Here is a 72,089-nt window from a genome sequence, read left to right as displayed (position 1 = left end):
AAGTAAGATAAATGTCAGTGTACACTTGTAGTTCTCTTTTGGTAGACTCTTTACCATGTAATTCATACCAATACCATCTGAAAAAGTAATACTCTACCCTAACTGAGTAACACATATTTTACAGTCTATCCACCAAATCATTTCACAAACACTTTTAATCCAATTCAGGATCAGGGGAATCGGTCTTACTGAGCACAAAAACCTGTACATTGCAAATTCAGAGTCATCGATCAACATATCCTACATGATGCATGAGAAAGGAATGAGGAAAATATGCAACCTAAACTTTTGCAGAGTATTATATATAGTAGTATCCAATGTAATATGCAGTGATGTAACTGTGGCTGATGTCTCATGCAAATCAGGGTCACTTGACGCTACAAGTGGTGGTGGGCTCAATGAATAAATTAGTGTATTTTCTAGTTTGGCTGGATATGCTGATAACTTTAGAGTAAAAAGGGGTTGCGCCAGGGGAGACAGGGTCTTTTAGACTGATGTAAGTTATGTAATTGGGGACTTCCTCTAAACAAAATTCTAAAATGAAGCCTATAAAGTAGCTGGGGAGCAAGTCCTCAAAATGGTTAACTGCCCAATATGCCTTAAAGTCCCAAAAAGTATAGTAGAAAGCCCCAAAAGAGTAAGGGCCATCATCAACTTGTATAGTAAAGGGGAAAATAGAGATTCTTTATAAAATAAAAGATTTATTTCACAAACATGCTTTGTAGCAAAAAAAGATTCAAGGAGCACAGAAGGAGGTGCTTTAAAGAACAGGCAATCCTGTGGCTAATACATCCCACCACACAAATCCAGTGAGAGGTCAAAAACAGAGCAAAGAAGTCAAAATCCAGAAAATCAGCCAAAAAGCACAGCATTAACAAAGTGAGCTAACCAAAAACTGCCACATACAATGTATCATAAGGAACTGTGTGTTTTCTCAGCCTTTATAGGGTGGTTCCTCGACAGACATGAACAAGTGGCACTGCTTCTTTACAATACAAAGAATATCGTAGAACAAGCATGGACACATTAAAAGTAGATACTAAAACTAATACAAAAACATATACTATAAATAATAAACATGGACAATAATATTTACATAAACAGTAGAATTAAACATGAATAAAAAAGACAATAAAAGAGAAAAACTTGAACACAAGCCAGGGGAGGAGACCTGCCTGAAACATAACACTGAGTTCACCATTTTAGCAGTAACCCTATTCACCAAGGAAAGCAGTTAAATGGGAAAATGAAGAGCAGGCCACCTTAGAAACATTTAAGGATGCCCTGTGTCAAGCATCTGTGTTGGTTGCACAAAATCAGCTTTAGTCTTTCATTTAGGACACAGATGTGAGGTTTAGTGATGTCACAACTGCACCCTCAAGGAGAATGGGTAGCTACATACTTCAGCCAGGTGCTTAGTAAAGAAGAGTACAAGAGCTATTGGCTGCTGTAGAAGACATATGACACTTCATGCAGAAAACTTAGTGGGTGGGGGTTGTCATTAATTTTGCAATACATAATGATCTTGTGTCTTTACAGTGGTCATTGACTCCCCATGAACCAGTGTCTGCTTGGCTTGGTGGTTGGAATGGCTTTAAATGTTTCAGTTCACAATCCAACACTGCTCACCATAACACTGACTTCCAGTCTCTCCACCCCTTTGCCCAAGCTGGCTATTGTTTCAAACAGGAGAAGAGAACAGTTGTGGACAGAAGCTGAAAAGTATGGCTGCTGTGCAATTGTTCTGCTGACCAGACGTGAACAGTGGCAATGCTGGAAAGTACAAGATCCAGAGGTTGTTTGGATGAAATAGTGGGTAGCAGAGGTGGCAACATAAGGCCACTTGTGAAACGTCTTTAGTCTCAGTGGGACAGCTTAGCAGTTTGTGATGGGGTGCTGCAGCTACTGTGATGGTAGCCTTTATCTGGGGAGGAGAATTGGCAGATAGTGGTATAAAAAGCATTACAGCACACTATACTGCAGCAGGTACATGGAGGGGGGCTGCATCAGAACAGTTTGGGACTACTAAAACTTTAAAGCAGATGCAGCAGGAGTTTTCCTAAGGAAGCTGTTGCCAAGATGTGGAAGATCATTGTCGCCTTTGGGACATATGTGCAGTGAAGAAAGGCCCGTTCGGACAATCAACTGTGCTCATTCAACAATAAAGGATAGGTAGACCAATTGACCAGGTTGAGGTGGACATGTTAGGAATATTTCCCTGGTCCTATCATAGAAACAAATTTGCATTGGTAGCAATGGATTACTTCACAAAGTGGCTAGAAGCGTTTTTGCTGCCTATTCAAGAATCTGAGATTGTGACAGAAGGCCTTGTTCAAGTAATGTTTATCTATTTTGGAGTGCCAATGGAGTTACACTCTGATCAAGGCTGAAACTTTAAAAGCCAAGTTGTGCAGACTGTTTGTTCAATAGCTGGGCATACAGAAGGCTCAAACCACCCCTTTACAGGCATAGAGCTACAGGCTTTACAAGAGGTTTATAGACCCCTTGACTACCGAGTTTTCCAATGTGACCAGAAAGCATCAAGAACACTGGGATCAACCATGCAAGCCTATTTGGTTGCCTCTGAGCTATAGGGATTTTCAGGTATCCTCGAAGGTGAGGAGCTCATGGAGAGGGAAGCAGGATGTTGTCTGGTGCAATAAGCTGATGGCTTATTCAAATCAGGACTGCAGACCACAAGACAGACCTGTTCTCACTAATCCATCCATCCATCCATCCTCTTCCGCTTATCCGAGGTCGGGTCGCGGGGGCAGCAGCTTGAGCAGAGATGCCCAAACTTCCCTCTCCCTGGCCACTTCTTCTAGCTCTTCCGGGGGAATCCCGAGGCATTCCCAGGCCAGCCGGGAGACATAGTTCCTCCAGCATGTCCTGGGTCTTCCCCGGCTTCTCCTCCTGGTTGGACGTGCCCGGAACACCTCGCCAGGCAATCATCCAGGAGGCATCCTGATCAAATGCCCGAGCCACCTCATGTGACTCCTCCTCGAACCGCCACCTTATCATGGTGGAGGGGTTTGCGTGTCCCAATGATCCTAGGAGCTCTGTTGTCCGGGGCTTTATGCCCCTGGTAGGGTCACCCAAGGCAAACTGGTCCTAGGTGAGACAAAGAGCGGTTCAACCAAATCTCCTATGAAGAACAAAAACCTTGGATGATGTTATCCCTCGCCCGGACACAGGTCACCGGGTCCCCCCTCTGGAGCCAGGCATGGAGTTGGGGCTCGATGGCGAGCGCCTGGTGGCTGGGCCTGCACCCATGGGGCTCGGCCAAACACAGCCCGAAGAGGCAACTTGGGTCCCCTTTCCCATTGGCTCACCACCTGTAGGAGGGGTCAAGGAGGTCGGGTGCAGTGTGAGTTGGGTGGTCGCCAAAGGCGGGGACCATGGCGGTCCGATCCTCGGCTTGGGACGTTCTCACTAATATATTGCTAATTCAGAATCATCACCCTAACATACATGATGCATAAGGAAAGCATATGCAACCAAACTTTATTAGAGCATTATATATTGTGGTTTCCAGTGAAATTAGCACTCAAGAAACTGTGGTTGACATCTCATGCAAACCAGGGCTGCTTGAGGATGTCTCTAAGGAAATGGATAGATGAATCAGCACATTTGTCTAATTCAACAAGATATGCTAATAGTCCTCAAGTAAAAAGGGGTTGCGGCAGGGAAAGCAGGGTCTGTTTTACTGGTGGAAGTTGGTGGAAACGGAAACGGAGTAGAGAGGAAAAGAGTGAAGAAAGGCCAACTAACCAGACACTGATAGAAATGCCAGGAGAACTAGCACAGCAAAGCAAGTGGTACTTTAGATTATAATCCCAGAGTCTGGCAGTATGTGAGGTCATGAAGGCTCACTGGCATGGGCTGATGCTAGAACATCAGGGAAGTGAGATTGGCGTCCATGAAGACTTCAACATTGGAGGTGCTGTAAAGAGCTTCTTTTGTTCCTTTGTATTTTTGTTGTGTTAATAAAAAGTCAAACTTTATCCACTCTTCTAGTATTTTCTTCCTCTGGACAGTTGTATCCTGGGTTGCACCAATACTAATGCAATGTTTAACTTTTGTTTCTGGACCATATCAATGTAGTATCACAAACAGGTTATTTAGAAGAAATTTAATGAGTACCGAACCCTGTTCTGTTCAAAGTTCTTTGTCTGTGTTTTACGTATTTCATTTTTACTTCTACAACTTTACGTGAGGGTCAGTATAGTTCTTCCCCTACCACTTTTGTTGGTACATCAGGTTGTATTTATTTTAAAAAGTTTACGTGAAGTAAAGGGTTTCATCATGATCCTCTAACTCCTTGGTTATGAAGCCGTTTCTGTGCAGTCTGACATAGACGCCACAGAGGGTTTTCAGGTCTTAGTCAGGCACCTTAAAAGACAGCAAACTTTCATTTCATTAATGCAGCTCTCCTGTTTTATAATATTTCTTTGTGCAAGCTCTCAGCTAAATGATTGGTTTTTTTGTATCTGCCTTGAAGTGCACTTTAACAATGAGAAGATACGTATGTAGAAAAAAAGTCAAATTTAAATTCAGTTTCTTTTGGCACTAAACATGCCTCTGAGTCACCTCAATTTAATCAGTGACAGGGGAACAGAAGAAAGGGAAACATCGTGTGGTGGCGGGAAATTTAACAGGACTTCACTTAACTACAAAAAGACGCTAAACAGGAGCCCTACATAGAGCCCAGAAGGGCTCACCTCATTCACATGCAAACAGCGTGGGTACCTACTTACATGTATTTGAACTAACTCCTACTGGGTACAATCATGGCCATGCTGAAAACTACACCAAAGAGAGGTACAAAGAAGACCTGAACATGAACAAAAAACAAGAGCACATAAACAAACACTCAAATAAAAAAGAAATTACAATGCAGAAATCTAAAACAAAACAGTAAGAACTACTAAGTGCATTTCAAAATGACTGGAGTTTTGCTTTTTATTAAAAGATCAGAACAGCTGACAATTCTAACTTAATACTTGTCTCTTTTATAGTGTAGAGAATGACAGCCTATATATCAGGTGATAATCACGTGTCCAGGCCTCCTGTGTCATATGGCACTTCCTGTGGCTTAGAGGCCATCTTGCAGGCCAGCAACAATGTAAAGTTACCATCCAAAGTATATAAAACAAAAATATGTTAACAAAATGACAAAAATTGTAAGGCTTACTTAAAATGTTGTCAGCAAGCTATAAGATTTGACATGCAGTAGTGTCAAGGAGAGTCTTGCGCTAAAATCACATGAAAATTGCAGATACATCTGTCTTTTCCTTTAAATGAGTAGAGGAGATGAAATGGAGCACATATTTTTTTCTGTCATATAACTCTGCAAAAGGTGTATAGTTTACATCATAAACATATATGAATGTTGTGAATCTGTTCTTAAAAAGGCTGTTGTAGAAGAATGTGCAATATAAAGTGTTACTTGATTCAGTGAATGCAATTATGAATGACAAGGATAAAACTACAATAGACATGAAGTTAAATTCGGAGAATGTAGCAAATTAATTTAATGTGTAAGAAAATGCAGTGACAATACTGTGAAATTTCATGCAGGATAAGTGTGAAGTGATAACTTTCTGGTAAAAGGAATGTTAAGTAATAAACACCAACCACTGTGGTCTTTCAGGGCCACAGTGGCAGCAGGTCTTTGTACCTGCCCAACAGCTTAGTTGGAAATCAGTATTTGGCAGTAACAAAACTTGTTCTCTAATTATTTGGTATAATAGTTTTTTCATTCTCCAATGAAATTATATTGTAGATTTTTTTCTTTCCAAAGGTATCAACCAAATAATCTGTGACCCAGAGCAGATTATCAATTCTCAGTACTTCATTGTTTTCCTTTTACATTTATGTTACATTTAAAATAAATATTTCATGATGACCAAACACTTCTGTAAATGAGGTGAGATCAGGTAAAATGGTAAGCTGCTGATCATTTTACAAGTCATTGTTAATTGAGAACTGTTGAAGAGTTTAAAAAAGCAATTAAAGTGTGTGAGACTTAAAAAGCAAGTTCACTAAAATGAAGATGAATAATATGCATTAATATTTGAACTTCAGAAGTTGAGAAGAAAGTCATATTTACAGACACTGTTTATTAAAAATCTGTAACAACGACATCCTGTTCTTCATTAGGCCCCTTTTTCCATCCATTTAGCTGACATGCAGTACAGATTAGGAGAGTCATTCTGTTATTGTGAAAAGGTGTAACTAAAACATTCTCCAACTTCTTTTTATCTATCCATTATTACATTTTGAAATCTTCTTAATCATATTAAGGGTCTTGAGGTTCTTTCTCAGTTTTCAAAAATAAAAGCTAAAAAAAAAATCAGTTCTCTATGGTGGTAGTGTGGTTAGCATTGCTTACTCGTAGTTCCAGTGGTTTAACTCATAAAAAAAATCACATTTGTAACTTTAAGGTGTTCTCCAAAAATAAAATTAAAACTTACTTGTTTAAAATATACATTTCTGGTATAGTAATTTATTTTTGATTATGATTTTTGACTGTTTTAATTAGGAAATGGATAATGGTTACTGACCAGTAACTGGATTAATTGTATCTTCCTTTTTCTGAAGTATTACATGTTGCTTGAAGAAGGGGACTAAGTTGTCTCGAAAGCTTGCATATTGTAGTCTGTTCAGTTAGCCAATAAAAGGTGTCATTTTGCATCACTTCTCATTGCATCCATAATGGCTAGCACAGTTCAACACCCTGCTACTGGAGTCTAACTGAAATGTGTCAGTCATCACATACAGCACCTCTCCAATTCTAAACGATTTCTGATATCTTTTGTGATATCCATGGATCCATACATCCTCTGAACCAGCTATTTCTAATTTTGTTTGTGTGTTATGCCTTTATTATTTTCAGCACTGCCAGAAAAATCCTATCAAATATCAGGGTTTCCTGAAAAGTGTGTAGTAATCTGTTTAGGCTTTCATCTTGAAAAGATTTTTCTTCACTTTATACACTTGTTTTTTATCATTACTAGGGGGCTTTGCCCCCTGCTCGATTTGCCCGGCAACCCCTGTTTTTGTTTTTCCGGATACACACTTGTAAGATTTTTGTTTTCTTTGAATTGTTGCTATTTCATTAGTTTCACTTTTATTTCAGAACTTCTGTAAAATCAATATTTGGAATCTTTCTAGTCCCAATATGCTGAATCTTTTTAATGAGGTCAGTGAGACATGTGTAATTTAGGTATCCATTATCCAACCCACTATATCCTAACTACAGGATCAAGGGGGTCTGCCGGAGCCAATCCCAGCCAACACAGGGCACAAGGCAGGAAACAAACCCTGGGCAGGACGCCAGCCCACCACAGTATATCTATACTAATCAAAGGCAAAGCCCTCACTGACTGACTGACTGACTCACTCACTCACTCACTGACTCATCACTAATTCTCCAACTTCCCGTGTAGGTGGAAGGCTGAAATTTGGCAGGCTCATTCCTTACAGCTTACTTAGTTAGGCAGGTTTCATTTCGAAATTCTGCGTGTAACGTTCATAACTGGAACCTACTTTCGTCCATATATATGGCCATAGCCTGCAGCTCGGTTGCCATGTGAGGCGGAGTTGTGTCCCGCATCATCACACCTCCCACGTAATTGAGTGCCTGCCCATATAAGGTAAATATTTGCGGGTGATGGACTGTGCATATTCATAAGTGCAGCTACTGCGGAAAACCTCTGACGCTGAACAAGCCTTTGTACACATATCAACAGGAAAGCAAGGTGTAAAGCTTAAGTTTAAATTACGTTCATAGACACGCTGCCGCTAAATATTTGCAGGCAAATCCACAACTTAATACCGGGAATGCCTATTAATTAGATTCACGAGTATCGATTTGGGTAGTGATCACTTCGATGAATGAAACCTGTTCAAAAAACGCATTACACAATTGAGAAGGCAGCAAAAGAATATGAAGCGAGTGACGCATACAAGCATATTCATAAGTGCAGCTACTGCGGAAACAAAGCACGGTGTAAACCTTACTTAAGTTTAAATTAAGTTCATAGACACGCTGCTGCTGGCATTTGTCATGCCTACGACGAATATGATTTTTGCAAGATACAAGTTTAATGAGAAGACGCAGGGAGTAAACAAGACTTTTGATCACTTTTTTTAAGGGAGTTAAAATTGCTGTAATGGAGTTAAAATTGCTGGTGAAGGACTGTGCTTATGCAGACAAATAGGAAAGCAAGGTGTAAAGCTTAAGTTTAAATTAAGTTCATAGATATGCTGCTGCTGGCGTTTGTCATGCCTAAGACGAATATGATATTCGCAAGATACCAGTTTACTGAGAGGACGCAGGGTATAAACGAGACTTTAGATCACTTTCTAACGGAGTTAAAATTGCTGGTGAAGGGCTGTGCTTATGCAAACGAAGATGAGATGGTCAGGGATAGAATAGTGTCTGGCACAAACTCAGCGAAAGTGCGAGAGAAACTTTCCGGGTCTGAGCTAAAATTAAATAAAGCCTTGGACATTGCAAGATTGCACAAGATATTCGCGAGATACTTGTTTAATTAGAAAACACAGAATTTTAACTTCAAAACAACACGTCCTCTAAATACAAACCTGACTGAAAGAAATAAAGATAATCAAATCCTTGATGACAGCAACACTCATAACAGTGACAAAACAATTACATTGACAATCAGGTTATGTTATTTTTAAAATGTTTCCTTTTCTTTTCATAACTTCTTTAACACACTACTTCTCCCATGAAGCGCGGGTATTTTCTAGTATATATATATATATATATATATGTATATATATATATATATATATATATTTTTTTTTTCTGAACCCACTAATCCAGGGCAGTTTCACAGGGCAGCTGGAGTCCACCCCAGCAATCATCGGCCACAAGGCAGGAACAGCACCTGGACAAGACACCACTCTGTTACAGAGTATACACACACACACACGCACATTAGAAAACTCAGTTAACCCATTCTGTATGTCTTTGGACTTTGGGAGTAAAACCATATAGACATCGGGAGAATGTGCCAACTCCAGGCAGTGAGTACCTGGGACAAGAACACCTAGCCTCCTTATTGTAAGACCAACAATCCTACCACTGCTGCACTAAATAAACATCTTTTCATGTTCTGTATTCCATGTTAAGTATTGTGGCATTCGAACTGGCATTCCGGCCAGGAAAGAGTATATATTTATATATACAGTATTTATGGATACTTTTGTGCATTGCATTATGTAAACATGACAATAAACTTGAACTAACATATGCAATTCTAGTAGGTTTATGGAAAGGTTGTTAATAGACATCATTTATTTTCTGTAGCATAACATTAACATATACACACAGAAATAAGAGTGAATATTAAAACTAATTTTTAATATCAAATAAAATGATTTTTCAATCATATTTTTCTGTTAATGCTTTAGCTTGAACAGGAACCAAGCAATATCCCGCAGGAAGAGGATAAACTACATTTTTAAGATTATAATCAATTAATCCGAAGAATCAGCATTTACCAAAATATTGGTTTAGCATGTTACACGTGGAAATGCAGTCTAACCTAAATGTTGTTTCACTTCCAAGGTTATTTTAATTTCCTGCCAGTGTTGCTAGGATACACCACATCAGAGGTTTATTATGTGTCACAAGTTCAGTCTAAACAAATGGTAGTAAAATTACTAATTTTGTGTCAAAGATGATTTCCTGAACAGGTATGACAATAATAGAAGACTCAGAATATTTCATAATAGTTTAAACAATATGCATCAACCTATTTATATTGTAACATCCTCTTATTGTACTGCCTTAAATTAAAAGACATACTCATCCTTTAAATAACTGAAAACATAATCAAGCAGCTTAAATCCGCAGATTAAAGATTCTGAAGTTATGAGTAACGTTAAAACTTAAGAACAACATTACAACAGTCAATGAATGCACCCCACTAACAGCTCATACTTATAATTAGTTATTTAAAATATGTATTAAAATTACACTAATCTAAAGTTCTGCAGTGGGCTGGCACCCTGCCCAGGGTTTGTTCCTGCTTTGAGCCCTGTGTTGGCTGGGATTGGCTCCTCCAGACCCTTGTGACCCTGTGTTAGGATATAGTGGGTTGGAATATGACTCCACAGAAAAAAACAGATGATGATTTTTAAACCAATTGTTGTAGGTTTCTTTATTATCTATCAATTTTAATGAAATTGGGCTACATCAACATGCTGTTGAACATTAATGACACATGGTTTGTTGTATTAAATGGTTGTGTAATAATGGTCACTAAAGATGGTAATGTGTCCATATGTTTAATAAACTATTTTTGCTGTGCTCTAATTTAGCAGAAGGCTGAAACGTGCTTATACAGCACATTAAGTACATAACGCTAAGGTGGCAAAATAATTAGTACTGAGCTTCTTCACAGTTTCATTAGCCTGGGTTCAGATCTTGGCCTAGCAGCTGTCTCTGGACAGTTCAGTTAACACTTTTTTCTGTGCGAGTGTTCTGAGTGCTCAGGTTTCCTCCAAAATAACAGTGATGATCAAATTAGATGACTGAATGTGACAGAATGATGTTATGTACATGTTTGGTCTCTGTCTGCCACCCACAGCTATTGGTTTAAGATCTAAAGGAATGAACTGGATTAGAAAATATTGTTAATAAGTGAATATTCAGCCCTGGCCTTTGTAAACTCCACTGACAATAAACTTGAACCTGATACATAAAAGAGCAAACATAAATGTGTACACTGTCACACACATGTACATTGGAGGGAGCTAGAAGGACCAAAAGAAGGTAATCCCACGTCAGGCCAGGGGGTGGTGTGGTGCAGTAACCCTTTCTCTTTTATCCCTGCAGACCAAACATAGGAAATTCTACCTGGAACCTCTGATATCACTTCCGGTTCCAGACCCAATGACTTCACTTCCAAGTTCCAGGACTGATGATATCACTTCCCCTGCCTTACCTTTAAACCCAGCCAACTTCCTCCTGTGAATCAGTTCTGCTCTGTTGTGGAATCAAACTGTATACTGTATATATACAGTACCTTCAGTTTTCACTTGTTGCAGCCTCTTTTGAAGTATACGGGTGGTTGCCCAAAACCTTTTTGATGTGTCAAGACGAATCACTTCACAACACGTACTGGTACATATACACCAAAGCTTTCTTACCACAGTGGTTTAGAAGGCTGTTTTATTACAAATAAAACTTTTTAACTTGTTGCAGAGGACATGTCATGTTAAAAAAAATGACAGGACCTAAGCAATTCCTTTCCCTACAGGATTTAATGTATGATTTAAAAAGTTTATTAGAGCAACTTATGAGACAGCAATTTGGAAATGAGTTTTCTCTGGTCTAAGTGAGTGTTTAGGCCAAGAACTGGCTGGTGAGTAAAAGGTTGGTTGCAATCCAATGATGCTTTAAAAATTAAGCAAGAATAATTTGAAAAGCTTGAAACACAACATGGTAGATTCTAGCAAAATTATTAGTTAAATTTATTTTCAGATTTATCAAACTAAAACATGAAGCACAGAGAAAGAATATGTTTTGTCGAAATATAAATCAAATACAATTTTATAGGAGTTAATTGATAGTAAGAATTGAGATAGCATGTGTAAGGAAGAAAGTACTTGAATCTGCATGCCTTTTTCAAACTAGGACACCCTGATATTTGTACCAGTGTATTTAAACTTGAAAGTGAGATCATATATAACATTTAACTTTATGTTATGTTCTTTGATAAAAATGAACATATTAAGAAGTCTTAGTTCTTTGAATCAGATATTAACTTTAATATAGTTAAAATTTTTGGGACCTTTAAATGATACTTAATGGCACAGTGATGTTAAACAGAATTTACAATTTATCCATACGCTGTCTGGTGTAATTGAAACATGTTCTTGTCATTATATGTATTGAACCTAGCTGATAAAAGGGAGCTGTTCTGTTAAATATCTTCAGTCTGCCATGTTGCATTGAACGAGAGCATATTGGGCTCAGTGTAATAAAAGAACATTCACTTTGGAGTTCATTTACAATGATGGCTCAAGACTCATTATTATCTACTAAGTACTTTCCGCAACATATGATAGAGTCAGCACTAGAAAAGAATTAATAATAAACATAAATGCAAAAACAATGCTTGCAAAATGCAGTCCATGAAGGTGTGATTTAAGTGTTAGGTGCCGAGGAATACCATGGACAGAATTAAGAAAAGCATTCCACATTTCTAGCCACAAAATAAATGAGCATCTGATGAGATTGACACAGCATGGCATTCATTGAACAAGAACAACTTAGTTGACCTATAGGATTGAGGGGTTAAGTGGCAATGACAGGTTACTGGGGTGCTAGAACTATATGTTACTGGATCATTAATATGTATGAGAGCCAGGTAGTTAAGGGGTATGGTGGCATTACCTTGTCTTTTCTGATTTTTGCCACTCATTCCAGCAATTTCAAAATGCTGAATGACCTGCATAGCCAATACCACTTAAAGCAGTGATGACTGCTCAGTGTGACACTGCAGTGACAGATAATGTGTCTGTGTTTTTAAATTCAGCTGCTTGGTTGGACATCATATTAGAATTGCATGAACTGCTGGCCAGGGAGAATGAATTTAATGAGGGAAGTAAGGTAAGCAGTGATGGGTGTCCTAAAATAAACTTCGATTATGACTGATATAGTAATGAAAATGGAAATATTTTATCTTATCTTATCATGCATAGGGCAAATAATTCACCTAACCAAAGGAAACACATTCTAAATTTCACTAAAAAATAAATAATACAGTTCTGAGCTACAAAAATGTAAAAGAAAGGATATTGTCTTAAAAATTAAGATAAATACAGTCATATGACATTATCTACCGGTAATTTTATTTGTGCACATGTTTCAAAAGAGGACAAGTGGAGTGAGAAACGAAAGAGGATACAAGATTATAAGTACAAATGGCTTTTAGCCAAAGGCTGATTATCGTGGAAGAGGTGGAAGAAAATCTGCATGCAAAGAAACAGGCCATATTTCTAGATCCATACAGAAAGAAAAAAAAGGTTGTTGAAGAGTAGGAATGAGCAGCAGAAGGAAGAAAGGAAAGATGCTTTAGAGAGCTAGGAAATAATTTATAACAAAGTGCCAGGAAATTAATGCAACTGAGCTTCACAAGGCAGGATTACTAAAGAAAGGATACATTTTCATTTTGACTAAAAATGCCATGGCCATAGTTTAATCCACACATCATAAGGGCAACCAGACTAAATTCAAAATTGAATGTTGAATCAAACTAATATTTGTTGTAGGAAGCAGAAAGCATTTTTGATCACAAAAAAAGTCAAAATACAATACAGATATTAGTATCCTGTCCTGTTATTAATTTTTTACTCTCTTTCTGAGCTGACTTCTTCTAAAACCTAGATAATTATTATAGATTTAAGAGCTGCTGAATTAATTGCTGATGTTACTTTTTTGTTGTTGTTCTGATTTCATTTTGTAGAAGTTAATTAGTAAATTTCTGTCAGGAATAAAATGAGAAAGAGTTTCGGATTGTGTTTTTGATTTGACGAAAGATCGACTTGACCTTCTGGAAACAAATTAGCCTGGCATTTAGACTACATTTCATTTTAGGGACCTCAGCAAAATCCTGGCTGTTCTGTTCAAGTAGAACAATAGGCCCTGGGATGTACTGTATTATCCCAAAACTGTCCTTTCTTCCAATCTCTTTTAATTTCCAGCAGTAGTACAAAGGGTAGTGATTATGGATAAATTAAATGATTTGAGCAAAATTTAATTTGTAACACCACAAGAAACAACATTGCATTAATTCCTTATGAGTCTGCCTGCCATTTAATAGTTAGATGACAATCTCACGTGAAAAAAGTTCACCAAGCTCATTTCCTTTCATGTGTAGACATTTAGTTGAATTGCCAAATGTATTCTGGTATTATAGTCCCCACTTTGCCAATCATGATAGTTATGGTGATCGCCATCCTAAAGATGCATCAGAGACAGAAATGAAACCTGAAAGTCTATGGCAATTGGTGAGTGCATATTTTCAACTTGTTCTGTGGGCAACAAAAATGGCAATTGTGGGGGAAAATACAGTAATGTACATGATAGTGCATTTTAGTGTGCCTTATTGGTGATATTACTGCTGAGTGACAGATTACATGCATTATGCAGCTGCAGAACAAAATAAAGATAAACACATAAGCGAGAAGAAGGGTTTAGGTAGCAGTATTCCTTGTTTTACATCTCCAAAAAGCTCTTTTTTGTGTGTGTTTTGCCCTTGACAATTGCAAAATCATTTGCAAAATGAATTTTAGTGTTGGTTTCTAAACTTCCCTTTTTCTTATCACTAGTACTCATGCTGTGCTTGATAGTTTATTGTTTTTAGGATCAGTGCTGTCTTGTGTACTGAGTAAAGTGAAATTCCTATTAGCATGGGGTAATCAACATGTGACAAGTCACTGTGCTCATTTGATGAAATTATAGCACCTGATTAAAGTATTCATGATATTAAATAGATTTTTTTAATGTTGCTGAACTACACAGGTCATAGCTAATGTATTAAAACATAAATATTAAAATTCAGTAAAGGTATATGTATGTATATTGTAAAATAAACACATGGACACTGTCAAAGGGTTGGGGGAATTCCCCATATACTGTTGCACACAAAAAAATGATGTCTTTACTGACAGAATTCAAGAAAAAAATGAACCGTCATAAAAAGAAATGAGGGTAGTATATATAGGTGGGTCTGCAGGAAGTGATGTGCAGGAAGAGGCGTGATCTGTAGGTTTGAAACCGGAAGTAATGTGTAGGAAGAGGCGTGATCTTGAGGGTTGCAAGCGGAAGTGATGTTATTGGGTGGTTTCTTCAATTCTGCCGAGAGAAAGGAAAGAAGAGTTACAGAGCAGCACCAACCCCTGGTTCAGCAGGTAACTGCATCTATATGAGCCCGTAAACTGTAAGATTTGATTGATGTTTGCCACCATTCTAGAATGTAAGAGCCTTCTGTGTTTTGTTTTGTTGTTCCTCATTTCTATTCCTTGAAAAAAGCTGGATGTCCAAAGAGATTAGTGAAACCAATGACCATTGAATTTAATAAAGACAGAGGAGTAGGCAAAAACATACTCAAGGGAAGTTCAAGTAACCAAAATAATAAAAACCAAATATAGACGAGTCACCGGTATAGTGATAAAAAGCAATAATAACCAGAAAAAATATATCAAATAAAACAAAATCTAGAGAGTAAGAAACCCTGATTCATGACATCAGTACGGTGTTTTGGACATATTAAAGAAAATAATAATTCTGATCACGTAAGAATGATTGGTGGATGAAGCAATCCCTTGTAAGTTCAACCATAGGGCATTATTTTCTTTCCCCTGACATTTAATTGTGTTAGACATAACAGGGTATTTTTTTGGCACCATATGTCTTTTCTTTGTTGTCTTAATGTAGGCTGACTAAATGTCCTGCTTTTTCTAGGACAGTCCCCTTTTTTGCACAATGTCCTGTTTTAGTGTAAGTGTCCCGGAATGTAATAATAGGCCCATTTGTCCCAAACACGCTACTCTTAAATTTAATGCATATTTTTATAGGTGGCACAAAAATCCAAGGGGGACTGCTGTTTGATTTTAATTGCATCTAGAACACTCACTGGATTAATGAGTTGTGTCCCATTTTGGGACCATAAGAATCTGATCTCTGCTGCAGTCTTTATCAACTATGTTGCATATAGTAGTACCTTTCAAATCATTGTTACATTTTTCTTTATCTGCACTTGCAAAATCACAGTGATAGGATTGGGATTTGAATTCTTGATTTTAGAAGTGTTTGCTGGCAGCATTAAAAATGCATACGTGAACCATAAATAAGTATTTTTCAGTGTTTCGAGCCAAGAATTCAAGATCATGTTTGTTTGTATTAATAAAAGCTCCTCTGCCCTTTACCAAGTTGCATTAATCTCAAGTTAGACAAACATTCAGCTTCCAACATGTACAGTTCACACATGAATGGATTGTAAACAGTAAAATCTCTTTTGTATAGTTATTGAAAACTTCACTAGAATGAACAGTGTGAGCCTCCTTAATGACCTACAGTATGCTTTCCAACTCAGTGCTCACATGTCATTTTAATAATTTTATATACACATGAAAGATCATTGCAGGTAATCAGAAGTTTAACTGTTACAAATTAGATTTCTCTTCTGATCTTTAATACTTTTCAGTTTGTTTGTTTAATTGCATGCTGTGTCGATAGAAGTATTGTGGAGACCCTTTACCCATGGCATGCAGACAGTGGACCAATAACAGCATGATACCCGGTAAATATTAGTGTTCTGGCTAGAGAAGGGTTATCAGCTTGGCTCCATTATTTTGCCTCACCTGCTGTGAACCAACAAAGTCCTCCTGGATTTTTGCCACCCTAGGCTCATTGATCGAATGCCAGTTGACCAATAGTGCTTGCTAGCCAACATGCTTCTTCATTAAGCTCTTATGAATAAGTAAAATGCATGACAATCGAGCAGCTTATGTTGCAGTTATCTCAGAGTTCTATGCATTTGGGCTATCAACTTCAGTATGTGAACATGAACACAAAATAACCACCAAAATGAATTTGATTTAATTTTATGTTCTTTTTTTAAATACTTTTTAAAATCTTGGGCAAACCTTGTACTGATGAGTATGCTTTAGACAGAAAAACATTAACTACTGTTCTTTTCCCCTGCAGATTACAGTTAAAACAATCCCTATGTGAGTGATCCCAGTGAATAAAAATATTTTAACTTAATAAAATTGTATAATCTGATGTAATACAAACCTTTGTTTTTTCTTTTCAGTAGTGTAGCTTTAATGGCCTGGTCCCCAATATTTATCTTTAATATATCATGTAATAACAGCTCCCGTTGATACTTGGCACTAAACCTGCTTTCCAAGCCAGACTACAGCACTAAACTGTACATCACCCTATAGATTTCTGTCAAGACGGCTCTCTGAGACTCTTTTTTCCCCCTAAATACATCTGCTGCTGGCAGTAGAAAAGTAATTGAACTGTTAGAAAACAGAATCAATTTTCTTAGATGCTGACTTGAACATTTTCTGCTTTCTTTATGCTGTATTGTGAAATACAGGAGGAGATCTTTAGTGTACTTTAGGTCAGGATCTTTTACTATATTAATTTTTAAAGACTTGTAATTTTTAAGCATTACTACTTTTATCACTGCTAGTGTATTTATTGACCTGTCTTAAAATATGCATAGCCTTTTAAAGGTTAGCATTAAAATTTATATAAAATAATGAAATTATTACGCTGTTTTCATTCCGATTTTAAGCTGCAGACAAGATAGCCAAACAAATTTCTAACTGCTAAAAGTATGATGAAACATATTGTAATAATATAATAATGAGAAAACAAAGAGGAAAAAGTTTGGGGATCCACCCCATCTATTATAACAGACACATGCAAAAAGCTCCAGTGCAATCACAAAAGATGGAATCCATCTAGTAGTAGTACTAAACTGGGGAGGAGAGAGGTTTGGCTTTTATAGATGGTGTGCAGGAAAAGGTGGGTTTGTGGAGGAAGTGAGGTCAGTAGGAGTGCGTGGTCTGGACAGGGATGTGGTAAGTTGTTGCCAGTTTAGCTGGGTTTCCCTTCTGAGGTTCTGTAGAAGAGGGAGAAAAGAGGTTAGTGCAATTCCTCAACCCCCGACCCAACATCTTACATCAAGTTTAAGCCCTTTAATTGCCTCCTATGCTCACGTGTGTGACAATGTCAATCCTTCAAATACTCATTTATATATGACATCAGCTATTACTTGTGTATTTCACAGAATCTCAGTCTTTTGTTATTTTTGTAATTCAGCATCACAGTAGGCAGTTTTTAATGCATAATGCCAACAATCACTATCAATTTTTACTACTGAACCAGCATAAGCCTAACTTACAGTAGGGCTTATGCTACTGTGTAAGTATTATGAATGAATGAAACAAGCTACAATAATTTACAATCCTTATATATAATTTGATACTATCCGTATGTATGGTGTTCGCTTCAATACCTCGACTCAATACAAGTTCAAACCATGCAATGGGACTTTGCCTCTGTAGTTAGAACATAACGTGGCAAACGTGGACGCAGTATTCCATGATTGGCTAAGAATGTTTGAATGCTTCAGTGACGCCGTTGGATGGTCAAGTATAGTAAGTCATTGTTGGTTCGAGCAGATAACAGTAAGTTCGGTTGGTTTTTGGAAAGTTGCTTTGGTGGGGCGTACTTTCCAGGACTAACATCGTCGACTGACTTAAACCCTTCGACAGCTCTGGAACCGTAAGTAATTTAGAACGTATAGCCATTTGCTTGGTACGTCGAAATCTATCTTTGGGCAGTTCGGTTTTGGCATCCGTGCTTCTGACATCTATTGGCAAACTGAGTAATGACGGCTGGGTATTAACAACGGTCACTGTTTAAATTTTAGCCGATCTCAGATCTAAAATGACCACGGCAACATAATTATTACTCTGACTCTGATTAGAATTGTATAATACGGTTTGTTTTGAAAATTTGTTTGCCTGAAAAAATCAAATGAGGTGCGCCAAAGAGCTGAAATCACGTCTCAGGAAGCTCTTCATTACATCAGCTGAAAAGGTCTATTTTAAGCACAAATCAGTGCCATGATGACAAAATCATTTCAAGGACTTAACAAAACAAATAATTCTTTGCAGAGAAAGTATGGATTTCACAAACGTAGAATTTGCAGCCCGATTCGATCGGGTTCCCAGTCGCTAGTACAATACTAAAAATATTGTTTATTTATTTCAAATTCATGTAATTTGGTAGAAAGACAATGAAGATCTTATAAAATCAACATCCTTTACTTCTTTCTGCACCTTTGTTGCAAATATAATGTAATATATGACTATTTGATTACATATAACATAATTTTGCATCTGCAGATTGTATAAGCATTTTTTAGTTGATTTTGGTGCTTGTATTAAAACATAACTGGGCAAAGATTGAAACAAGGAAACTAATACTTCCATTTTTTTTAATTACAATTCAAAGTTAGTCTAGTAAAATTAGCACCGATGTCACCATAAAGCTCTTCTTGAACAAGGCAGTATAAAGAGGCAACATCTGATTTATCAGCTTTCATACTTCATTCCCAGACTACTCTGCAATACAAATTAGATCTCTTTCTAAGAAATGTGCATGTCTTCTAAAAATTCATATACAGTACTTTAAAATCCCCCAACCAACCACATATGGCAAGCACACTGTTAACAACATCTTTCAATAGGAATTTTTTGCGAAAGCCAATAAGAGATTTTTAAAAAAAGTTTAAGGTGTTTTTCATTAAATGACAAATAAAATTTGCTACTATTTTGTACTACTGAAAAAGTGTAAATTGCCATTCAAAGATGCAATACAAAAGTAAATTTATTTTTTACTGTGCCTTTTGGGGTACTCTCAAAAGGTGCTATATAATTATTTCATTATATTGTTTATTAGGCTATATGATGCATATTAATCTTTATGAATTCATGCAGCGATAACCTACAACACAACACCAATAACTAGGATTGACACAATTCAACTAGACTGCTTCAGCCTGCTGGTTTACTTTAAATCATCTATGATTACAATCTCACCTCAAATATACAGCAGTTGAAAGTAGTAAGAAGGCTTTCATTTTACAAAACCCTTCCTTCAGTGTTTATAGAATAAAAAGAAAATACTTGTTTACCTTTTTTGAGTGTAATATATGTTATGAAAATGTGTCCCTCCATTTTCTGAGGGTACATTTTTCACTTTTTTGTTACAGGAGCACAGTCTAACTATTGCAGCTCTTAAACTATACTACTGGAATGGTCTGTTTCATATATGTGCATTTATTTTATTATTCTGCTTAGGTTTTGGGGTAATGAGGCCTAAATCAGTAGCAGGAAGTGCACATTGGCAACCAGCCTCAGATGATATGGTAACGTTTTGGAGAGTACAGCCTCACATACTGGTCCAAATTAGTTTTAACTTAGCATGTATTTATGTGAAAGGACACTGGAGAACACTGGGAAACTCCAAAGGGAAACATGAAATTTCTACACAGAGGATGACCAGGTTGAGAAGAAAGTCTGGGATCCTGGATGTATGAGGTTCCAGTACAAACCACTGTGCCATCATATACCCATTGTGAAATGTAAGTTTTCTTTAAATGAGATTGTTATACATTACTAACAATTGTTATTGTTATATTTTACACTATAAACTAATAAACTCATGAATCACTTTCTCCATATGTCATGAAGGGTCAAATATTGCAAAGAGTCAAATTTATGCTAATGGGTTTTCAAATAATTTACATTCAAGGGATCCCTAAAGGTTTTGCTTAAATGTGGCAACTCAACAGACTGCAATCAATTCTGCCTATCCTACAATGTTAAACTTTTATTCATTTTTAATAAAAATGGTTGAAATTACATTTTCCAATGTTTCCAAAATTCAACAGCTAATTGAAAGGTTCTTCAGACATTGAGTATGACACGTACACAAAACATTCACCAGTCCAAGTGTTGTTGTTTTAAAAGTTTAAGTGAAATTCAAAGCAAGAACAGTTCACACAAAACAAGGACAAAAATTATTAATACATACATTAAAAAAGGTTAAATAACTTCTTCCTTATGGTGTTTCTGTTCAATTTGCTTATTTTATTTACATTTTTTTAAATTACTGTAGTAACATGACATATGTCAGTAAATGTTTACGCTATGATAGATGCTATATGACATACGGCAATAAAGTATCTATCTATCTATCTAAACTGGATGCCTCTCTACCTTTTATTTGCAAGCTAACAATTTAATCAAACAGTACATGTTTCCATCTAACTGATTATCTATCTGTCACACTGACTGAGATCATTCTGCTGTTACAGCAGAACTTAGGCCGAGCCAACACGCTTACTTAAACGGGATGAAACAGAATTTTGCATTCTATTCTAATTAAGCACACACTTAGGTGAATTCAATATTATCATTAACTTTCTAGGATTGGCTCTTACAATGGATAATGGCACTTTGAATATATTGAATATAGAATTTTATTTGCTTTAAGCAACTGTAAAAATGTAATTCATTTAAACAATTATTTTAATTAAAAGTTAAAGAACTTTTAAAAAACAAAACGTTTACTCCAGTAATGTTTTTCAAATGCTTTTTGCTCTGACGCTTTTTGTTTATCTTCAAGAAAGATTTAGATGTCTTTGGTTCTTCAATGTTATTTTTCTGCAAAATGTTTTAAATTAAAATGGTTTGAAAAAGATCTATTATCTATAGTATTTCTGTGAAAAAGTTTTGGAATTTTTAACTGTATTGAACAACAGAATAAATGATAGAATCAAAGGCAAGTAAAAATAAAAATCAAAACAACAATAAAATGAAGTTGCCTGCAGCAGTTCACATAAGCTTTTTACCTGCCAGGACAAGCCAGGACTATGTTTATAAAAATTCAAGCACATATGTGCAGTTTTTACAAGATTATGCAGTATTAATGTATAACATGTATCAATCTCAGACCTGCTTAATTCTGTTCAGGAATATAGTGTATATACATAGGGTAGATATACAGTATACAAAATTAATTCAGTGAACAATGCTGTACATTTCTGAATGTTTCATAAAGTATTATATATTGGAGCATTTACATAATGATTAACCTACAGTACAAGTGTAAAACATCCAATCCTTGATATTTAACATCCAGAATCTGTAGTTCATCATTTTGCGTTAACATCTGTTTTGTGATGTACAAGGCTTCTACAATGAATGCTGTGCTAAAGCAATAAATCATGATCCCAGCTGGACTTACCAAGTGAGTGTAAAACAAATAAACTATTGTATTAGTGAGCCGATTTCCTGGGGAGTGGAGTCGTCTTGAGTCTGACCCAAGCTTTTGTTAGAGAAGGCCTGAACTGTTACAATACAATGCTTTGTCTGCACCAGATGTTTGATTTGGTCTCCCGGGGTGAAGCATATTTACTGCAACCAATTCTGCCAAATCCACCCCAGTATAGGAACAACAACCTATTCATATGATAATTGAAGGAGAAAAAAGCTGTTAAATACTGAGTGAAGCATGGTATCATATTTGACTGCTATACTAAAAACAAAAGTATGCATTATATATATATATATATATATATATATATATATATATATATATATATACACAGTATATACTGTACATATACATATATATACTATATATATATATTGTAACAATAGTGCTTTCTTGCGCCCATCCCAGCACAGACTCACATGGAGGCACGTATAAAAATCAAAATAAAGATTTATTTTTCTTCACCTGTGGGGCACGTCTTCCTTGTGAACCCCACAGGCAATACACAGTCCCAAACAAGCATTGACCACAACCGAAACACTGCCTTCTGGCACCACCACTCCTCCCTTGAAGCTTCATCCTCTCCTCCCGACTCTGGCCCCTGAGTGGTGGTGGCTGGCCCCTTTTATAGCCCACCCGGAAGTGTTCCAGGCGCTTGACCACCTGGTCCCAATTGCACTTCTGGGTGGGGCTGAAGATTTGTCCAGCAGGGCTGTGAAATCCAGGCAGCACCCCCTAGCGGCCACCCCATCTCCCATCCGGGCTGTGGAGGACTCCATCTCCCATGGAACCCATGTGGGCAGTTGGGGAATCACAGTCGACCAGGGAGGCTGCCACCAAGCGTCCCGGGGGAGGTATTGTGTTGCCCATGGTTGCTCCCCTGGAACACATGCAGCAGCGGCGTCCCGGCCGCCTGTCACAATATATATACTACCTGTAAAATAAACTGTACATGTGCAGAACCCTTTTATGTTATGTACCTTTTTTATTGGGATGCCAAAATATGGGCAAGACATTACTACATTGCTTGGGTTTCTAATTTCACATTTGACTGTAAAGCCCCATTTTCAGCAGCTAATCCAGGCTGTGGGGCAGAAGGTAGTAAACACTCCTAGAGAGGGCCAGTAAGGAATCACCAATCAACTGAACTTTCATGTCTTAGATATTTGGGGGGAAAACCAGAGTACCTGGGAACAAATCCATACAGATACAAGGAGAACATGCAAACTCATAATCCCTAAATTAGGAAAATGATTCTTAATGTCATTGTGAGTAATGGTGCAGTATCCAATACAGGACCATAAACAATAATATTGTCAACTACAAAATACAATATAGGGCAAAACATATAAATTACATGCCTTATTTAAATAAATAAAAAATTATTTCTTTCTCTATGCTGAAGGTCAAGTAAGAAAAACATCAGATGGCTTGGAATTCTTTCATGAAACCTATTTTGCAGTTTGGAACAAACTTGGGATTGTGCTCCATCAGAAATTATGTTTGCAAAGTTCAGTCAAACATACCAGGATTCTGGTAAGTTTATTGAAAATGAAAAGAAGAAAAATATCCATTTACTTTTAAGGAAAGGATCTCTGTACAGTATATTGAGATGTGGGATTCATATTCAAGGTATGCTTCATTATTTCAGAACAGGAAAATTCATTTGGTCCTTTTGAAATAAGGAAATACTTCCTTCCACTTTTTTAAAGGCAAGTGGCCTGACCACCCCCAGAAGAAGCACATATGTTTCTCATGCTTAGTGTTCAAGTGCAGATTTTTACTGTTTGTGTGACCATTCTGACATTCATTTTTTGCACCCATTTATTCCAACATACTGTCAGCTAGCAGGCTATGAGTAACTGGTGCCTGCATTTAGTTTTCAATAAAATCACAATGAAATAAATAAACAGTGAATAGAGAGGGAAGACAATGAACAGTAATATATAAAAATGTGTACTGCCAGTTCTGTGTTATTTATGGTTAACAGTTATGTAATCCGATTTCTCTTATTAGTTGCAAACATATCATTAGTGGTGTGGCTGGCGGCCAGGTCCCATGCCTGGCCAGGACGCCCCTTCTACTTATGTTCCGGGGGAGCATCCATGGGCTCCTCAGTATTTCCCCTGTGACACTTAGTGGCGGCCTCCCTGGTTGACAATGGTGTCTCAGTTTCCCGCAGGGTTCCATGGGAGATGGAGTTCTCCACAACCCTGTGGGAATCTGGGGTGGCCGCCAGGGGGTGCTGCATGGATCCCGGAGCCAACGTGGACACCTCTACAGCCCTGCCCAGAAGTGCAATTAGCAACAGGTGATCAAGCACCTGGAGCACTCCCAGGTGGACTATAAAAAGGGTCAGCATCCACCACTCAGGAGCCAGAATCAGGAGGAAGAGGACAAGGTTGCCTGGGAGGAGTGGTGGTGCCAGAGTAGAAGTGTTTTGTGTTGCCTTTAGTGCTTTTGGGACTGTGTATTGCCTGTGGGGTTCACAGGGAAGATGTGCCCCACAGGTGAAGAAAAATAAAAGTCTTTGGCTTTTACACATGCCTCTGGGTCAGTCTGTGCCAGGTCAGGCGCAATATAGCGCCTTTTACCACAGCGGATAAAATTTGTTTCTGAACCTGCTGTCTGACCATACGAGTGAGAATAGCTTGTGCACAGAGAGGCTGACATTTAAGCTTTATTTATTATAACTCTTGGAACAGATATCAGCAAAGGATTTTAAAGCAAATTCCATGATTTTTTAATGGAGTTTTTTTTTTTGCCAGAAAACATAGTTGCTAGGGATTTGTCCAGATGTTACAGTCATGGAAATAACCTGGAATAACATAATATTCTTAAGCCTGTTTAATTCATTTCAGAGTCGAAGGGAGCTAAGACAGAAAACAATCCAATAGGACACACATTTATACACCCACAATTACTCTTGCACATGACCAGTATAGAACCATCTGCAAGGAAATCCCAAACAGACATGAGGAGAAAGAACAAACTCCACACAGACTTCTGGGCATGGGAATCTAATCCAGAACACTAGATCGACGAGAGTAACCAGTGCACCACCGTGTCATGAGCCCCAGATATAACAGTAGTAAAACATAATAGCCTGTATAACATCACTGTATTATAGATAACAGCAATACATCACAGCATTATAGACAACAGCAATAAAAATATTACAAGCTCAGAAACACAGTAAATGAATAAAGCCATATGATAATACTAGTGTGAACCCAGCGAGAGTTTCTTGCCTTAACAATATACTGACTATTACAATACCTAAGGTCAGGTTCCTCCCAACAAGATCAAAAATATGGCCAAAGAAGAACTCCAAATGTAAGGAAATATTTGTCACTGCCTGTGCCAGTTTAGAACTCAATAGTAAGAATAAAATAACAAATGAACTCACAACAAAAAAGCAAAGGGGGAAAGCAGACATTTAATTAATTCCTGTGCCAATCTACAGTCCTTCTCCTGATGCACCTTAGAATTGAACACTGTAAGAGACGCATCATCTTCATAAGGCTGACAACACATACATGTTGTATATTCATATTACCAAAAGCGTGAGCCTGATGAGAGCCTTAAAGGAACTCATTTAGGGGGGCAGAGGAGTAGGGAAAGAGTGTAACACTTAAACTAAACTGGTGTCCACTTCCTAGAGAGGATGACGTCTACTCATTGAGCACTGATGTTCTCTCTAGTGTGTCCTCTACTCTACCAATAATGACGCACTAAAGATAAAGAAGACCTAAGCATAAACCTTGCACGGTGCAAAGGTTTTTGGTCTTGTGTTACCAAAGTTATTGCAGATAAAACAATCATATTGTAGACTTACTTTGCTGGGCAAAACAATGGTCATTGGTTGAGGTGAGGGCCTTAATTGCATTTGATGGGTAATTGTCTGGTTGTAGTGTTAGACGCATAGCGTAAGTTAAAAGTGAGGTGCTCTGTAATATTATATTGAAGTCCATAATGGAGAACATAGCACAACCACTGGCATGGATGATAGTGGTGAGGTAACTTTCTGGTCCAGGCTTCTTAGAAACAAAAGTCAAGAAGGGTAACAATTCCAGATTGCTACAGAGAAAATGGTGAGGAGACTGGGTTCTTGAAAGACATACTGGCTACCTAGACTAAAAACCTATTCACTATACCTCATATGGAAATATGTGCTGAGTAATGAAAAACATATTTATGCTTCTTGGTTTATATTTTCTTTTTTTCCTGTGTATTACACTGTATTCAACCGTGACTATATTGTTGCTAACCCATGACAGATAGCTCATTTTGATTGGACTGTATGTATAAATGTTATTCCCAGCAGGAATGAGAGTTTAGAGGGTGACTAGGAGAAAAGGGCATAGTCAAAAAATGAGGTTAGGATCAGAACCAGCAGAAAAACAGTCCAAAATCACAACACAAACCTGATGTCAGAAGGATTGCAGGGATTTCAAAAACCAGAGAAACAAAACAATTACATTTTTTTTCAAAAGGTTTAAAGGGGTTGAAATCCATGTGATCAGATAAAGAAGAAGACCATTAGATGAAATTTTCTCCTGTCGTGTCTTGATGGACAGAGCCATGACCTCTGAGGACACATTCACTCCAGGACAATGCTGTCAACAGGAATTAACAAAAGCACCATTAAAATGGCAGAGATAAAATGGCACAAGTCGAAACTCAAAACCAAAAGTATTATTCAATAATAAATTAAACTAATGGACTCTTTGGGGTAAAAAAATACAATGGGGCAAAAGTTTACATAGATAACTCCTAGACGAGATGTAAAAACAATTCTAATTAGGAGGCCCAGACAATAAATGTTTTTATGTTTTATTTTATATTGTTCAGTGCTATTCATGGAAACAAAACAGATTTCCATTTCGTGAATAAGAAAGGAAAAAATCCTCCAATCACTCAATCAACTAACCTTCTGAATGGCCCTCTGTGCTAGGACAATTTACAGTGCCATCAGTAAGAACAAAAGAAAAAGTAGGGTTGTGCTCCATGCACACAGTTACATTTTATGGCTTCAGAGAATTCTGTCTCCACTGCTGGTTCAAATGAGAAAAGAAAATGCCATGGCTCCCCAGTTATATTGGTCTGCTCCTAGAAGGGGTGGGACTTAGGACACCAGCAGGGGCGGGGCTAGACATTTTCTCTTGGTCACAGTTCTGTACTGTAGGGGAAACAAGAGACATACCTAGTGACCACACCCCCTTCTGCCTGTATTACTCGGTTTATCTGAGCCATCTGGGTGGTCCTTAAGCGCGTATGCATGACAGAACACACACTTTAATTAAACGGTTCTTTATTTTGTGAACAAACTAGGATGCACTGAAGAAAATACACTGAATATCTTATTGTTTGTAATGTTGACTCCAACAGATTTTTTGCCTTTCTATAAAATATTTTTATATTATATAGTAGAAGACTGAAAATTATGTAATGTTGTATAACAGGGCAACCTGCACTGAGAGTAGGGTGTAGGTGCCCCAAAGGACATATGTGCTTCCCACAAAGGATGGAAGACAACAACACCAAAAACAACATTTATTTATATAGCACATTTTCGTACAAAAATGTAGCTCAAAATGCTTTACATAATGAAGAATAGAAAAATAAAGACACAGTTAGAAAATTAAAAAAGTCAACATTAATTAACATAGAATACAAGTAAGGTCCTATGGCCAGGGAGGACAGAAAAAACAAAAAAAAACTCCAGACAGCTGGAGAAAAAAATAAAATCTGCAGGGATTCCAGATCATGAGACTACCCAGTCCTCTCTGGGCATTCTACCTCACATAAATGAAACAATCCTCTTTGTATTTAGGATTCTCATGGAAGATGATTCCTTACACCGCTGGGATGCCCTAATGGAAGGATGGAATAACTAGGGGCAATACCTGGCTGGGACATCTTATCATTCCTGACCTGACTGGGATGCCAAAAGACTGCAGAAACAAGTAGGGGAGCAGTTCATCCCACACCATTCTAGGTTACAGTGCTTCTCATATAGAGTTCCAGTCTGGACACCCGCAGGGCTGCATGGGAAGTGCAGGCCTTTAGGGATTCCTGGGGATCCATAGAGGGAGCTGCTAGGGGAGGACCTCCTTGGTTTATGTATAACCCGGAAGTGCTTACAACAGGCCACGTCACATTACTGGAAGTACTCCCAGGTTCACTACCATGACTTGAGGATCCAAAGTTGGGAGGCAGTGGGGAAACTCAAAGGAGGTGGAGTAGGAGGAATAATTGTTTTGATTTATCATTTATTCTATTATTGTGGCTTGTGATTAGGAGAGGATTGAGAACGTGCCTGGGCAAAGAATCAAAAATCATTTGTTTTATTCTATTTACATGTGGTGTATTGCTGGATCTGTGGTTTGAGGCTCTCTGGAACCCCCATGTGGTCACAAGGGACAAAGGTAAAAGGTACAATTTAAGCAAATGGTTGAATTGCATTCTTTGCTGATGTCATGCCTGTGAAAATATTGTGTTCTACATGTGTATTTTATTTTAACAGTGTTTTTGTATTACCAGGATTCTGTTTTATTTTTAGTTTGATAAAACTGTATTTTATTTCCATTTTGTTTTTCTTTGTTTACGTGGTACATTTGTCTGTGTCAAATGACCGCTATTGTCACATTGATGACAATATGAATATGTCGGAATTTCCAATTTATGTTATCCTTCAGTGGATAAACAATGTATTGAAAGCTGTAGCGTAGTAAGTTTTATTACCAAATTGGTCCTAGTGTCAGATGTTGTTTTTGGTTAGAACATTCTTTTTGATTCTCACTTCACCCTCTTGTTTTAGGTTACCTTATATTTATGATCTCCCAGCTATAACCTTCTGCTTATCCTGATTACAATTACATCAGCATTTTTCAGCTCCTAAACTTTTTCAATTTCACACCAATCCTCGAACACTATGCGTGTCTCACAACAACGCCTATAACGGTAAAAGCAGAATATATCCATAAGCCTGTGAGAACAATAATCCTTAGATAATAAGATTGACTCAGGGCAGTGAACTATTTATAAATAGAGCTCCACCAATCTAGATAGTTGTAGTCCTCTGTCCAATTAATACAAGCTTAGTAGTGCAGAGAAAGATGGGGTAGACTGTCTGTTAAGACTGCTGCATGCCACCCAAGGTCCTAAATGTGACCCCATGGTTGTTGCTAGTATGAAAGATACATGACTGTTTCCTCCTAAAGCTCACTGAGTAAACAGTTCAAGGGATAGTAAAGCAAATGTCGACTACAAGCTGCTCAGATGGTTGTGCAGCCTGAAAACATCAGAGATAAAAGAGATGTGTGTTTGCTATTAACTTGTGTTAAAGTAAGTAAGTACAATGTCTGCAAGTCAGGACACCTGTTTGTAGAGTTTGCCATATAGTGAGCAGATTAGTTGTTATTGGTTTGTATCTGTTGTGTTAACCCCCTATGTTATTTCTCTTGCATGTTTAGATTTATTTGACTCACATGTATTGTATTAATAGAAAATAAAAAGGTAAAAAACATAACAGGTATTGCACAGTTATTTAGGATTCCATCCCATGAACTGTGACAAGTATCTAAAAATGTGGTTTATGCATACATCAAGTTGTGTTACGTGTTTGTATATTCACCATTTGTATTGAAAATCTTAACTGTCAGCATCAATGACGGAGTGTACAGAATGAACTGAATTGAAAATGTATTTGCAATGGTACAGTAGTTTGCAGCAGTATTGCAGGGATAATTATTTTATAGCTGCAAAGTTAAAATACATATTTTCTTCTGATAAGGATTATTTTTATTATTTTCATATAATTATTTTTAAAAAATTGTTTCTGTTTCCTCCCGAGACTAATTCCATTAAGCCTCATCCAACTTTCTCATGCAAAAAAAATCAATTTATACAAAAGAGCTGAGCAACAAAGGTAAAGAACAATAGGAAATGGACAAAACTACATAAATTAAATAAAACAAAAACATTTTTAACTGTTCAACATTTTAAATATGTACATAATGAAATACTGTAGTTCAAAGAAACTAATCAACAGCACATACAACAATGCTCCACAATCCACAGCAATATCAGAAGCATTAAGTAAATCTATAAAGTAAATAGAGTATATTTAAGAGCTTGCTACATATTTTCAATTTTAAAGTCTATTTTAATTCCTTAAGAATTCATTTAATATTTATGATGTTGCTTTGCAGCAGAGAATGTGTTTCTTAAAATAAATGAGTAGATCATCACCTGGCGTGCAAAACCATTAACATCTTATTTTAACATACTGTAAGATGCATTTTTTCAGACTCACTTCATCTGTAAGTAAACTGCCAAATCAACTGGCCTATGTCATGAAGAATTGACATCACTTTTCATTGGTATTTGCCATCTGGAGCTCTCACATCACTTTCTCTTGCCTTAAACACAAACACAATAAGGCATCTAACATTATTAGGGGTACAATCGGGTCAAGCACTCATCAGTCTTCTCCTGACAAGTTCAGGCTGGAAAATGGTTTCACATTTGTTATGGGTCCCATTATTCATATTTATGTTACTAGAATGAAATGAGAATGGTAGCTAGTATCTATCTCTGGAAATTGTAATCAAAATAGAAAATGCAGGCAAGTACAGGGGATTCCAAATACAGTACTCAGAAATTGATTCATTGATTCTTTGCATTGAACCTGAAAGTTCAACCATTTTGTCTTGCATGTGTTCTCTTTAATATTATACTGTTGTGCACTTTTAACTATATTTTGTAAATCATGCAATACAATAATGAAAAACATGCTTTACTTCAAATGCAGTCTTTCAACCTGTTTGGATTATCATCAGTTCAGTTCTACACAGTGCACTGTTTTTTGTTTACTGTTTTAACTCAAACACAAAGGTTCTGTTTACAGTCACTTTTTATAGTGACTGTGACACACATAAATGTGTCAGATCACTTTGTTAACTGCAACATAACTGCAATTTAACCTTTAGACAAAAATTATATTAGGAATTTCAGTTAGGTGTGAATCCTAAAAATTGTTTTTGAGCAAACTATCTTTGAGGGTCAAGTGGGAAACCATTAGGAGCCTGTATTACCATTATATCATCACACATCTGTGTTAAGATGCAGCAAAGCTACTCAAATATTCATCTGCCAATTAAGAGGTTATGGTGTTAGTTACTGTCAGGAAACTGTGAGGAATAATTGCCTTTCACCACTGTTTTCATCTCTAGCTTTTTAGAGTTAGATGTGCGAGTGAATACAATCTTAAAGCCATAATTAGCCATGGACATTCTCAGTGATTTAGGTTGTGTGTGTTATCTGTTGGTGAAAGGTTTCCACGGATTATATACTGTAGTTGCAAAAAATGTGAACGAATAGTACCATTATTATTCACACAATCAGCAAACAGATAGATAGACAGATAGATAGATAGATAGATAGATAGATAGATAGATAGATAGATAGATAGATAGATAGATAGATAGATAGATAGATAGATTTTACCCACATTGCAGAATACGTTCTGACCTTAGACCTCTCACCCATTTGATCATTATTCTCCTGTGTTGAATGATACTGATGAACAACACATAAGACAATATTTAATTACAGTATCTGTACTAGGGTCTTGTACCGTGTTAGCCATTATGAATGTAGAGAAAAGCCAAGCAAAATGACACCTTTTATTGGCTAACTAAAAAGATTACAATATGCAAGCTTTCGAGGCATTACATCGTTACATCTTGCCTGAAGAAGGGGCCTGAGTTGCCTCGAAAGCTTGCATATTGTAATCTTTTTAGTTAGCCAATAAAAGGTGTCATTTTGCTTGGCTTTTCTCTAATTACAGCATCTAAATTCATTACCTTAGGAAAAGAAGCAATGCTGAATTTCTTAGGTTACTGAAAAGATGTTACAGCCCATCCAAAATAATTATATCATGAGATTACCATCTAAAAACTGGTATTCAGGCTGATAGAGACCTTCAATAGTGAAAGGTGAGTACCATCAGCTACCACCTCAAAATGATGTTTAATCTAATGAGGGAAAATTAAGGCAAGTACCACATATGTTATTATTATATTATTATGTTTGTATAATAGCTCAATAAATAGACTACAAAGAAAGTGGAAAGGTTGTCATTGCAGAGACATATCAGGGTGCCATGGAAGCCACCGTGGGCCAGCCAGGAGGAAGAAAGAGTAGAGAAAATCAAAAAGTTAAGGTGGGTATATAAGTGAGAGTAAGGGAGAAAAAGTGTACAGTGGACATTTATTAAAGAAAACATTGGTGAACAATTTTTTCAATGTGCTTATTTACTTACATGATTCATACTTTGTAAAAATTAAATACATGTTACATAATACACTGAACAGGAAGGTTTAATGTTCTACTATCTACAGGTATATAGCTGAAAATGCAAAAGCTTGCATTTAGCTTATTTTTTTATGTAGCTTAGTAGCATTTTCTTTTTGCTGTTTTGAATTTATCTTTATTTAAAAATAAACTAAAGACATTATGTTTTTTTTTTAAATGATTTGTCATTTTTCATATTTTTATAAGAACTAGATAGCATTTAGCACCATATGCAGAGAGGATTTCTCTGTGTGCATTCATTCAGTACTTTGTTCCACCAGTATTTCGTTTGGCTCTGGGGCTAGGGATCTGTGCCGTTAATCGGTGTGTGAATCCCATAAACGCCAAAAGAGACTTTACTCCATTGGGCCCCTGAGCAAAGCCCTTAACCTGCAATTGCTCCGTCCTGGGTATGAGGTTGATCTACATCAGCGTTTCTCAACCTTTAAGTATTTGCGACCCGAGTTTTCATAACAGATTTAATCGCGCCCCCCCTAACTTTTTTTGAAAGGAGCCCACTAATACCAATTTGTTCTTTTTATACCTCCTTAACTTGTATCAACATTTATCTAACTCTATATTTTTCTAGTATAAGAATGTAGTTTAAGTTAATTTGTTTTGGTTTCAATAGATGTATTTTTCATATTTTTGATTCTTGTTTTCTTTTTTTCACATCTTTGTGTCCCCCTTTTTGTTACTTCGCGCCCGCCCCACAGTTTGAGAACCACTGATCTACATCCAGCCCTGCAAGCAGGTCCTCCAACTTGCAGGGAAAACTTGGGGGTTGGTGGTAGGATTGGCACTCCAGCTACTGTAAAAAAAACCTCACATTGTTCAGTATGGTGCTGAGGTATCACGCGTTGCATGGCTGCACTTGGATCTCAATCCAGGTGGTTTGCTGTGTGGTGGGTGTGACAACACACTGTAATCAACGCATGCTCCCAACCTCTCTTCTCTCTCTTGAATTTGTTGTTGATGAGACAAACTTTACCTGACTATAACAATGAAGAATGAAATAATTATAATAAGTCAGAAAATGTAAACAAGGCATAACATTGAGTTGTGTTCAGGGACTTAGCTAACTGATTTGGAGCATGTTTATATTTCTGAGTTACTTCAAAAAGTCAATTACACATCTTTGCTTATGAAATATTTTTGTAACAATGAGTCATATGCAGAAATAAAAGTGAAAATAGGATGCAATTACATGTGTTACTAGATTACATTAAATACCTGCTTTTCAACTGTATTTTATAATGTCATACAGTTGATGATTTGAGTAGTGGACTTTGATGTTTATGAATGTTTAAACTCTCAAAAGCTGGATGTGAAGTTACCAATAAAACCGGCTGTATGCTTACAACGCTTGACAGATGCCGAATGTCACTTCAGCACAAGTCCTGCAAATACTAACATAATTGAAACAAACCATGAAACTCACACTGATTATGACAGCAACAATCCAAGCTGTGAGATTTGAGACAAGATTGCTTTTCACATGGCCAACTGTACGTTGCATGCTCAAGAGTAAGCTCAGTGCACAGCTTGGTCATATTACAACCGGAGGGCCGAACTCACAATGTGGTATACAAAGAGATCCTTAACAAATAATTACTAGTATATTTTCATTCATTTAAAAAAGGTTTACTTTTCTTCTTAATAAAAATTTTAAGGCAGTACTTTGCCGCTGCAAAGCACAGGTATTTTGCTAGTGTTATTATAAAACACATTTATTGCATTATTTTTGTATTTTCTATTTTACTAGTTGTAGTAGTGACATCACATGAACAGAATACAATGAAAGTCTTACTTGCATGTCCAACCGATATGCAATGTGATAAACCTGAAAATATTACAATAAATAAATTAATTTTAAAAGAAAATATAAATCAGCTTATCTGATGCAGTACTTAACCAATTTTCCATACAATTAGGGCAGTTTGAGCTCCTGATGAATCTTCTATAAATGGTCAAATTTTAATAGAAATCCGATTAAATTGTAACAAAGCTGTTAATCAAAGAGCATAGGTTTTGACTTAATATCAGGTGAAATTAATCAACTGAAAATCAAGTTTTAATTGATTAATATATGTTTTACCTGTATGGGATTACAAGCCGTGAGCCAGAAATAAAATTACACTCTTTGATACCCTTATGCTCACCGGGCAAATTCAAAGTTGAAAATCACCCTAACAGCACTTCTGAGTACTGTAAAGGGAAATCCATGCAAACTCAGAAGTTATTTCAGGTGGACAGACAACAACACAACCTGCTTCCTCGCTGTTATACTTATCAAATTGTCCAGAACCAAACCTAGACGTAGACTGGCACCTAGTTTGGTGCTCCGTCTTTTGTCATATAACATATTCATAGGAAGAGCTTCTGAATATCGTTTGCAGTGTGCCATCTGATGTGACTCCAGATAGTATAACTACATGTGTGGGTCTTACAACTTTGTTAATCACAGCAGCTCATGTAGCTAAACAGGTAGCCTGATAGTGGAGGACCACAGGTACAAGAGCTGGCATCCTGATTATTTCAGGAAGTGAAGACTACGGCAATCACTGCCTGGAATATGTCTATTTAACATGCACTCACTGGCAAACCAAATCAACCAACTGCAACTGTTAATATGTATTAAAACTGAAGTTTATTTTTTATCTATCTATCTGTGATTTAGTGAAACATGGCTGAATGACTATTCCTGACTCACTGCACTGGACTTACCCATCTTCACTCTGAACTGAGAGGACCACATTACCAAACTTTGCATCAAAACAAAGAGAGGAGTTTGTTTCTACATTAATCAAGGTTGGTGTAACGATTTGACATTTACATTTAAACCATGCTCTCCCAACCTCAAATTGCTTATTATGAACTATAAGCCATTTTACTTACCATGCAAGTTCTCCTCACTGATTCTAGCTGATGTTTACTTTTGCCTTTGCCCTAATGCCATTGAAGTGCAGTGGCAACTCGCTGATGTACTTTCTGAGATTGAAAAAGACAACCTAGACTCACAAATCATTATTTTGGGTGGTTTTAACCATGTCAGTTTAACCAGGTCCTTCCTAAATATCAACAGCAAATACAATGCCCTACCAGAGATGGAAATATTCTAGATCTATGATTCTCCTTAAACTGACTTATAAACAAAAACTGAAAACTGTAAAGCTAATCAAAAGAACAGTTAGGAAGCAGACCAGCAAGGCAATAGAGGAGCTTCAGTACTGCTTTGCCTATACAGAAAGGAGTGCCTTCAAAACTGCCACCTCCAACATACATGAATACACTGATGCTGTAACTTCATACATTAGTTTTTGAGATGATGTTTGCATTCCAACAAAAACAATTGTGAAATTTAGCAATGATAAGCTTTGGTTCACCCCAGAGCTCAGACAACTGTGCCAGGACAAAGAGTGTGCTTTCAGATCTGGTCATTGTGAGGTATACAGGACAGCCAAGTATGTCTTGGAGTAAAGAATCAAAGGTGCCAAAAGAAAGTACTCAAATAAGCTGAAGGAACAATTGTCTGCAATCAGTCTGGAGAGGCCTTAAACAGGTCACTAACTACGAGGACCAAACATCAAGCACTTCTGCTGATCCCAGTCTAGCTATTCAGTTAAATCAGTTTTACGGTCGCTTTGAAAGACAGTGGGGCATAAATCTACCTGATGGTCTCACTGTTACTACTCTACACTACACTAATACACTCCTCTTTTTCTTAGCTTCCCCCTCCTGTCATCACTGCAAAAGATGTCTGCAGCCTATACAAAAAGCAAAATATTAAAAAAAAGCTGCAGGCCCAGATCTTATTTCCCCTTCCACACTTAGGCACTGTGTAGACAAGTTGTGTACAGTATTTGCAGACATTTTTAACCAGTCTCTGCTTCAAGACCTCAACCATTATTCCAGTAGCAAAAAAATCAATGGTCACAGGCCTCAGTGACTACAGACCAGTAGTTTTAACCTTTGTGATATTAAAAAACCTTTGAACACTTTATTCTGAATTACCTCAAGAAGGCTACAAAAGATTTTGTGGACCCATTTCAGTTTGCATACAGAGCCAACCGGTCTGTTTATGATGCAGTGAATTTAGGTCTGAGCATATGTGAGGATCTTGTTTGTGGACTTAAAATCTGCCACTGGATCACAGACTTTCTTACAAATAGGAAACACACATGTCTGACCCATTAACCCTTAGTACTGGTGCATCACAGGGATGTGTTCTTTCCACACAACTCTTCACTCTTTATATAAATGACTGGTGATTTGTCTGTCAAACTTCTTAAATTTGCAGATGACATCACACTAATACAATGATGAGTCCATAAACAGGCAAGAGGTGGAAAATCTGACATTGTGGTTCAGTCACAATAAATTGGACCTCAGCATTCAAAAAATTCAGAAGATGATGATAGATTTCAGGAAACAACCGCCTGATCACCTAACAGATATCCTTAAATGGCTCAAATGTGATGACAGAGTCATTTAAGTTTTTGGGCACTGTGCTGTCTCAAAACCTTACGCTGGACAATTACATCATATACATTATTAAGAAAGCTCATCAGAGAATATTCTTTTTGCATAGGCTGAAGAAATTCGATCACTCTCATGCAGTATTGGTCCAATTCTACACAGCCATCATCAACTCCATTTTGAGCTCATCTGTAACTGTTCTAAAACTGCCTCAGTTCAGGTTAAGACCAATCTGCAACAAAGCATCAAAGCCTGTGAAAAGATCATAGCCTGTAATTTACTACACATTGAAGTCCTATATGAGTAAGGGGGCCGCAAAGATCATTGCTGATCAGACTTACCCAGGGCATCACCTGTTCCAAAGACTTCCCTCTGGCAAACGACTTTGTACAGTGAAAGCTAAAACAACACGTCACCTAAACAGCTTTATTCCACGTTTAGTTGTTCTTACTAGTTAAGTCTGAGCTTCTACTCAGTATCTACAGGTATGTATACCTGCACACTAGACTGCCTGGACATAATAATAATACTGTATCTCTTTATTTTTTGTATTACCTTCATATGCTGCATCATATTTTATCACTTTATATTTTATCATCCTATAAATTCCTAGTCCATATTAGTTTACCTGGCCTATAAAGTGAATTCTGATTCTGATTGTGATTTTAATTATACTTTTGATACTAAAGTCTTTTTTCCTTCTTTTTTTTTAAAGGCCACAGATATCTTCTAATTTAAAGTGATTTTAAATGTCAGCCTTACATTTTGTTACCTGAAAGCAAGTCAAAAGTGCCGTGAAAGCCTTAGGCAGCTTTTCCATAGACAGATGCTGTTATTACATTAGAGCCAGAGAATTTGTTTTGATTTCATTAAAACAGTGATACAGTGACTAAAGACAATATTGAAAATGCTGTTGAGAGTAAATTAATTCAGCTAAAATTAGATTTAAATCTGAGTTTATTCAATTATTTTGTTTGTAAAAGTGCAATCTATATTATATCTGAGCAGCATGTCACAAAACATTAATCTATTACCTCTATTAAATTTTAATTAAAGCATCAAGTAATTAAAGAATCTGCATATTGTTCACAAATACAGTTTAAATGGCGTCACAAGAAATAATATTTTAAAGTCTGGGAATGCTGCGTACAAATCCATTTAAATATATTAACAATGTAAATGTGAAATATTTAAAAAATGGATTATTATGAAAATTATGCATTGAGTATAGAGTCCAAAGCAAGTACTTTTGTGAAAAAAGGCAAATATGGATTTCAGAAAGTCTGTCAGGTTTTCATTTATTGACAAAATCCACATTTTCTATAACTGTGAACATTTATAAAGTTCTTTTAGTCTCCAGCAGTACTCTTTTGATCAAAGTACTGTTTCTGCTGTTAGCCAATTGTTCCAAAGCTCTTTACATTGCATGTTGTTAACAAGCATTTATTCTGTTACCAAGTGTGAGTAATCATGTTTCTATTTACAGAGGCTCTGTTAACAGGCAATTTCAGAATCTTACCTTTTGCACTGCTTATCACAGCTCTAGTCTCAGTGAGATTTGTAAGATTGTGAGATTTGGTTATACTGTACATGCACTAGAATTAACTACAATATAAATTATTGCAAAATACTTCCCTTTACTTTCAACAATCAAAACGGATAACTTCTTAAAAAATAAGGGGGCACTAATAAAAGGGGACACTATAAACTTTCACTCATTGCTTGTATGTTGTACAGGTTCAGTGACAGAGAGAGAGGGTCACAGGGATATGGGTCTGCACCATTCCATCATAAAGAAAAAATGACACATTGCCAGAATGAAGAGAAAGGCAGCAGCAGTGGCTAAGAGGTCTTGTGGATGTGCTGTGCAGAACAGGACTTTAGGCAGTACTAGTAATAAAACTGAGGTGCGACCTAGGTGAAGATACATTATACTCCAATAGAATGTTAGAGGGTGCATGGTCATAGAAAAGGATCTTTAGGATTTTTGTTAGAGGGTGCATGTCCATAGAAAAGAATGGCTCAGAGTTGCCAACAGTGGGAATTCTAATGTTGTGTCCCTGGAGCTATAGCAGAATCACCCCTAACTCTAGAAGTGATTGCTGTGCCACGACAGAAGAGCCATCAGGAGGAAAATTAAAACTATCTCCTCCTAGAAACACTTGCAATGTGGTATTAAGAAGAAGGGTTTGACAAGCTTTTGTCTGATAGGTAAAAGAGAGGCAGAGATTGTTACTGTATGTTAACATCATTTGTATTTTTTGATTATTTTAAAGTGTTTGTCATGTGTTTAAATAATTTTTGTTAATATCACTCTGTTTATGATATGTTTAATATTTATGTTCTCTTATGTCCATTGTGTTGTAAGTGTGGTTCCCCAAGAGGCCGGGCCACCCTAATGTCAATGCTGCCAAGAACCCCCCTGGCTATATAGTGATCCACTTAAGCTTCTTAGGAGTCTATTTGTACATTTTGTTTTTGTATGAATTACTGATTTCAGGTTTGTTCTCTGTGGAAAATAATCAGAAGCGAAAAGTAAAAAATTATGCAAAAATGATTTACCTCCACAAAAAATGTAAAATTGCAGGTAGATCTGTCCCTATTACTGGAACTTTAGAACAATCTAGATGAGAACAGGTCATTCAGCCTAACAAAGCTTGCCAGTCTTATCCACTTAATTCTTCCACAATAACATCAAGTTGAGTTTTGAAGGTCCCTAAAGTTCTACTGTCTACCACACTACTTGGTAGCTTTTTCTATGTATTTATGGTTCTCTGTGTGAAGAAAACGGCCTAATGTTTGTGAGAAATTTACCCTTAACAAGTTTTTAACTGTGCTCTTGATGAACTAATTTTAAAGTTGCTGTCTCGACCCACTGTACTAATTCCCTTCATAATTGTAAACACTTCAATCATGTCTCCTCTTACTCTCCTTTTGCTTGAACTTCAAAAGCTCAATTCTTTTAATCTTTCCGCATAGCTCGTCCCCTTTAGGAATCAGCCTAGCCACTCTTCTCTGGGCTTTGTTTTGCTGTCTATATACAAAATCACTCACTGTTCTTACTGCTCTACCAATTCAGCCAGAAGACTGGTCAAAAGAAAAACCCTGGTGGTTTGGACTACAGTTTTATACAGCCACCATTTACAGCTGGTCAATCCAAATCTCCACTTATGTCTTCCATGGCTCTCCAATAACAAATGATGTTGGGATGTGCGCTGTGTGTCATCCTCTGTTCAGGTGTAGTTCTTCCTATATCTGTCTTTAAAGTATTTGTGACCACACTGTGTTGAATGCTCATTCACCTCACGAGTAAGTTATGCTGTAAACATTCTCTGTACTTTAATCCTGTTTTCCAATGTGAATTACTCTACAGGAGTTTCTGCTGGCAACCTTTTAAAACTCAACACTCTGGGCTTTTCTTTCTTCCACAGCAACTAATGAATACTTTGGTGTGAGACTGGTTTGAAAACAGAGAAGCCTCCTGACTTATAGGCCTCCAAGTCAGCAAACAGCCAAGAAGGGAAAACTGAATGCTCATGTGTCTTCGCTCCGCTGCCGTATCCCCCAGTGGAGCACTAAACAATGGATATGTGTCTATTACCACTATAACTATTTATGTTTATAGTCATAAGATACTGTAATGGAAAAACATTCTTCTGTTTTCAAACAAGTCATTCATGGAGACCAGATGAAAATGCAGAACTATTCTTAATGTGTACACAGGAATGCACAAATATCCCAGTCCATGGAGTGAGCAACCAAAAAAATAATTCATCTGCCTTTATGCTTTCGTTACATTACCTCATCCAATACATCACGTCACCTGACTCTTAACATGCATAATTTGTATAGCTTCAGCCAATCAATGAGTGCCACCAGTGTTTTCTGACTTTTTTTGACTTTCTCATTAACTGAATATTGCCTTGTAAATAGGGGTGATCTGCGGACTCTTCTATTAATTTTAGCAGCACTTCATAGGAGGGCTGTTTGGGCTTTCCCATTGGGTTATTGCTGCTTTCTAGAGGGGTGTTTGTTGCTCATCTACTTCATTTTAACCTTAGCAACTATCTTGGTGGCTCCTCTAAGATGAGGCAAAAGTCTCACATGTCAAGGCTTAAAACAACATTTAGTTAACCCTTTAGCTACATTTAATTCTTATCCTTATGTGTAATAATTCATTATTATAACTTCATATAAAGTATATACTTGTAAAATTCTATAATACAAATATAGAAACTCTCTTACTTAATTAAATTATGATTTGGCTTATCCCATGGCCTGGTCAACCTGCAGTCTTCAGGTAGTAGTTTGGGGTTACCTGGTTTAGAGTGAAGATCTTGGCCTGCTCTGGTAGCTTATTTGAAGGTCACTCATAACAAAGATTGGAGGAGATAGCAATAGAAGAGAGCTTGTGAGTAATATGTTTGTAGGTAGGTGAACAAGATCACTTTCTTTTGTTAGAGAGAGAGAAGAACAGAAAACCATCCAAAAAGATCCAGTGAAGCATCAGGGTTTATTTTCTAATTTCTCTTATTTTTTCGATCTGTATAATGTGTTGCTTCCTGTGTAAACCCTGCTTTGAATTTATTGCAAAAAACAAAATCTTTTGTAAATTGGTGTTTCTGGATATTATTTTTATATGGGCCTGACACACGTGATTTCTTACCCCATCACTACCGTTTTATGACTGCACAATAAATACTGGCAAGCAAGTTGTAGTTAATGAGTCCCAAATTTAATCTGACTTGTAAAGTTTTTTTTAAACAAGATTAATTTGGAGCAAGTAATCATTTTATTTACTTGATACAGGCATTGCTATAAACAGTTGAAAAACTGAAAACATAAGATCCATAGCCAAAGTAGGCCATGTTCAGGCTAAGCCAAGGGTCCTCAATCACAGTCCTGGAGGGCCGCAGTGGCTGCAGGTTTTTGTTCTAACCCAGTTGCTTAATTAGAAAGCAATTCTTGCCAATAATTTAATTTCATGGCTTGTTAGTGCTTTAACTCTGCTATATCAGGTAATTCTCATATCCTAGATTTTCTTCCCCTTTCTAAGGATATCAACCAAATGATTTGAAGGCTAAAATGGACGAGCAATTCTCAGTCCTTCACTTTCCTTCAAAGTATTTAATTAAACCCAATAGTGCATGTTAAATACACACAGGAGTAAATGGTAACAAGCTAAATGGAGAAATGCTGGTCTATTTTGTCATTTGCATGTTATGGCTAATTGGGAGCAATTAAAAACCAACTATAAAGCTGTTTAAGACAAAAATAAGCAATAAGGGTTCAAAATCTTAATGAGCGAGACAACTAAAGTGAAGCAGAAGTGTTACTTGAGCAATAAGTGCTTCATATTAGGCAACTGAGTTGGAGCAAGAACCTGCAGCCACTGCGGCCCTCCAGGACCATGATTGAGGACTCCTGGGCTAAGCAAATGCTTCAATATTGGACTACTCGTATTTTTCTCTGGATTTGCTAATTGTCTATATTAAACACAATTCTGCTCAAATTGCTCATTGCACCTAATTATTATTTTGAAAATTCTATTTTAATTAATGTGTATGGGTTCATTGCTTTTGTTTTTACACTGTAATGGCAATCTTTTTCATACATGTATTAGGTTTTTATTTATTATTAAGTTTAATCTGTCAGTATGCATATTTTTCATTAAGTACAGTGCAGATCTTTTTTAAGAGTTAATGTTATTCTCTACGTGTTCTGTTCTGGAGACAAATGAGTACTTACATTTAATGGCTTTATTAATATCTCTGGTAGTCTCTGCCAACTCATATTGTGAATTTTTCTTTTCATTTATTGCCACACTGTAACACTTACACAATACAGTAAATTTTGTGAATTTAACACTTATTATTTAAATATATCTAACATCAGCTTGTCTTGCATAATTTGTGGAATGTTGTTGCAGTTATTCACTAGTGGTAATGTACTGCGTTATGTCCAAATAAAATAGAAACCTGGAGACCCCTCCTAACACTTCCAACATTTCTTTATATTGTTTTACTGAATTACTTATGAAGGCTTTGTTCACTTCAGCATTTTTGTCTGGTTCATACTGACTCCCTGAAAAAAACACCACATATGATATACCATTCAATGTATCATGATGCCAAGTTATGTAAGACATTGTGCTTTTTGGGTTTCCCTCCTCTGTTTGTCCCTATAGACCCAAAAACCTATTTTTGGACCATAATTTGTACACTAAGTTTGCCCTTATAATATACAGTAAACCAATAGGTATCGTCAGCAAAAAGGACCAGAATGACTTGAAGTTGCCACATCAAACAACTCCAAAAATATATCCACTAATGGGATACAAGGGGTCAAAGTTAAAACTTTGAAAAAATAGAGACTGATAATATAGGCATGGGAAAGGTCGTTTTATTATATTTCAAGGTATTTGATCACAAATATGATAATACTTTTGATATTTGATTGTTTAATAGTTGTTCTGTCTCTCTTAGAGCCACTTTCGGAACATAAGCATGTGGGGTATCATTTTAGACTATTTCAAGGTCAGTGATTATGAATATGGTATTATTTTTTATATTTGATCCTTTACTAGGGATCTAGCCCTCTATGGACTTCTAACAGAGGGTGAAAATTACAAATTTCTATTACAATTGACAATATTTAGACTTTAAACATTTTAATATTTCAAATATTTGATGCAACTATTCTTTTTTTATTGTACTTCTACTTTAGGAAGTAAATCGTTACATTCATTATGAACACCTTGAATTACAGTGGCATCCACTTATTCAGCCCTTTTTATTTGATAATGCCTCATCTTTCCAATAAGATCTGCTATGTGTGGTGTGTCTGATAAACAGTAAATTATGTGGTCTACACTGATTACTTAGATTTCAACTCATCTTAGATGGGTAGTCGGTAATATATTTTGCTAATTTTCCAACTGTGTGCCATATAAACCTGATTCTTTTTGGCTAATGCTGTGGTGATATTTTTGTAAATCTTCTGCTTTTTCTTGAAGACTCTGTACTTGGCTTCACTGTGCATCAACCACTTGTAAAGAACAGGGCCAATGTTTATAATACAGCATGGACAATTTATCAAGAAGTGATATTTGCAGAAGCAGCAGCAGTAACTGCCAGTGTTGGTCACCTTTATTGATCAAATCACCAAATATTATTGAATAATTCTGCAGAAGACATCAAGACTGAATAGCAATAAGGCCAAGGTCATTGCTTCCATTACCCAGTTTAAAGGTTAATGGCTAATTACTTGTGTCAGTGTGGCTATAGTTACCGTATATACTCGCATTTAAGTTCTCCCACAGATAAGTTGGGACTTGATTTTACTGTATAATTTCTGGTATTTTATAATGTCGGTTGTATAAGTCGAATGCGGAAAACTCACACTATTGGTCCAAGAGCTTATGATATGCTAATGGCCACCTGAGAGAGTAACCGCGGAGCACACTGCCTTTTTTTTCTATGTATTGTGCCTACGTGACCACACGTAATACCCAAACTATTTCAAAGCAATGTTTGCACTGATTTGTGTATTTTGTATCTCACACCCTCATACACCATTATCATAAGAGCATCCCTTATTTAAGATGGAGCGTTTGATCAGAAAAAAATATGAAACTGATTTTAAATTAAACGCCATTGAAGTAGCAAAATAAATTGGTAACTGCGCCGCTGCAACAAAATTCGATGCATCTGAGAAACTGATGTGAAGAAACAAGAAGATTTAAAAAAAAAAAATTAAGTGACGCATTTTTGAACGGTCGTATAAGTCGGGGTCTGATTTTATAATTGATTTTTCGGGTTTCAAGACCCATCTTATACGTGAGTATATAAATACTGTACCTTTTTAAAATATAATGCTTTATATCCACTGAAAAAAATGATGTGGTGTTAAATAACTGTGGATTATTCACCAAACAAATAAGCATATATGCTTAACAGAGCACATGTGAAGTAATACCAGGTTTGTCTGTATATTCTTATAATGTTTGAAATGCATTGTTTCGGTCCATTAAATTACATGTGGGCCTTCTTCAACGTCAGCAGCACTTTCGAGCACTAAAGGACACTACAAAACCAAATATGCTTTGAATACCAAGATTATCTCCATGTACTTGCACAACAGTACCATGAACATGGCCACCAAATATGGCAAAGGAACCAGGTACACCCGGAGTGCTTCCGGGTGCCCATGCAGCACTTCTGCCAGACCAGGAAGTGCTGCAGAAAGGTCAACAGGGAGCACCTGCAGCACATCCAGGTGCATTATAAAAGGGGCTGCCTCACTCCATTCAGGGGAGCCAGAGTTGGGAGGCAGAGGACAGAGCTTGCGGGAGAGGAGTGGAGGCGGCAGAGGTGAAGATAAAAGCAAGAGAATGAAGAAGAAAAAAAAGAACAGTGACTTGTTTATTGTGCATTGTGCTGTGTGGACTATAAAATAAAAGCGTGTGCTTTGATCAGAGTGCCTCCGGCTCCTGTCTGTGTTGGGGTAAGCGCTGGTATAGCACCATCTATTGTCACAACATCATGCCAGGTCTCTTATGACTTTGTCCAATAGGTGGTATCAAATGAAGGAGGAGAATGATAGAAGTTAATATCTATCCCAACCGAAACATAGCGCAAACAAGGAAAAAACACCAAAAAGACCCCAAACGAACAGACAAAAAAGTGCACATTTCAACAAGTAGATGTTAAAACAAACACGCAAATACAAAACAGATTAATAAAAGCTAATAATGGGCCATTGTACCATTAGTTTCATTATTCACTGTGGTTTCTACTTGGTTGAGCTCCTGAAGGTCTGTGTAAGAGTAAAGGGTCTTGCTTTGTTCAATGACCTGTTGCTTAAATGCAGTTGCCCACCACTCTGATTACCTGGCAGACGATTCTTCTCCAAATGGCAAATCAAAGTCCTGTTCAAGCTGCAAAACATACAATGAACAAAAAAAAAAATCGGGAAAATTATTTTTTTCCAGCAGTCTTTCCTAGGGTTTATGCCAATTTAAAAAAGGTCATTAAAAGACTAGTTTATCTTTATTCATTGTACTCTGTCATCTGTGTCTTTTACTTAATGCCTGTTAAAATCATGTAAGATAATTGAGAAGTTTATTAAAAATTTAAACTAAACAATCATAAAAAAATCAGTCATTTATCCTATTAATTTATCAGTGCTTTCATATCCAAATATCGTGGAAGTTCAGTCAGCAATTCACTACTTGTAGTAAGCTCCAGAACCATTTTTCAACAATAATTAAATATCATGTCCTCTGAAACGGACTTCATCAAGCAGATGGCCTTTTGCACTGCTTATTAGTTAGTGCATGCCCCAATGTGGGTAAAGTTTCTGTTGTTGGCCCACCACTAGTAGTTTGCAAAGGCTAAGTCTTTAAAGGCACTGTTTCTTCAGATGTTTATGATTTTCCAAAATGAAATAACCTTGACTACTTACAGGATCAATGTAATTTTCCTTTGGAAAATAAAAAGGGTCAATCACTTCAACAAAAAGGGGACTAATAAACTATTACCAAAATGTGTTATATTGCTGCTACTGACCAAGCAAGCATGATGGTGTAGCAATCTAAACCAGTTAATTATTTAGAGTATTGCATTACCTCATAAATATATACAATAGCTACTACCTTAAAATTACTATTTCTATAAAGTGATTGGCACTCTATAAGGAATAATTTCATAAGCAGTTCTTAATTAATTGCCAGGTACTGCTGCCCAGCCCTTCAGGGTCCAAGTTTGACACTCTAGTGTAGAATATTTGTCAGGCTCCCATTTCTGTACTTTACAGCTCTTCACAGATATTATAGTACCAACCCAAATTGAAGCATTTTTATCATTTTTACTTCAAAGTATGTTATTTCTATTTAAGATAATAAATATACAGTAAGTGGGGATTTGGAGGGGACAGAATATTAAGGCTTTCATATTGTAAAGGCTAGAACCTGTTTTTCTTTCAATTCTTTTTTTTTTGTTTGTTTGTTTTATAATTGGTTTAAGCCACAGTGACAATATTGTGTTTTTGTAATAGCACTAAACACAGCAGACTTCCATCTTCCATCGTCATTGTTTGTTTTCTGCCTCTTGGTTACTATGGTAACCTGCAATGCTAAAAATATTAAAGCCATCTTCATTTTTGAACCTTCTGATAATGGAAAGTGAATGGCGTAAACTGCAGTTATTTTTTTTACAAAGATAAACTTTACATTTGAGTGTGTCTAAGATTTTAGGCACTTGAAATAAAAATAGTATGCTACAGTTGATTTTAGTGCATACTATTTTTCCTTTTTGTATGAAAGTAAAAAAGCAACAAAGGCCATGAGTAAATTGCTACTTCTGGGATGTATGATTTTTTTAAAAGTTTAAAAAAAAAAAAAAAGAATAAATTCTGTTTATAATGGAGTTTTCACTTTGGTTCATATTGATTTGCTAGAATCTTCTTGACTGATTCCTTGCAATTTATCCAATGTTAGGGTTGCAAGTGAAATGACACACTCCTGCACACTCATTAAATGTAAGAAAAACTCATGGGTTGTGTCATCTGGATTGAAATTTTACAGACTAAATGCTCTCAGGGCTTTCAGCAACTGGACCAAAGACATTTAATATCAGACAATTGCCTCCACCATGTCTGTGTATCACATTACCACAACAGAATGTGTTCTTGCTGCAAATCTTTTCTGGATTAGATTACCTTAATCATAATGTAGGAGTAAGAACATCTGAAGAGGAAGGTTATACTAAGAAATACAATTGATACAAATAGAAGATTAAGCAGGTGTAAGAATGTATGCATATACTGAACGTGTAGTAAGTGCTGATACGCCAGATAGCAATAATAACATGTCTGATCTAATTTAGTAGCAGACACAGGCTGGCAGTAGACAAACAGATTTTATTTCCCATCCTTCAATAGCAATCCATCTTTTGACTGAAAATGTTTTCTTTACAACAGGTTGATACTGTCACTAACAAGCATTCATCTCTTTTTGTTAAACTGTTCATGATCTTTCCTACATCTGAGGTGGTATGTGGAAGAAAAAGATGTCCACAAGTGTTTAGTGTTTCTCCTACATCAACTATGAACAGGTAAAGACAGCACAGCACATTGGTGCACTTGTTATGACTGTTACCTGTGCCTCTCTACACTGAGTTTGAATTCCATACCTGGCCAGAGCCTTTATGGCATTTACAAACGTTTTTCATATCTGTGTGTATGTTCTACGGATATTCTGGAGTTTATTTCACATCCAAAGACTTGTGAGTTAGATTAACTGGGCACAAATACAAAATCCAACTTTTCCTTATCTAGTACAGTAAAAAAATAAAACTTAATTTTTCTGTATTTCTTTTTTTTTTTTTTCAAAGTGTTTTTCGATAGTTCATTAATGTGAGAACTAATGGAAAAATCACTGTTAAAGATATGTCCCAAACTTGCACGCAGACTCAATAAACCTAATATGTGAATGCTGTCTCTAATCAGACAGCTTGGTAATTTTTCTGCCATATGTTGATAAACCAGATTCTCTGTTTTGGAGCGAACATGAATAGCATTTCTAAAAATATATGTGGCCTATTCCGAGAACAGTTTAAAGACATGGATAAGATATGACACAGAGCTTTTCAAGGCGAGTATGATCGTCATCCTATTTTTCAGCATCTCTAGGTATTGTTGCTTCACATTGTCACTTTTGTATCGTAATTTAATCCCATCAAATTAAAGTTAAGAGTAAAAAAATGTAATGGTAAGAGTTGGGTAACATTTGTAATTTAGTAAAAGTGTCTCAATTTACGATAGAACAGTCACACTAAACAATTAAAAATAAATTTATGCAAGCAAGCATACTTTTGCGAGATAATCCACCTAACTAAAAGGATAAGTATCTGTGTGTCCGCCTGGTTGCTATGTCTCTATTATTCCAAAAGAAGGCACATCACAAACATTTTTGGTAATAAAATTCATTGCATTTGCCATTCCACCAGAGGGGGTATCACAAACATTAACACTGCTTTTACGAATCTCATACCAAATGGCAAATAACACAGATGTATGCATTGCATGGTGCACTACAAATGTTAACGCTGAAGTCTGTGTTGATTACTTATATTTCATTCCACCTTAGATGGGTAGCACAGCTAGTACCATTATATTTGAGAAATAACATTTTTGTGTGTGTAATGAGAACAAGATTCTGTAAAAAATAACCTGTCACATACAGTATATCACTAATACATCAGAGTACCTAAGTAACATAGTCCATAATTCAAGCATATAATGGCCAGTTGCCCAAGGTTTTTACTAGTGTTTGCAATCTCGCATTGTCCACTAGCCTTGTGCCTATATCCAGATTGCAAAACATTATCTGTTTAAATGATGATCAACCAGTTGCACTTATGCCTATGATATCTCAATGCTTTGAGTGTCTCTGCCATATTGGACAAGCATCAGTTTGCTTACAAATCCAATAGATCAGCTCAAAATACAATCAGCCTCTTTCTCCACACTGCCTTGGAGAATCTGGAAAGGCTGAATACATATTTCAGGCTGCTTTTTTGTTGACTTTAGTTCGGCTTTTAATACAGTCATTTCCAATGAAGTGTTGTCCACCCTTCATTTCCTGGGATTAAGCCCTACAGTCTTCAACTGTATGCTGGATTTCTTGAACAACCTCCTCCAGAATGTCAGGTTTAGAAAATACACATCATCCACTCTCTGTCTGAACATTGGTGTCTCACAGGAATGTGTACCAAGTTCTTTACTCTTTGCCATTTACATCCATGAGGTTTTGTCTACTCACCCAACAAACACCATTGCGAAGTTCGCAGATGACACAATAGTTATTGGTTTGATTACCAGTAACAATGAGGCAGCATACAGAGATGAGGTGTGGAACCTAATGACCCGGTGGTCTACCAGCAATCTTATCCTTAGCACTAAGAAGACAAGAGAGACTGTAGTAGACTTGAGGAAGAAAAGAAGAGTTAGATGTCCCTAGTCCAATACTCATAAATGGTGAAACTTTGGAAATGGTATTCAGTTTCAAATTTTGGGGTTGAACATCACGAAGGACTTCTTTTGGCCAGACACACCTTAACCATCACTAAGAAGCACAGCAATACCTCTTCTATCTTAGAAGACTGAAGACAGTGAGGCTGCCCCAGGACCTTCTTGTGAACTTCTGTTGATATACGGTGGAGAGTGTAGTGACATACTGCATCACAGCATGGTACACAGTTGTTAGCAATTGAGGACATATATCTGTCAAGGTGTCAAAGGACACAATACCAAGACTTAAAAAGAGTTGTCAAACTACTGAATATTGAATCACACAATTTAAGCCCCCCTTATCTTTAATACTTAATGTAATAAATGTGCAATATACTTTATGTTGAATCACTTCTGGGGTGTTAGACACAGATTATGCTGTTGCTCTTTTGCACTTTGGTTTTATTCTTTCATATATTTTTCTTGTTTTATATTTAAACTGTTTAACTAATTATTTAATTATAATGTATGATGTTTTAAGGAAATCTCAGGGAATGCTATTTCAATCCCATTATGTGTTGTCCTTTAGTGATATAAGGACAATAAAAGTCTTCTTACCTTCTTATTGGTGTGTTTGTCTCTTGTATGGTAGAAAAGGAGGGAGCTGATGCTGGAGGAGCCCCCCCAAACTGCTGTTTTAAAAACTGCCAAAGACTCTTTCTCACTATATCCTTGCTTTGCTTGAGAACACATAACCTGCAAGAGAAGAAACCATCTGAAAGGGGAAGAAACATCAGCATCTTATAACTTCTACTTGGCCTAATTGAAGATTTAAACCCCCCATTTGTATTATTCTGTATATCTTCATATATCTGCTGCTAATGGTTTTAATGCAAATAAATAAATGTAATTTTCAAATAAAAGCTTAAAAGTCAATGCCTTTGTGTAATTGTTGCTAGCACAGCCAAGAAACTACTACTCTATGTCCATTCCTTGTCTAGCTACAGTCCCTAAAACTGAGTTGAAGTAAAGGTTTGTAAATAAAGACAGACCCATTTAATGAACAGTCTGCCAATATGTGGGGTAGAATGCAGACACTGAGACAGGTAAGAGGTTACAGGTAACAGGTTGTCGCACTTCTGATGATCACCTTCCAGGCTCAGATATGGCATGCAGTACTCCACCAGGGGAAGAGGGTGCAGCAGCCCTGCTAACAATGCTATCTCTTTTCTCCTCTAAAAAGCTGGTCAGTCTGGGTACCTATGCCAGGTCCAGCAAAACTCTGCCTCTTGCAGTCGTAACAACACATAATTGAGAGCTCCCAAAAATGGCTTCTCAGTTCAGAGGAACACAGTTTTCCATGACAGTGCTTCCTGGCTCAGATGCATTCAAGAGAGCAGATTTATTAGAGAAGCCAGAAAGGCTGCAAAGGCACTTGTTAGACCTGATTTATGTTGCTCTACCACACGCCCATTTTTGTTCAGTACACAGAGGGTAACCTGGTTGGCACCATCAATTTTCTATGGGTCTCCTTTCCCTCATTTGCCCATCACAAGGTGAATAGCTGTTTTTTACTGTTCTCGCATGTTAGGTGATCCACACATCCCCAAAATTTGAAGTCAGCAATCTACCTAAAAATTTGGCTAGGATAGAAAACTAAAGTCTCAGGAGGAAGTAGCAAGCAAGCGTATTGAAAATACTGTTTATACATTCCAGCCACAAGTGGAATCTTATAAATGAGTAATGCAATACTACCTACTGCACCACAATGCAAACCCTAAGACATAAAGAATAACTTCATTTCTTAAGTATTAATAGTGGGTAGAGTAGATTAGTAAAGTAAGATGTTAGCACTGCACCTTCACAGTGAATAGTATCTGAGTATAATTCCCTGTCTAGTTACTGTCTGAGTGGGTTTCCTCCAGGACTACAGGTTTCCTCAGATATTGCAATCATGAATATTAGGGTACTCTGCAGCTCTGATTTGGTTGAGTATGACCATCCTGTTCATTTTTTGACTCTATCTTGTACTTACTGTTGTTAGGATAGGCTTCAGCTTCCAACAATGCTGGAATGGATTCAGAAAATTGATAGACTGATACTATTATGAAAAGGTATGAAAAAGCCTTTAGAAAAAAAATTAAATTTGCAAATGAATTTAACGTTGGGTAAATTTATTAACACCATTGATACTTTGAATCATTTCCAAACTGCTCACACAGACACAAGGGAAACCTTGAACAAGAGCTCAATAGTTAAATAAAAATAGAATAAGTCAAGTGGAAAAGTGGAAAAAATGGAGGATGTTATTTTTTTTTTAAGAACTGTAATTAAGCTTCACCAGTATGCATGCAGCTACAGTATATTCAATAGTAAGATCATAATAAATGAACTCATGATTATAGAGAGTAGGGCATTATAATGACTAACAAAAGAAAAAGTAATCAATGGAACTTAACATTTATCGTGTACAAGAGTCCTCAATGAACTTAGTGATTAGAATCACATACTGTATGTTCCTAGAGGTGTGCTGTTAAACAGTATTATACTTTCAATATAAAAAAGGAGCCAGTTATGTCAATTATTTATAAAATAATATAAGTAATTATAATAATGATTTTTTTGTTCAAATAATGTAAATGGCTAGTCTTTAAAGACAGAATTGGTAAAAACGAATGTAACATAACTGCCTAAAAAGCTATTCTTAGTATTTGTCTAAATGAGATGTCTCAAAGGTTGGTGACCAGCTGTGGTTTTTTTGCTTTTGTATTTGGTAATTCTTAGGAACATAAATTCAGATTTAAAGATCAAGTAAATTTGTGGGTATACAAAAACTTTACTCTAATTAAATCTGATTACAATGAATTACAGTAGATTACAATATTTCAAGTTGCAGACATGGCTTGCTTGTGTCACCGATGACGTCCTTTCTAAAGCCCAGGTGCAAGCTGGAATTGCAGGCTGGTATTAAGCATTTCTCTGAAAAACGACATGAACTGCCGTTCTATGCAAATGTCACTGTGGGAAGCTCAGCTAATCCTTTTTTTTTACTGCTTCACTTTATCTCTCTCTACAATTAAACGATAATGTAAAGAATTCTTTTTTTACGTTTCAGCATAAACAGAATAACACATCAGCAGCATTGCAAATTGCTTATCTAAAACAATGTAAAGGTACATACAATATTACTGATTATGCATTAAAATCAGTGGAACAGCCTAGTAATGCTTATTGTCTGCATAAACAATCTTTATTCTAATATAACAGTCTTTATCATGGTTTCATCCCATATCAGAACCCACCAAACATAAAAACATGAACATATCTCTATAATATAAGAAATAATAGCAAAAGCAACAGTCTAAGAATGCTAATTCTAATGTATATGCTGCTTGGGCTTATTTGCAATGGTGATGGACAGGTTGACAGACGAGATTAGACAGGAGTCCCCAAAGACTATGATGTTTGCTGATGACATTGTGATCTGTAGTGATAGTAGGGAGCAGATTGAGGAGAGCCTGGAAAGGTGGAGATATGCTCTAAAGAGGAGAGGAATAAAGGTCAGTAGGAACAAGACAGAATACATGTGTGTAAATGAGAGGGAGGTCAGTGGAATGGTGGGGATGCAGGGAGTAGAGTTGGCAAAGGTGGATGAGTTTAAATACTTGGGATCAACAGTACATAGTAAAGGGGATTGTGGGAGAGAGGTGAAAAAGGGAGTGCAGGCAGGGTGGAATGTGTGGAGAAGAGTGTCAGGAGTAATTTGTGACAGACGGGTATCAGCAAGAGTGAAAGGGAAGGTCTACAGGACGGTAGTGAGACCAGCTATGTTATATGGGTTGGAGACGGTGGCACTGACCAGAAAGCAGGAGACAGAGCTGGAGGTGGCAGAGTTAAAGATGCTAAGATTTGCATTTTGTGTGACGAGGATGCATAAGATTAGAAATGAGTACATTAGAGGATCAGCTCAAGTTGGACGGTTGGGAGACAAAGTCAGAGAGGAGAGATTGCCTTGGTTTGGACATATCCAGAGGAGAGATGCTGAGTATATTGGGAGAAGGATGCTAAGGATAGAGCAGCTAGGGAAGAGGAAAAGAGGAAGGCGTAAGAGAAAGTTTATGGATGTGGTGAGAGAGGACATGCAGGTGATGGGTGTAACAGAAAAAGATGCAGAGGACAGAAAGATATGGAAGAAGACGATCCGCTGTGGCAACCCCTAACAGGAGCAGCCGAAAGATGAAGAAGAAGATGCTGCTTGGGCTGTCTTCATAGCAAAAACAACCATAAGGTGAGCACAATTATGTTGATGCAGTACATTCACAATGTTTTTTTGTTTTCTTGTTTTGGTGTTGCACAGACACATTGAATAGATTCTTCACTGACCTATTCAGAAATGTCCAGTTTGCATTCTCCTGTTGTGTGATCACATCACACAGTTTACAATTCACTTGCATTTTGATAGATGGTCCTGTGTAAATCCCTGCAGTACTTAATTAATGCAAACAGATTACAGTGTGGATGATGCCAGTGCGGTGCAGACTTGTTAGCTAAATTACTCATATAATTATCTTCATAGAAAATGTGTGTTATGTGAAAGTCTTGATATCTGTGAGTACCGTAATTATAAAACAACTTTTTCTATTTTGATTTGAATGTTCAGTATTGCCCAGGTTGCAATAGCTGCAGAGAATGGAACAATAATTGGCAGAAATATAGGGCTCAAAGCCTGCAGTTACTTTACATTAGAACATTTACAATGGATCATTTGAAAATTTTCAGTGAGGACAGGCTCTGCAAAGCTCACCTATCCAATCCAGCTAATTTCTCCAAACTAGCATTTTGAAGGTCCTTAGAGTGCCACTCTCTGTCACACTGCTTTGTAATTTACACTCGCTGGGTTAGTGCAGAATCTTCTCTCAATCTAATAGCAAGTCTTTGGACTCCGGGAGAAAACTGGAAAAGGTAATGGAAAAACTGGCAGAACATGTACACTTAGACAGAAATCAAGTAAGCCAGATGAACTACTCTGTGGTGGAACCACTGTACTGAAGTCAGGTCAGGTCAGGTTGGGAAGCATGCACTAGTACAGCATTTTGCCATACCTACCACACGATGCAACAGCTTGGGATTCTGGCTGGCAACCCCCAGGCAGACACGCGGTCCAGTCCCACCCCCCCTGGAAATGACCCTCTATCAGCCACAGCCAGGTGTTACATGGGCATCCCCTTGGCCTTGTCCAGCCACTCGGTTCCTCAACAATGAGGATCCTGTGAGCCGGATCACCTTTGGGGAATCATGCCACATGGCCATAGTGCCATAACTGATGCTTCCTCACAATGCAGGTAATATGCAACATTCGGGACTCCATGAGCAACCGCTCCTTTGACGCAAAGTCAAATCAGTGGTACCCAAGGATTTTCCGGAGAGACACAGTACCAAAGGAGTCCAGTCCTCGTCTCAGGTCACTAGATAGCACCCAAGTCTCACAACCATATAGCGAAACAGGAATCACCAGGACTCTAAAGACTTGCACCTTCGTCCTTTTGCAAAGATATCGGGAACCTCACACACCCCTTTCCAGCAACCTCATGACCCCACATACTGTCCCAATTTGTCAACTGACTTCACAGGAAGAGTCACCAGAGACATGAATGTCACTGCTGAGGTAAGTAAACCTCTCAACAAGGATGACACTCTCTCCGCAAACAGACACTGCTGACGGCTGTACCTAAGAGGTCATTAAATACTGTCACTGTACTGAACTGTTCTTAAATTCTTTATACACTCTAGTTGCTTGATTTCAAATATATAGAAAACTGCAACATACCCAACAGGGTATTTTTCAGAACAAGCATGAAGTTCATTTTTATATTATCTGTTAAGTATTTGAATTTTCATTGCAAGCTATACCAGTTAAACTATTATATGTGTATTTCTCATTGCTGAATATTGCAGCTGAATAAGTATCTGCACGTGGAATGGACAATGCTTTCTTATTCATTTATTATGTATTTTTTTCACACAAATAATTATAGATGCATAAAATAAGTTACCAAATAACGTAAGAAATTATAGCATACTTTGGTAAAACAAAACTTTGCCAAGGCAGTGTGACAGATGAATGATTATCAAAGCTGGGAGTAATGATAGATAGATAGATAGATAGATAGATAGATAGATAGATAGATAGATAGATAGATAGATAGATAGATAGATAGATAGATAGATAGATAGATAGATAGATAGATAGATAGATAGATAGATAGATAGATACTTTATTAATCCATCCATCCATTATCCAATCCTCTATATCCTAACTACAGGGTCACGGGGGTCTGCTGGAGACAATCCCAGCCAACACAGGGCGCAAGGCAGGAAACAAACCCTGGGCAGGGCGCCAGCCCATCACAGGGCACACACCAGGGACAATTTAGAATCGGCAATGCACCTAACCTGCATGTGTTTGGGCTGTGGGAGAAAACCGGAGTAAACCCATGCAGACACATGGAGAAAATGCAAACTCCACGCAGGTAGGACCCAGTAAGCGAACCCAGGTCTCCTAACTGCGAGGCAGCAGCGCTACACACTGCGCCACCATACTGCCCACTTTATTAATCCCCAAGGGGAAATTCACATACTCCAGCAGCAGCATAGTGATAAAAACAATATTAAAATAAATAGTGATAAACATGCAGTGCAAGTTAAAAAATGCAAGGTGGAGACTGCAAGGCAGGTATAACAGTCTATAATCTTGTTTAGTGTTAACGCTTTACCCCAGGTGGAATTGAAGTCGTCCATAGTGTGGGGGAGGAATGATCTCCTCAGTCTGTCAGTGGAGCAGGACAGTGACAACAGTCTGTCGCTGAAGCTGCTCCTCTGTCTGGAGATGATCCTGTTCAGTGGATGCAGTGAATTTTCCATTACTGACAGGAGCCTGCTCAGTGCCCGTCACTCTGCCATGGACGTCAAACTGTCCAGCTCCATGCCTACAATAAAGCCTGCCTTACTCACCAGTTTGTCCAGACTTAAGGCATCCCTCTTTTTTATGCTGCCTCCCCAGCACAGCACCGCGTAGAAGAGGTTGCTTGCCACAACTGTCTGATAGAACATCTGCAGCATCTTATTGCAGATGTTGAAGGACGCCAGCCTTCTTAGGAAGTATAGTCAGCTCTGTCCTTTCTTACACAGAGCATCAGTATTGGCAGTCCAGTCCAGTTTATCATCCAACTGCACTCCCAGGTATTTATAGGTCTGCACTCTCTGCACACAGTCACCTCTGATGTTCACGGGGTCCATGAGGGGCCTGGGCCTCCTAAAATCCACCACCAGCTCCTTGGTTTTGCTGGTGCTCAGTTGTAGGTGGTTTGAGTCGCACCATTTAACAAAGTCCTTGATTAGGTGCCTATACTCCTCCTCCTGCCCACTCCTGATGCAGCCCATGATAGCAGTGTCGTCAGCAAACTTTTGCATGTGGCAGGACTCCGAGTTGTATTGGAAGTCCGATGTACTGTATATAGGCTGAACAGGACCGGAGAAAGCACAGTCCCCTGCGGTGCTCCTGTGTTGCTGACCACAATGTCAGACCTGCAGTTCCCGAGACACACATATTAAGTAAGGTCTGTCTGTAAGATAGTTCATGATCCATGCCACCAGGTATGAATCTACTCCCATCTCTGTCAGCTTGTCCCTAAGGAGCAGAGGTTGGATGGTGTTGAAGGCAATAGAGAAGTCCAGAAACATAATTCTTACTGCACCACTGCCTCTGTCCAAGTGGGAGAGGGATTGGTGTACCACATAGATGATGGCATCCTTTGCTCCCACCTTCTCCTTGTATGTGAACTGCAGAGGGTTAAGGGCGTGGCGGACCTGTGGCTTCAGGTGGTGAAGCAGTAATGACTTTGATATTAGGAATCAATATGACCTTGAGTGAGCAGCAAGTGTGAAATGCTCATAATATTTTAGTTTTTCCTGGTTGGCAGAAATTAGAAGTCATTACTTGACATGGTATTCTTGAAACAAATGGGGATTCTCTTATAAAGTGACCTTTCGTAAAAGGAGAAGCAGAACTTGTAGTCAAGAATGTTTAGTTAGAAATCGCAGCTTCTTCATTCAACCTAATTTTTTCAACTGTGTTTTGGAAAATTATAGATGGTATTATCTGTCAACCTTCATTCTTAAATAAAATGATGGTAACACTTTGGTTTAGGTACTGCAAAAATGCATATATTACTCATATACTATTATTTATATACAAAGCCTTAACAAAGTCTTATTAACACTTACCCAACATCAGTAAAGTAGGATATTCATCTCTGTGCAGTGTGGAATATTAAGCATCTCTGATATGTTGGCAAAATGACTTATGAATATGCAAGATCCACAGATCTTACACTGAAATGCATAATATTCAGAGAAGCATTTCTCACTTAACCCAACTCTGACCATTCTAAAGTGAAGTTATTTTAGTGGGCTGAATTGCAGAGAAGAATAACCACTTTACTGAAGTGTTAATAAGCCTTTATTATCATTTTGTTACATAACAGTAAATGAGTAATAAATGCATTTTTGCAGATCCTAAGCTAAAGTGTTACCAGTCAAATGACATGTATTCTCTTATATGCCTCATTGGGAAAGTATTCTTGGATATCAAGCACAACTTTGAATGATGTCATCAGCACAATGAAAAACATGAATGAAAACAATGTATAAAATTCATTTAAGAAGAAAAAAAAACTTGGAAAATTAGCTATAAGAAACTAAAATAAATGTAGGTGGAGAACATTAGACATCCTGATGGACTGAATGTCCTCGTGTTTGTTAAATATTTGTTCTTATGAGGTTTGATAGGATATACTTCAGTGAATTATGAATTTGCCTGCATCTTCTACTTGCTATTATACCACCTTCTACACAATACTAATGACTCTCACAATTATCCTCGTTAACAGAAGTTAATTATTTGATTCCTTTGTTTAAATGATTTCTGACACCCTAAGCTTATTGTCACGTATGGGGTGGGTTGCTAATCCTTGTGACTTTCTAATAACATTTTGTCATTTTGTAAAGTTATGTTGTATTTTAGTTCTGTTATGCACATGCTACTGAGTTTTGTGCTTAATAAGTGTGTAGTGTACTTTTTCATTTTTTTTATGTAATGTTTACTTTCATTAAGAATAAGAATTAGGACACTGATGTGATATATAGCAAATCAATTGATTTTAAATGAGAATTTGTATGATTTTGAGAGACAAGCCATAATGATTTTAACTCATATATAGTATGTTTTTGTTTAACTGTGGAAGCAAGTGTAATTAGATGTAGAATTTAAAAGGATGGAAAAAAGTGAAGTATTGCTTGATGAGTTTTCTATAGGGTAAATGCAGATTCATAATGAGTATTAAATCCAGCTTATTCAAACATACATTGTTCCTGCATTTAATTTAGACGATGTCTGAATAAAAGATGGTTAATGTTCAGCTGGCAGTATGAAAAGAGCAGCTCTTTGAGCTTTAGTTACCACGACAACTACTGGTGACTCAGCTTCAAGCTCTAATGGAACCAGTTCTCTTTTTAGTTACATTACAGATTCATTACCTGATCTTTTTTTGCGTGCTTCAAATATAAAGATCACACTTGTTACTGTTTAATGAGACATCTTAATTAAACCATGTTTATCACGAATGGAGAAAATATCTAATACTGAATATTATAATAATAAATATTACCATGCATCACGGGAATTGTTGTTAATTTGCATAGATCTATGTATTTATTGCATAGGCATTATCATATACAGTAATATAAAATAAGGATGTATCAGTATCTTCTAGCACTAAACCTTGGGACTTTAGATAGGCTTCCTGGTGTTGTCAATGGTAATAGAACACAATAAAAGTACAGCAGAAATAGAACAACATGCAACTTTTAACTTGAACTTCAAGAATACTACATTAATGTTTCTACTGAATATTGCTTATTATTTATGTTTACACATTTTTTTTCTGGCAAAGTAGTTTTTTCTCTGTGTGACATATTTTAGAATTGTAGAGCTGAGAGAATGAAGAGAAGAATAGTTAGGTGGGAGTTTTTCTTCAAGTGGATAGACAGGACTGGGGTGGGAAGCCCCCAAAGGAATTCTGTAAAAGCATAGAGTGATACGGGTGTCAAGGAAACCCTATGTTACTGTTTTAAATAGCAATGGCAGGCTAGACATGCAAAAAGATAACCTGAAATTAATTTCTTAGATAGATAGATAGATAGATAGATAGATAGATAGATAGATAGATAGATAGATAGATAGATAGATAGATAGATAGTGTCACGCACGCGCGAGTAGGGGGCCGCGGACGGACCTTAATATGATCGGGAAGACATATGCCAGGAGGGAGTGGCGGGGTACTAACCTTTCTTTCTTTGTTTCTTACAGAAAATAAGACGCACCGCCGCCATGAGCCTACCTCCTACAGCTTCCCGCAATACGCTACTTCCGCCCTTCCTCCATCCTCTACCTATGATGTCAGCAATCCCATCATCCTCCACGGCTCCTACCCAGCATTCCTCCACTTCCGGCCCCTCCTACATAAATACTCCGCTGACGCCATTTTTGACTGTCAAAGCCTATACTGATTTTTCATGTATTTTTTTGACCATAATAATTTTGTACTGTGGATAATTTTTTAGTATACGGGGTCGGAAACCCCAAACCTTTATGCATTTGTTTGATTTCTCTTTTACAAGTGATAGATAGATAGATAGATAGATAGATAGATAGATAGATAGATAGATAGATAGATAGATAGATAGATAGATAGATAGATAGATAGATAGATAGATAGATACTTTATATTCTGTATTTCTCATTTCAACGTTGGTTTCTTTTATTAAATTGTTTTCATATGCCACCATAGGTTTGAGAAAAGTGCTATATAAATAAAACCTATTATCTATCTACAACACCTACCTTTTGGTAAAATGAAATGACAAAAAGGGAAGGGCCTTGACAGTAGCTCTTTGAATTTTTAAGACCATTCCTGATCTCAGTAGTAGATGACTCCTGATATAAGTCAAGGGTGACATTTAAATGGCTACTCCCTGCTCAGGTTTAGAGAGTCTAGAGTCAAGAGTTGTGTTAAAGAACAGGTATAAGGGGTATGAGGGGTATGGGGTCATGAGGCATGAGGATCCGTGTAGATATATTTCTTGAATATTCTTCCAAGAACACCTCTTTGGCTGAGTTAGTCACCTTGTCTATATAAGGTAGAGAAGAGAGGTTTTATCTTTGTGGTACCCTTGAGGAGAATGATTCTGTTGTTTTATTCTGCTAATTCGTAATGTTTACAGTATATACTCACATATAAGTCAAAAAAAGTCAATAAAAATCAATCATAAAATCAGTCCCTGACTTATATGCCTGTTCAAAAATGCGACACACTTTTTTTTTACATCTTTTTATCTCCTCCAATCTCACATCAGTTTCTCAGACACATCAAATTTTGTTGAAGCAGCACAGTTACCAGTTTCTTTCACTACTTTAACGACGTTTAATTTAAAACCAGCTTCATATTTTCTTCTGATCGAACGCTCCATTGTAGATAAGGGATGCTCTTACGATAAAGGTGTATGAGGATGTGAGATACAAAAAACACAAATCAGTGCAAACATTGCTTTGGAATAGTTTGGGTATTACCGTGTGGTCACACAGGCACAATACACAGAAAAAAAAGGCAGTGTGCTCTCAGGTGGGCGTTAGCATATCAGAATCTCTTGGACCAATAGCATGAGTTTTCCACATTCGACTTATACGACCGACATTATAAAATACCAAAAATTATATGGTAAAATCAAGTCCCAACTTATCTACGGGAGAACTTATCCATGAGTATATACGGTAATTAAATAAAGCTATTTTGTCTTTTGTTTGTGTTATGGTGACATGCAGAGATTTCCTTCCCCCAAATAATGTAGACAGTAGGATTCTTTAGAAATATACAGAATGTCAACCTGCAGCTGAAGAGTGACCAGGAAAAACTTGCAGTCATGTGGAAAATATATGTGGGTCAAAAATAAATACAATTCCTGTTAGAACACTATACTGTATACCCTAGGGAACGTGCTTTTAAATGAGACTGAATTAAATAGTGCTCCAAAAGTAACCAACAAACCTAGATAAAATGAATAACAAGCTACCAGAAGACATTATTGATGTCATATGTAGACAGCAGAAAGTGGTATACAGCATTTTCAATAATAAAGCAGAGATGCTACGTATTGAGGCAAATGTGCAGACTACAATAATATGCTGTCAGTTTTTTTTAAATCAGTTAGATTAACAATTTCCTTTATCGAATCAGCACAGAACTCAATCATTACCTTTGACACCAGTATGCCTTTGGCATTATGTTTATCCCTGAAAAATCATGCCAAATGCATTGTTTTTTTTCAATGGTTTCAATAATTATTCTGTTACTCACAATAACACAAATGTTATAAATTGTAATCAAAGCATGTAAATACCAAAAAATCAATGTAATCACAGTAGGAAAGGTATGTCTAGTGTCCACTGTTGTACTGAAGCAGATTTAGTATACATACTTTGTAAGATATAGGCACTGTTTGAGTAGATTTTAAAAGATGACAGGGTATAATGTCAGTGTTCAGACACACAATTGTACTGACTATTCTTACCATCCCACTTGGTCCCTGTACTGGTGTAAAGTATTGAGTTCCAAATGTTCCCAGAGCTTGCTTCACACAACATGTAGAACTTGAAACTGCCCATTTGGAAGCAATGTGCTGCACCCACGACAGCCTTCCATTGTAACCCAAGAGACATTTTTGTCAATACTTATGTCATGATCAGGAACATAAACCTTCTGGATGTTTTTGATGATCGCCTGGTACATATCACACAGTTTGAAAGTTTTGGTGCTGGGTGATTGGCTTCATCACTGCCATCATTATTGGTGAAATGGAGATATTTCATAATGAGTGAAAAACAACACTCACTCAAAATTTTCTCAGGTATTTTGCATTGGTATAAGAGGTCTAACTTTGTGCAATATTCCTAAAGTACAAAAATGCAGTCCTAATAATATTGTTAATATGTGATTTAACATTTAGGTCAGAGTGCATGATTACACCTAAATTCTTTATCTCCACCTTGACTTTTAAGGCAAGGGATCAAGTTAATCTCTTATACCCTCACTATTTTTATTTTTTTTTTAAGATTTCTGTTTTTTACCTTATTATCTCAGGGATGTTAGTTCATTCAGAAATAAAGACAGTAAAGGCATTGGATTAGAGAGACAAGAGCATTATGGTCATCAGGTGCTATACATAAGTAAAGCTGCATATCATCTGCAAAGTTGCGACAGTTCACCTGCGTGTCATCTGAAAACTAGTGGCAGATTTTATATACTTTTGCCTAATAGAAGCATGCATAATGAAAAAAAGCAGTGGGCCCAAATTAGATCTTTGTGGTACACCATATTCAATATCAATAACACTAAAATTACCAAAACCTACAAAAAACTTGTAATCCTTGCTCACCTTAAATCCATTCGTACCTCTCCGTTAGATTCTTTTTTTAAATTTTATTAAAATCAAATAACATGCCATATAAATAACTCAGAACCTTCAGAATAACATTCAGAGATCCTTTTTTGCGAATTAAACTGCAGTGGTGGGCAGGGGCATGGGATATAAGGCTGCTGTTTGTGTTGATCGACACATTTACAACACAAAACATGCTGACAGAGAGGTGCGAATGGATTTAAGGTGGGCCGGGATTAAGAGTTTTTTAATAAGCTTTGGTACTTCTAGTGTTAACCTACAAACTACAATCACCACAACTAATAAAGAATTTTGCACCAGTTAAATTAGACAGAAGCCAGCTTAATACACCACCAGAGAGACCCATTTACTGTCTAAGGTGATTTATAAGAATTCTGTGGTCTGTGGTGTCAAATGCTACACTCAGATCTAGTAGAACAAGAACAGATATGTAGTCTGTGTCAGCATTAACTCGCAATTCATTTACTACTTTAACCAGTGTAGTTTCTGTACTATTATTTATTCTAAAACTTGACGGAAACTTATCTAAAATGTTTATTCAAGTAATCATTTAACTGCTTAAAAATGTCTTATTTCTAGAATTATACTTAAGTTAGTAATATGTCTAAAGTTGTCAAAGACCAAGGAGTCTAGATTATTTTTCTTGAGCAGGGGATTAACAACTGTAGTCTTTAGAAAATCTAATTATGAGTTAATTATGTCAAGTATACTATCAATAAACAGATCAGAGACTTCACTGAAAAAGCTATTTGAGACTGTGTCAAGGACACAAGTGGAAGGTTTTAGTTGAAAAATTATTCCATGGAGTTCGGGTAGACCAATTTGAGCGAGGGAAAAAGAGCAGGATTTCCAGGATAAACATTAAAGGGATGTAATAAATTATATCTAATGTTGTTTATTTTGTTTATTATGCAGCAAAATGCAGTTGAAAATGCAACTCTTGGATTTCCAGCATTATCATTTAGAATTTTAGAGAAATAGGGCACCCTCTCAAGGAGGACTGCTTTGTTATGTTCAGTTATTTGTGCCTTTAATATTTTATAGTGGATTGTTAGTTACTTACTATCTCTTTGGCATATTTTCTGTAGTTCAGATATTCTGTGAATCTTCCAAGGTGTTTTAGTGCTGGAGGAAAGTGTGTTTTAATAGTACTGTACACTGTTCTTTAGTTCTAGCTACCAGTATTTCTACATCAAATAAAAAGCAGAAATGGTCAAATTGACCAATATTGATGACTTTCAGGTAATGTTATGGAAGGGTTAAAACATTAATGATATGGTCATGGGCAGCACGGTGGCGTAGTGGGTAGCACTGCTGCCTCGCAGTTAGGAGACCCAGATTCGCTTCCCGGGTCATCCCTGCATGTTCTCCCGTGTTCTCCCGGGTTTCCTCCGGGTACTCCGGTTTCCTCCCACAGACATGCAGGTTAGGTGCATTGGCGATTATAAATTGTCCCTGGTGGGTGTGTGTTTGTGTGTGTGCGCACCCTGTGGTGGGCTGGCGCCCTGCCCGGGGTTTGTTTCTTGCCTTGCACCCTGTATTGGCTGGTATTGGCCCCAGCAGACCCCCATGACCCTGTAGTTAGGATATAGGGGGTTGGATAATGGATGGATGGATAACATGGTCATACACACAGTAGAGATTCACAATTAACTCAGTTCAAGGTAGAATATCAAAGCTCAGAGACCCAAATGTGAAGTTCAAAGCTAGTAGAATGCAATACAATCAGAGTAAAAAAAGGAGGAACCTGAATTTCAATTTGAGATGTGCCAGGATTAAAACAAGATATTTATTTTTTTTTTTATTGGCAGTATAGTGTAGATAAACAGTTATTACTTGGAAACAGAAACAAGACAGCTGCATTCCTGATAGAACTGGCTGGTTTTGCCACCTAAGCTGAATTACTTTTGTGGATAAGACAGCACAAAATACAGTATATACTATTTAGTCTGAAGGTAGTCCGTTGTACAGGCAAAACAGGAGCACAAGGATCTCTCTGTAAATTCTGAATTACTAACCCTACATACATAAATGAAACAGATGACTTTTACTAGTTCATCAAATAAAAAATAAAACTAAACCAAAGAAACATTCAATATTTACAGCATAATAGTACAAAGAATGTGAAAATTAATCTAAAAACGCCCAAATCCTGTCATAGACCAGGTACAATGAACATCAAGATGAATGTCTTATTTACAGTAGACAGTAGGCTTTATTGCTCTTTTCCAGGCAATTCTGTTGTAAAATTTTAGAAATGAGAAGCCCCACTAGTGATTACACTGTTTCTTTACTTTGTTTCAATGCATTTTCCAGTGTAGGAAATGTTATGAATTTCCGATAACCTGTGTGCATCATAGGTCAACTGTCTCAGGATTCAGTTTTTGTCATTTCTTTACATATGTTTTATGAAAATTGTCTTTGTCATTATAAGCATTACAACATGGTTTATATAGAGACAAGAGTTTTATAGCCAGACATGAGGATTGTTTGCATCTCTCAGACTTTCCCAGACAACCTGACTACAGATCGACATTGTTTTGAAAAACTAATCAGAAACCTCAAAATACTTTGTTGGACTGTTATCTTATCAAAGGATCTTGACTATAGATTGTTCTCCTGCCTTGTTAAATGAATCTTAGCCTGGAGAGGTCTATTATTTTTTTATACCTAAGATGTCTCACTTAAAGGATTTCCAATGCTGTACATTATCTGTCCCAGTGTCTATATAAGCACAGGGAATTCCATTTTCTATATTACATCTTGCCTGAAGAAAGGGCCTGAGTTGCCTCGAAAGCTTACATATTGTAATCTTTCTAGTTAGCCAGTAAAAGGAGTCATTTTGCTGAACTTCTCACACATGATAAGCAAGATAGCTAAATTGTACCAAGTTAGCTGGTGTGACAGATAGAGGATGCTATCGTCCTCTTGAACCCTCGGACAATACGTCAGATACCAGATAAAAGTCCAATAGTTGACTTTATTAAAGCAAATACGTGCACAAAGCACCCTCCTCTCCACAATACTCATTAACCAATAAACAATAATCAATAATACACAATCCACCACTCTCAGACGCGTTGTCACCCTTCCACCCAGCTCAGCTCAACGCTCTGGTGTTTTTCCAAGTCTTTTATAAGCCCTGACCCGGAAGTGTTTCCCATCCTTCAGTCCATGTGACTCCTTATCACTTCTGGATCAGATAAAAAGTCCTGCTCCTTATCCCGGAAGTACGTCATCTCCCCTGTCGCTGTGACTAAGACACATTTCTGGGTTATAGGGTACAAACGACTCTCTCGGCTTCCCTGCAGCGTCCTCTGTTGGCCCCTGTGGTATCCAGCAGGACTGCAAAGGAAAACTCCATCGTCCATGATTCCCTGCTGGTATCCGGGGCACCTCCATGCTGCAGGGAGAGCTCCATCTGGCGGCCTGGGGGTATTGGCTGGGATGACAAGCCGGCCATAGACCACACTGGTTAATAGACATTTGGAACATATTGCTAGTTTGCTGGTAGTTTTTGAGATATGAAACAAGAACTGAATGGATAAGGAATAAATATAAAAAGAACTAAATTACAACCTAAACAGTTGGTCATTTTTTAGACTGCATTGTGAGTAATGTGACAAGTAATCTAATCAGAGATGTTCAGCTACAGTAAAAACAGAGACTTATTTATATATTTATTTATTTTTGTGTAGTACATATTTTACCAGCTATAATGATCTAGAATTTAATTAAAGAGTGAATCAAAACAATTACCCTAAAAAAATCATGACAATGTAAGTGTCAAGGTCTGGCATGTACTCCATCCCAGGCTTTAATTCTTGCTATTTTTTTATTTTTTTTTTGCTTTTCTTTTTATTTTTTGTAAATTATTTTGTTAATAAAACTGTGTTTTTTTAATTATTACCTTTATTTATGCAACTATTTTCATCAAGTTTCCTAGTTTTATAAATATTCTTTATTTTATTTGTCTCTTCTTTCACATTGAGGCTGGGGCAGATGGGACCTCCCTGTTGCCACAAGTTTCAGATAACAGTGTTGTACCACAAAATAAAGAAAACAGAAAAGAAAAAGTATAAATATAAAATGTTAGGACAAAAAGCTAAAAGTACAGTTGGACCGCAGCATAGGTAAAGCCCATCAGCTTTTTTAAGCACACACTTCCCTGATACAAAAATACTGGCAAAACAAAAAAGGAACAGGAAAGGGATCATAAAAATACTGAAGCCATATCACTTACCCAGAGTTCAGAATGAGATTAACAATGTTCAAAGCCAGAACCACAATAAATACCGCATCAGCTCTCTTTTAACATACAATAGAAGTAAAAAAATAATCAACTTGAATGCAAGTATGCACCTGTTGCTGGCTTTTGAACTGTCATGTGAGTGACATAACACAGTTGGACTTCTGGAACTCCATCCCGACAACCATGGAGCATATCATGGCACCAAAAAACTTAACAGAGTGGTGCCCACCGCAAGAACAAAATAACATGACAGCAGAACGGAAACATAAAGAAACAATTATTTTAAACTTCCTGAACCACAACAAACAGGGCTGCTATTAAAGGCCATCGTAAGGGCTTAGCAATCTTCTGTCAGGTTGCTAAGACAGTAGCTTTAGTTTGCTTTTGGTGTTTGTCTATCCTTTCTGTGCTTCCCGCTTCTATTTATTAATCTTTGGTTCTTCAGGTTTTCCTTAATTTTGGCTTTTGGTTTCTGGTTTAGACATAGTTAATTTAGTCATAAAATGTATTGATATGTTAAGAGTTTGACTGTAATATACTGTAAAAATAAAAATGTCATGTTTGGTAGTGTTGTTTTTATAGGTTTAAGATGGAATTTAGACCTTATATTTCAATCTCATACAGAAAGATTCACTCGAAGAGTCCCCAAATATTCTGTTGTAACTCCCATTTGGATGAAGCAATCTGAACCAAAAAAATCTGCTATATACCTTGATGTATGTGTAATTGATTGCTTTATGCTGGAAGTGGTTTCTGTTTTCTGCCAGACATTTGGACACGGCACTGCATGCTCCTGAACATATCTGCAAGTGTCTTAGGGGAGAATAGCAGTAATTTCATGTTGGATGTTTTCCTTCAAATCTTCCACAATGTGAGGGTTGTTCCAATAGACATTTCCTTTGAGCATTCCCCAAAGGAAGAAGTCTGGAGGTGTCACATCCGGTGACCGTAGTGGCCAAAGCCCCTTTGAAATTACCTTGTTACTGAAGAAGGACTCAATCTCTGTTATGCTCTTTGCTGATGTGTGACACGTTGCTCCTTCTTGCTGGAAGTAACCTTACTGGAAGTTAACTCACGATCATCCAGTTGATTCTGACATTGCTTAAACAAATTGGTGACCAAATAGGTTAGCACCATGAAGACACACTGCTCAATACTATACACCACCATCCTGATGAAAAGCTGAGCGACTGAGTGAAGGGGTACAGGCAGTATGCAGCCAGAAGTTGCAAACGGAGGTTAAACGTTGCGATGGCTGACTGGCCCTACCTCATCGCTCCGATGCAGGGGCATCCCGGCTTGTTCAAAGCTCCATATACTGAGGAACACATTGTATGTTGTTTCGTTCAGATTGCTTTGTCCTAGCGAGAGTTATTACAGAATATCCAGGGCCTCTTTTGAGTAAATCTCCCTGTACTAAACTATTATATTGATTGTTTTGCTAATTCACTTTAATTTATTGTTTTTATGTCTAATAGTACAATGAAAACATTTTTTGGGAGTCCAACTGGTTCGGTAACAGGCGATGGCAATATGGTATATGGTAGAATGGACCTCAAATACAATTTACTAAAGGCACCAATAACAGTTAAAAAAACATACATAACCCTTCTATACCACAACAAACAGAAAATCGGATATGACTACAACTTATGGGATGGATCATATGGAGTCTTGATTACAAGTCAAGCAAAAGTAAGCTTCACGGTCCATGAGTAGAAACTGTTTAAGGGCCTGTTTGTATAGTTCAGAATGTTGAAAAACTGTTTGATGGATGGTTGAGGGACTGTGGAGGCAAGCAGTTTCTTGCTGTGATGTTTGTACTTTGTATGTCATATTTGTCCTGTAAGAATGGAAGAATGGCTCCATAGAAGAAAGTGGCCATTTTCAATACATTTAGAAGGGCCTTGCAGTCTGCCACAGAGCAGTTGTTATAGCAAACTATAATGCAGTTAGTCTGTATGCTGTCTGCTGTGCATCTGTAGAACATAGTATGGATCAGGCAAAAAAGAACTAATTTTCTTCATGCTTCTAAAAAATTAAAAGTTCAACCTTCTGAATAATTTATGTGGATCTGGGAAACCATGAAAAATCATCTCTGATGTGGATGACTAATAACTTAGAGCTGTTGACAGTTTTTGCAAAAAATAAGTGAATGTTATTAGGCACATAAATCCCCTCCAATGCTCTTGAAGTCCACAATCACCTCCTTATTTTGAAGGGGATGTTTTTGTCACTGTACTTTTAGTCATTGTTGACAGTCTTAGCCACTACGTTGATCTTATTAGAAAACTTGATGTAGAATTTGTGTCATTTCCAGCCATCCATCAATCTTCTAAACCTACTTATCGAGGGGTTGTGATAATGAAATCTTGGATAAACAAGAAAATATTGGTACATACATTTTTCATAGCATGAGGTGTACCCATCAGGAAGTCTTAGATCCAGTTAAATAGCTTGGTGTTCCATTTATGGGCCCTGAGAATGTGGGAAATGTTGGAGTTGAATGATGAGCCAAATTTAATTTTAGTATTGGTATATACAGTAACTGTTTCCTTTGTTAAGTCTGGTTATTACTACAAAGATGGCTCTGAAAATTGTATTCTTTAGTGGATATATGTGTCTGGGATGTTATAACTTTATATGGTCCATTATCAACCTCTCAAAGCAATTTATGATTAAAGAAGTGAGTCCAACAATCCAGTAGTCAGTCAGAAACATAACTGATAAATTTCTTAGGCACTAACATATTAGTTGTTATCTTAATACAGATTGAGATTGCTGCCTTAGCCAGTGACATACAGAAGACGTCACAGAAGACACCAGCCAGTTAATTAGCTTATGCTTTGAGTACTAAGGTGACTATCTAGACCTGCAGCTTTATGAATATTTACTTAAATCATGGTTCTCTCTTTATCTTTGGACAGCATGAGAACCTACTTGCCAAGTGGAGCCGGGCCTGTATCAGCTGCTCATGTGCCGTCTGATTTAAAATGTGGTAAGCTCATCTGGCTAAGTAGCATCAGTGGTTGCTACATAGATGACTTTGCTAATGATATTGTTTTAAAATAATAATTTAATGTAACAATTATATATATGAATGTTTGGTGTGACTGTTCAATTAGAAAGTACAGCATATGAGGTGTTGTTTAGGACTTAATTCATTCTTAACAGTTCATGTCCTACATTTAGAAAAGTATATACTTTATATAGAGATTTCCTCTCATACACTATATACAAATATTTTTAATAGTGCACTTTTATTAACTTGCTTGTAAAAGACTTTTAGTAAAGTGTGTCTAAATGTACTCAATTTGCCAGGAACTGGAAATTAGGGAACAGCTAAAAACATCAAGAATATTTTGAGTTTGTATGTATTGTACCAAAAATAATAAATAAATGACCAAGTATAATATTTTTGTCCCATTTGTTTAACTGGTTTCTCTTTATCTACTTTTAGGACTTGAGTGAAAATCTGATGATGTTTTAGGTCATATTTATGCAGAAATATGGAAAATTCTAAAGCTTTCAAGCACAACTGTAAATGTCTGCACATGGAAGCGTGTGTTTCTGTCTGGCCCAGAAGTGAGAGGTGGAGTTGGGCTAAGGGCCCCACCTCCGAGGATACGCAAGCGAGGCCAGCATGTCATCAAAATGAAACATTCGAAGAGAGAGTCACTCTGCTATTACAGAAGCATGGAAAGCACATCGGTAAAATGGTATCCCTTTTACTTTTCATCCTGCCACTAATACAAAAGTGAGGCAAGCATGTTGGCAAAATTAAACCTCCTAGTATAAAGATACACAGAATAGTTCCTTTCAATTACCTGACATCTCTACGTTTCATTTTTTTTCTGACAATTTCAATAGTTTCTAGGACTCTGTGTTTTTTACAGCACAGGCTTACACAGCTAGTATAGTATAAGCATTTTAATGTGTGATGTAAACGTATCACTATATTGTGTGTCTTTCATTATTTAATGTATGTATGTCACTACATAGTGTATATGCAACTCAATATATAGAGTATGAATTTCAATATGCAGTGTAAGCATTTTGTTGCATAATGAATATGTTTAAGCATACAATGTGTGTGTTTCAGTATATAGAGCTAGTGTTTCATTGTATAATTAGCTGTGCTAGCCTTCTAAGACGGGTTGAAATCTAAGTAATCAAATTAGACCTCAGTGTTAATGTTTTCAATGCACCATGCAATGCATATGTCTTAGTTACAATCCACTTGGTATGGGATTCATAAAAGCAGCGTTAATGTTTGTGATGCACCATCTATTAAAATAACAAATGCAAAGCATGTTATTGCTAAAAATGTTTGTGATGTGCCATATTTTGGAACGACAGAGACATAGCACCCAGACACACAAGCACTTATCCTTTTATTAAGGTGGATGTAAGCATTTCTGTATTCAGTGAATGCGTTTCAACATAGAATATATGCATTTCAGAGAATATGATATACTGTATGTCCTGTGGAACAAATTT

Source organism: Polypterus senegalus, chromosome 3, assembly GCF_016835505.1.
Source record: "Polypterus senegalus isolate Bchr_013 chromosome 3, ASM1683550v1, whole genome shotgun sequence".
NCBI lineage: Eukaryota > Metazoa > Chordata > Cladistia > Polypteriformes > Polypteridae > Polypterus > Polypterus senegalus.
The sequence above is the reverse complement of the archived record's forward strand: the minus strand, read 5'-3'. Positions refer to the sequence as shown.